We start from the raw sequence: 72,089 nt of genomic DNA, 5'->3' as shown, positions 1-72,089 counted from the left end.
GTCTATAGGACTTGTAATGTTAAAATCGCGATCGCGCAAAATCGCAATTTACCGCGAATCGCGGTAAATTGCGATTTTGCGCGATCGCGATTTTAACATTACAAGTCCCATAGACCCCTGCAGAAAAAAAATGCTGCGAATTTCGCAGGGAAAAAAAAACGCCAGTGGGTGGGCGCCCTAATAGCGAATCTAAATAAAGCGCTTATAACATAGGCTTTATAGTCGCAACAATAAACTTAATAAAGGCTCCCACACAATTGCATTTTTTTAACGCTGCGTTTTTTTTTCAGTACGAATGTCAATGGGACTTTCTAATGTTAAAAACGCATCGTTAGTTTGTGCTTTGCGATTTCTGTTTTTTTTTAACATTAGAAAGTCCCATTGACAATCGCGTTAAAAAATGCGAGTGTGTGGGAGCCCTAATACCTTTGAGTATTTGCTATATTGTCTCAGACCAACAGAAATTCTGAATTAAAAGAAGGTATTCCCTCATGCAGGACCACCAATTTATTAGTGGCAGCAGCTACAAAGAGTGTATCTGTCTCTGGAAGACAGGGGTCCGAATCAAGATTTCTCAGTAAGGAGATGTGGAAGCACGGATGGTGCAAAAAAAATCAAGGTTTACTTCATTCCTCCAAAACGATCAAAAGCAGGAACCTTTCGACTAGAAAAAGTCATTTTCAAGCTGCCAATGTAAGGAGCGGTTTGAAACAAATTAGCTCCATTCATTAGAGCAGTTGCCCCGGTGGTCAACTAATCCGTGAAGGTCTTGCCCCTGCTAATCAACTATTGGTGACCTTTCATGTGCATAGATCATCAGTTTTAAAAGTGAGACAACCCCTTTAAGTGGATTTGATGAATCAAAGACTCTTCTAAAGCCATAAAATGCGTTCTTTACTCAATATGGGACATTGATAGGACATTTCATTATCTGATCTGTACTTTAACCAATCCTGTCTTATTTTGCCTTCAACAGCCTTGAGTTAACCTCTTGTTTCTCCGTAGATGCATCATCATGACGGTGACAATATGGGTCTACTCCTCCTTAATCTCCTTCCTACCAGTCATGCAAGGCTGGAATGAAATACCAGGCATAGACTTTGACAACGGGAGGGAGTGCATCTTTGTGACCAACTGGACCTTTGCGATTGTTGCATCTTCTCTGGCCTTCTACATCCCCTTTATGATTATGTGCAGTATGTACTTTTTCATCTACAGAGCTTCCCGCTTAAAAGCCACTCGAATTGTCTCCCAGACTTTAGATCTCCATTACCATCCCAACAGCAAACGCCAAAATAACTTACAACTGGAACATAAAGCCACCAGAACCATGAGCATCATCATCTCCGTGTTTGTCATGTGCTGGCTACCTTACTTTGTCTTGAATGTTTGGATAGCAGCAAAAGGTACGAGTTCCACCAGCACAGTTCTGGTCAATGCTTTCAAATATATTACATGGTTGGGATATTGTAATTCAACCATTAATCCCATGTTATATGCTTTTCTGAACCGAGACTTCCAGAGAGCTCTCAAAAAGCTACTTATTTGTAGACGTTGGAGATCGCAGGTGGACATTGGAGAGGATATGGTCTCTATAGTCACCTTTTCCAAGACGGCTCAAGATCCAGAATACAACATTAAGTTACCAATGTCTAACTGTGTGTTAAAGAGCAAACAAGCTATGAAATGTCCACCTGCAGTGCACTACTAACCTGGATTTTATATGTCCAGGCCACAAGGTTGGTCTTCTTCTGATGTCCCCATGATATGATTTGAGCTGAGGGAAGACCTTGTGAAATGTTTTATATTATATCTTATGTGGGAAAAACATTTAAGCTCTAACTCAGATTCAACCGATCCGAATACAGATAGACAACTACAAATAATTTATTTTTAAAAGTTTTGCGAACTTTTTCCAAAAACTAGAACTACTGTTAGACACGACAAATAAACTAGGACTTCAAGTTTGTCCATTGAAGCTGGAAGCTTTACTCTTATATTCTTCCACTTCAAAATGTTGAAGCACTTGGAATGTGTTCACTCTTCAAGATGTTGTCACAAAAATGAGCAAAAATTTCAAAATTGAATTTTAATTTTTCTTCAAAATTGTTCTGTACAGTTGTCATTATGTTCTCTAATCACCTGTATAGTTGCGACAGACAATGTTAAATACCTTTTTCTACAATTTGTAATGCAACTTTTTACTACTCTTTGCATCTCTGCAGCATAATATGGAAGGCAGTCTGGTACTGATGCTCATCTAGAGGTCTAGCCTATAAAGGAAAATGTACTATATGAAGTTATATATATATGGACTTATAAACATATACATTCGTACACAATCTGTATATAAAGGCATTCGTCATATTTTCTGACACTACCCAGTATATAGAGCCCATGCAAATGACAGTACTACTCTTGACAATTATCCATGCCTAGTGTATACAGAAGTATTGTACCTATATGTAGAAGGGTGGGAGCCATATACAAAAGGCAGCAGAAGAGCTTTTTTTTGGAATGCCGCCTGCTTTGTCTGGAGTAAATGTCCACACCCCAAGGGTCTACATTCTAACAAAGAGGAAAATAGTGGGGGGAGAATCAGTATTGTCCCGCCACTAAATATCATCAGTAAATAGAAATATGCATGGCATCCACAATATAGGGCTGGGCACATTGTCAATATATTTCTACTGTGTGATTGTTCTCAGTAAGAGAAACCAAGTAATCTTGTAGATATGATACCTTTTAATGGCTAACAACAATACATGATGTTATAGCGAGCTTATGAACCTATTCAGGGTTCTTTCTCAGGCATAATAGAACAGATCAAAAGACGTATTTATATAAATTCATATACACATGATCGCATGGGAGGGAATAGACATGGTGTGATTAATTTGCACTTGAAACAAATTGCAGAACAGTATAAGAGGGCACAGACATGTTGTGATTAATAGCACTTCGATAAATACCATAAAGGGATGAGCATAACAGTAAATACTAAATTAGTCCTGTGACAAGGCATGTGAAAGTTTTATGGTCTCCAAAATGATGTTAGGCAGTCACCACCAGACCAATGTGTTACCTCTGCTCCGGGTTTCTCATATCTCATAATCTCCACTGATGTAGAAACCGCCTCAGAGTATCATTACGTTTTTGATAGTATCGAAGGTGGTTATAAAAACTTATATTCCCAAATTCTTCTGTGACATTGGGACTTAAAATTGCCTTTAAGTATAATAACTTTCATATGTTGTGTCCATGACTAAAAAATGCTTTGTCACAGGTAATTCTGTCTTTCTTTAATTGTGTGGTGATGACATGGAAGAGGCGCCGGCTTCTTCATGCATTCAGCACATCCGCAGCAGGTCCGGGCACCATAAGAAATGTACACATGTTAACGACCAGGCGTACAATTCTGGCATAATTTACAGCAGTTTCTTGCATAAATACAAAAATCTGTTGTTCTGGTGCAGCCACGCCCCTCATGACAAGCCCTGCCCCCTTTCTTCACTACTAACCAGCCAATGGAATCAACTTTGACAAACCTATGCAGCACATGATGGTATGGTTGAGAAGACTGCTTCTGCAAGATGAGTTATGGTACCTTTACACGGGACGACTAGCATCCAAGTAACTGCTCAATCAAGGAAATGCAAGCAATATGTGTTCTGTGTAAACACAACAGGGTGATGAGCCATAATTTGCACACTAGTTGTTTCATTACAGTTCATGTTAAAATATATAAATATATATATATATATGCTGGTTGACTAAAAGTTGTCTGGTGTAAAGTCAGTCGATTTTATTTGAATGACCTCTGAATGAAGCTGCATTGAGATCCCCCTGCAAACGATATGTTGGAAAAAAACAAATGTAATATAGGTGTTCTGTCAAAACAAATGACTGTTGTTCATATACTTCAGAGACATTTCTGTGCGACTATCTGAACCACTGGATGCTCAGTGTAAAGGTGCCTTTTGAAGGGACTATTTTGTCAGCTGCCAGAGGGTGAAGGAGACTGATTCAGCCCAAAGCCAAACCCCAGTAGCACAGTAGCACACCAAGTTGGACACATAAAAGCAAATATGATGAAAAGCTTATTTTTTATGCTAAACACACTTGTAATTATTATTTTAATACACCTATTCTTACAGAACTAGTGATATGAAATTAATTCCTGGGATATCCCCTTTAAAGTATACTGTATCTCCCCTTTTGTATGCCATAAATCTCCATATAGTGTAAAGTTGCATACTCCAGAGCTGCATTTAAAATTCAGCTACCAAAAAAATCTAAAGTATTGTGCTGATGGTAATGATGGGTCAGTTGTGAATGTGCCAGATCTCATCCGAGAGCCGGAAACAGCTGTTGTATAGGGGATTCGGACAGAGAGTCACATATTGTGCAGCTCGTTCAGAGTACACAGTGGAGCTACCGACAAAGGGGTCAGACAGCGAAGTTCTAAGTCAGCTGTTCTGCCCTCCGCTCGTCTCTGTGCTGCTATACATCAGAGTAGAAAAACACACCATAGAGTCGAGAGGAGGGCAGAAATAGCAGTAGAGCCGTTCAAGGAAGCTGAGCTCATTGACAGTACTTCAGTTTGGCATAGGGCTTTTAAAAAAAAAATCTGCATTAACCATTGGTGACATCCTTTGTACGGGTAACAGTGCCCACTGGTTAGATAAAAACACTACATGCCAAAGCACAAAAGTAAGACAAAGACCAACCAAATGGGTGGCAGCTGTTATGAGTTGCGGCCACTGCCATCTTTCCTAACCTCTCCTCCTGTCTGTGTAGGCACCATGCTCTGGTCTTCAGTCTCTCTCTGCTGTCTCAGGGGCAAGTGCGCACAGTCGTTGTCTTAAAGGGCCAGTACATGTCCTCTAATTCTGTTCCCCACCAATCCCAGAGCACCTCTGGTTATATCAGACACTTAACACATAAGGAACATGCCTAAACTTTTAATCTCCTTGTCCAGCTTAACGTGTGATTTGTTTTCGGCGGTTTTCTGGTTCTTGACTCTGACTATTCTGCATTCTCCACTCCTGACTTTGCCTTGCTGTATTGACTATTCTTCTGTCTTTCGGCCAGCCCCAACTCCTGGTCTGTTTATACCGTGCTGAACCTACTGTGTGCACCCGGACCTCTGGACTGGCCTATGTTTTGACATATATGTTGCCTGCCTCGATCCCAGACTCTCTAACTACATCTTTCTCCACTCACTCCGGTACCGTATCTTGGTCTCTAGTTGTATCAGCTGCCACATAACTGGGACCACTTCTAGTGTTCTGGCCTGGAGACTCTGCCGCGATGCCTATGAGTGTTGGTGTGAGAGCGTGAAGACCAGGGTTTCTCAGGTGTTGCTTCTAGATTTGACCCAGAGCCTGGCCCAGCGGATCCACCTTCACTGATCCTAACAGCTCCTAAAAGATCTTCTAAACTAATGCTAAATCAGCATAATTCTGACTGCAACTCTGAATGTGACTAAAGTACAAGATTGTACAGATACCAAAGCAACAGCGTAAGAGAACTGGAGCCTGGAAAAAAGAAAACAAGTGATAAAATGAAGTCAGTATGACTTTCTCTCTAATAGGATTCGTGTAGGGAAGGATGTGAAACAACAATGAGCTACCGGCTGCAATTTCTTAGCTACATCAAATAGCAAACATGATTTCACTACCGATCACTGTGACAAGCCAAGGAGGGTACTAGAGACAAAGCCACACATTTCAGGCTGAAGGGTTGGTGATGGCATGAGATTAAACACAGCTAGACTCATCCCCCTCCACAGATCCAACTGGAATGGTCTTCCTTGTACATAGCGGTAGATTAAAAGCTTCCTTATCTTTGGCTATCTTGATGTATTTCTAAATTTGTGTCTTCATTGTCTCTTTAAAAGATACAGTACCTTCTGTGTGAATTCATGAATGGGTGTGAGTGAGGGCTGGCCTCTGATTGGTCAGGCTGTGACCATTCAGAGGCATCTTATTCAGCAGGCGGGGATTTTAACCCCTTAGTGACCAAGCCTGTTTGCGCCTTAATGACCAGGCCAAATTTTGCAAATCTGACATGTGTCACTTTAACATGGAAAAACACCAGAAAGGTTTTGCATATCCAAGCGATTCTGACATTGTTTTTTCGCCACATGTTGTGCTTCATTTAGGCGGAAAAAATAGACCGCTAGAAATTGTGTTTATTTATTAAAAGCGCCAAAATTGGGAAAATTTTGAAAAAATCGTCATTTTTTCACATTTCCAACTGCAATATCTTAAATATGTGCAAACATAATATAGAAATTTTTGCTAAGATTTATATTTCCACCCGTTTACTTTATTTTGGGCGCACATTGGAAAAACTTTCGGTTTTTTTTAACTATTTAGGAGACGTACAAATTTAACATTACTTTTTAGCATTTTGAGGAACACTTTGTTTTCCTATACCAAGCCGAGATTGGAAAGGCTCATGAGTGTCAGAATAATAGATACCCCCCCCCAAATGACCTCATTTTAAAAACTACACCCCTTAATGTATTCACTGAGGGGTGTCATGAGCATTTTGACCCCACAGTTTTTTTTCAGGAATTAATTCAATTTAGAGGAGAAAAAGTAAAATTTCATATTTTTGCAAATCTGTCATTTTAAAGACATATTTTTTTCCTATAGTTTACATGAAAATCAGGATTTACACCCCAAAATGGATACCCCTATTTCTCCCGTGTTCAGAAATATACCCATTGTGGCCCTATTGTTATATCTGAGTCCACAACGGGGCCCAAAATGAAAGGAGTAGTCAGTGTCTTTCAAAACAGAAATTTTGCTTGAAGTCCTTTTAGGCCCCATAGCACACATGTAGAGTTCTTGAGCGCCCAAAACCATAGAAAACCCCCACAAATGACCCCATTTTGAAAACTAGACCCCTTAAGGAATTTATCTAGGGGTGTACTGCATATTTTGACCCCACAGTTTTTGAATGAATTCAAACCAAGCAAAAGGAAAAAATTGTGATTTTCGTTTTTTCGGCAATTCTGTCATTTTAAAAACAGCTTTTTTTGTACAGCACACATATGAAGGAAGACTTGCACCCAAAAATGGATACCCCTGTTTGTCCCGTGTTCAGAGACATACCCATTGTGGCCCTAATCTTATGTCTGGATACACAACGGAGCCCAAAATGAAAGGAGCGACCGGTGGCTTTCGGAACACAAATTTTGCTTGAAGTCCTTTTAGGCCCCATTGCCCACTTGTAGAGTTCTTGAGCGCCCAAAACCATAGAGAACCCCCACAAATGACCCCATTTTGAAAACTAGACTCCTTAACGAATTTATCTAGGGGTGTACTGCGCATTTTGACCCCACAGTTTTTGAATAAATTCAAGCAAAGCAAAAGGAAAACATTTGGATTTTTGTTTTTTTGGCAATTCTGTCATTTTAAAAACAGCTTTTTTTGTACAGCACACATATGAAGGAAGACTTACACCCCAAAATGGATACCCCTGTTTGTGCTGTTTTCAGAAATATACCCATTGTGGCCCTAATCTTATGTCCGCATGCACAACGGGGCCCAAAATAAAATGAGTAATTGGTGGCTTTCAGAACATAGATTTTGCTTGAAGTCCTTTTAGGCCCCATTGCCCACTTGTAGAGTTCTTGAGCGCCCAAAACCATATAGAACCCCCACAAATGACCCCATTTTGAAAACTAGACCCCTTAATGAATTTATCTAGGGATGTACTGCATATTTTGACCCCACAGTTTTTGAATAAATTTAAGCAAAGCAAAAGGAAAAAAATAGGATTTTCATTTTTTGGGCTATTGTGTCAATTTAAAAACAGTTTTTTTTGTACAGCACACATATAAATGAAGGCTTTCACCCCAAAATGGATACCCCTGTTTGTCCCGTGTTCAGAAACATACCCATTGTGGCCCTAATAGACTTACAGGACCCATGGCTAGGCCTACAATGAAAGGAATACCCGTTGGATTTCAGGGTACCACTGAATAAATTTCAGGCCCCATTGCCCACTTATAGAGCCATTGAGCGGCCAAAACTATAAAGAACCCCCTCAAATGACCCCATTTTGAAAACTAGACCCCTTAACGAATTCATATAGGCGTGTACTGCGTATTTTGACCCCACAGTATTTGAATGAATCTAAGCAAAGCAGAAGGAAAAAGTTACGATTTTCAATTTTTTTGGCAATTTTTTCAATTTAAAAACAGTTTTTTTGTACAGTGCACATAGGAATTAAGACGTTCACCCCAAAATGGATACCCCCGTTTGTCCCGAGTTCAGAAACATACCCATTGTGGCCCTAATCTACTTACAGGACGCATGGCAAGGCCTATAAAGGACGGAACACCTGTTGGATTTTAGGGCACAACTGAATAAATTCCAGGCCCCATTGCTTATTTGTACAGAATAAAGATTGACTCCCTAAAAATTCCCCCCCTCCCCCTCCGCGCCCTTTTTGGCGTTCGCAAATCTTAGATAAAAGTAAAAATGTGAACTGTGTAGTATTTCCGAAGACAGGGGTAATTACGGAGGCTGGTTGGAATGGGCCCATGGGGCAATGAAACCGGGTATCCCCCCCCCCCCCCTCCTCTAATGCTTTTTGGGGGTATTTCATGACCTCAGTGGCGGGTATGGGGTGTAAAAAGTGGCGTTCCGTGAGTCTCCGTAAGCTTGATGAGGTGCGGCGGTCTCACACAGAAGGCGCTCAACAAGGTGCTCCTGGAACTGCAGGAAAGCGAGCGTTCCCGGGGCTTCTTGTAAAATACGTATCACAGGTAGCGGTCTGAATAACGCCGGGCTCACGCGGGTGCAGGCGGAATCCGCTTGCGGAGGCCCACAGCGGATCCCATCTGTGAGCCCGGCTGTGACCCTGCGTACGGCTGCGTAGTGTACTGCGCATAACTGCGTACTCACACAGGCGGTCATGCACAGTACACCTTTGTTTGTATTTCCCGCACCATCGCTTAGCGATGACGCGGGTACCCGCAGCCCGTATACAATGTAGTTGCGTATGGACTGCGGGTATATCCGCGACCATGGAGCACAATGGGCTCTATGTTGCCGATATCCGCAGTAAAATAGAACCTGCTGCGTTCTCTTTTCTGCGAGTGGATTACGCAATTCTGACCCGCTAATGTGAGCGGAATTGTGTAATTCAATGCGATTGATCTGCGTATTACCGCGGATCAGACGCATGCGGAATCCGTAATTCCTATCCGGTCATGTGAGACCGGCCTAAGGTAGATCGCTACCTTTTTATCACGTGACCGGGGACCACTCAACGAGGCCACCCGTCACTGCTCCAGGCTCTCTGTGACCGTTGGTCGCTAGGAGCAAGGAGATTTTAAATTTCCTGGGCTCCCCGACTCCTGCGCATGTGTCCGGCTTTTTGCCGGCAATCGCATGTGCAGAATCCTGGAAGGTCCACGGAGGAAGATCGCGTCGGGATTCAAATACGCAGGCCTCCGGTAAAAAGATTTATCTCCTCTCACCGATCGCATCAGTGAGGGGAGATGAAACTTAAAATTTTTTTTTTTACTTTTACGTGATCGCCATTATTGGATAATGGCGAACACGTGACCAGGAACCGCTCACCGCGGACCCCCATTAAATCTCCATGCTCTTGGCTACGTTTTGTAGCCAGGAGCAGGGAGAATTTAAATTATCCTGGCAATCCACAGCTTTTGCGCATGCGCCCGCCATTTTGGCGACGGGCGCGTGTGCAGAAGCTGTGGTAAGGTCCGCGGATAAATCTGGGGGCCTTAGGTACGTACTTTCATCCTCCCTCACGGATATGATCCATGAGGGGAGATGAAACGTACGCTTTTTAAACTTTTTTTAACTTTTTTTTACTTTTTTTTTTTTTTACTTTTTTACACTTTTTTCTCACTTTACATGATCACTGTCATCCATTGGATGACAGTGATCATGTCCCCGGTATAATCTCTCTGCTCCTAGCTACACATGGCAGCCAGAAGCAGAGGGATTTTAAATTTCCCGGGGCTCGAGCCCGTCTGTTCACGCGCCCGATGTCAATCATCGGGCGCGCATGCGCAGACGGGGATTCGGGTCCCGGGACATCGGGACACCGCTGAGGACTGGGGGTGAGTATTTTCACCTCCCCTCATGGATCCGATCCATGAGGGGAGGTGAAACTGACTTTTTTAAAACTTTTTTTTAACTTTTTCGCGATCGCCGCTAACCATTGGATAACGGCGATCGCGGTACCGGGGACCGCTCACCGCAGTCCCCGCTGACATCTCCTGCCTCCTGGCTACCTGCAGGAGCCGGGAGCCAGGAGATTTTAAATCTCCCGCGCCGCCGGGCCTTCTGCGCATGCGGCTGACGTAATGCCGCCTGGCGCGCATGCGCAGAAGACCGGCTTCGGGCCCCGGAGCGGCAGGAGAGCGGGGAGCAGCGTGCCAGACCTCGGTGAGTAATTTCAGCTGCTCCGATGGATCCGATCCATCAGAGCAGCTGAATCTTTAACTTTTATGTATTTTTATTTACTTTTTTTGCGATCGGCGCTATCCATTGCATAGCGCCGATCGCAATGCCGGGGGGGGCTCCGAACAGCCCGGGATGACAGCTCCATGCTGTCAGCTACCTGCGGACACCGACAGCATGGAGCTGTCACGTCCACAGCCCGAGGGGCACTATTCTCTGCAGGAAGCATGTTTTTACGTCCTCAGAGAATAGAGCCCACTTCGGGAGGACGTAAAAACACTATGGGCTGGTCGTTAAGGGGTTAAATCCCCGGCTGCTGAATACTACTCACAGCTGTTCAGAGCAGTTCAGGAGAACTGCAGCCTGCCGCGCTGAACTCCGTCTGTCGGCACCAGGTGAGTATATATATATTTTTTATTTTTACACATTTCTGGATGAATTGCAGGAAAGGGCTTATATATTTAACCCCTTTCCGACAATTCATCCCGCGATCGCCGGCAGCCCATTGCATTCAGTGGAGTCGGCTGTATTGACGGCTCCATTGAATTCAATGGGCTAACATCGTTCTTCTCTCCCACAGCTGTTACAGCTGTGGCAGAGGAGAACTTGCTGTGTCGTTCCCATCATTTTCTTGAATTGCCAAGATTTTCACACATGAAAACCTTAGCGAGCATCGGCGAAATACAAAAATGTTCCGGTCGCCCATTGACTTCAATGGGGTTCGTTATTCGAAACGAACACCCCAGCATCGCGGGAAGTTCGTTTCGAATAACGCGAACCCGAACATTTTGGTGTTCGCTCATCTTTAGTCGTGGCATTTTTCTTACATTTTTCTTAGTGTATGTGTGTGTGTGTGTGTATGTATATATATATATATATATATATATATATATATATATATATATACACATACATACAGTGGGGTAAAAAAGTATTTAGTCAGATACCAATTGTACAAGTTCTCCCACTTACAAAGCTGAAAGAGGCCTGTAATTGACATCATACGCAGACCTGAACTATGAGAGACAACATGAGAAAACACATCCAGAAAATCACATTGTCTGATTTTTAACTAATTTATTTGCAAATTATGGTGGAAAATAAGTATTTGGTCACCTACAAACAAGCACGAGTTCTGGGTCCCACGGACCTGTAACTTCTTCTTTAAGAGGCTCCTCTGTCCTCCACTCATTACCTCTAGTAATGGCACCTGTTTGAACTTATCAGTATAAAAGACACCTGTCCACAACCTCAAGCAGACACACTCCAAACTCCACTACGGTGAAGACCAAAGAGCTGTCGAAGGACACCAGAAACTAAATTGTAGCCCTGCACTGGGAAGACTGAATCTGCAATAGGCGAGCAGCTTGGTGTGAAGAAATCAACTGTGGGAGCAATAATTAGAAAATGGAAGAGATACAAGACCACTGATAATCTCCCTCGATCTGGGGCTCCATGCAAGATCTCACCCCGTGGGGTCAAAATGATCACAAGAACAGTGAGCAAAAATCCCAGAACCACATGGAGGAACCTAGTGAATCACTTGCAGAGAGCTGGGACCAACGTAACAAAGGCTACCATCAGTAACACACTACGCCGCCAGGAACTCAGATCCTGCAGTGCCAGACGTGTCCCCCTGCTTAAGCCAGTACATGTCCAGGGCTGACTGAAGTTTGCTAGAGAGCATTTGGATGATCCAGAACAGTATTGGGAGAATGTCATATGGTCAGATGAACTGTTTGGCAGAAACACAACTCGTCGTGTTTGGAGGAGAAAGAATGCTGCGTTGCATCCAAAGAACACCATACCTACTGTGAAGCATGGGGGTGGCAACATCATGCTTTGGGGCTGTTTCTCTGCAAAGGGACCAGGACGACTGATCCGTATACATGAAAGAATGAATGGGGCCATGTATCGTGAGATTTTGAGTGCAAACCTCCTTCTATCAGCAAGGGCACTGAAGATGAAACGTGGTTGGATCTTTCAGCATGACAATGATTCCAAGCACACCGCCAGGACAGCGAAAGAGTGGCTTCGTAAGAAGCATTTCAAGGTCCTGGAGTGGCCTAGCCAGTCTCCAGCTGTCAACCCTATAGAAAACCTTTGGAAGGAGTTGAAAGTCCATGTTGCCCAGCAACAGTCCCAAAACATCACTGCTCTTGAGGAGATCTGCATGAAGGAATGGGCCAACATACCAGCAACAGTGTGTGCCAACCTTGTGAGGACCTACAGAAAATGCTTGACCTCTGTCATTGCCAATAAAGGATATATAGCAAAGTATTGAGATGAACTTTTGTTATTGACCAAATACTTATTTTCAACCATAATTTGCAAATACATTCGTTAAAAATCAGACAATGTGATTTTCTGGATGTGTTTTCTCATGTTGTCTCTCATAGTTGAGGTCTACCTCTGATGTCAATTACAGGCCTCTCTCATCTTTTTAAGTGGGAGAACTTGTACAATTGGTATCTGACTAAATACTTTTTTTCACCACTGTATATATATCAGTGGGGGAGGGGATGTGTGGGGAGCTGCCTGCTCCAGTGCTAAAATAACCGTAGGGAATCAATTGAAGCTGAACCAGCTTAAGAAAGGATTCCTTAGTGGCAACAAAAAAATGCCACAAATCAATTAACGCAATTAGTCAAGTAAAATAAATCAGTCAATTAAAGGGTAGAGGTGAGTAGCAACTTGGTCCTCTTTTCATTGATGGCACCCTAAATGGTGACCGATATCTGAGCACTCTAAACTCAACGGTGGATGAATAGCTTGATGAGTTACCATTGGCACAACGTTAAAGGTTCAGTACCAGGATGATGGCGCTCTCTCTCTTTCCCGGAGAGATGAGCATCTGTAGCTCACGGCTCGGTATGGAACCTGCTAGATTGATAACACAACCCTCTCCTTTGGCCACCACATTCCTCAGACTTGATCACTCGGATTTCTTTCTGTGGGGTCACCCTAAGGCCGTGGTCTACAACACTATCCAGCAGTAGCTTGTGATGTTGGTCAACTGTAGAGATGAATAGGAGCAGCCTGGGAAATGGTGATCCTAGAAATGCCAGGTGCCGTCCATTCCTCCACTTCCAACCGTGGACTTCTTTGTATAGTCGCTGGCGGAGGGCATTTTGAACATTTTCTGCATGATAATAAAGCTCACTTTGTGGTTTCCTGTATTTGTCTTTATCCTTTACAGTCAGAAATTGTTATGCTAATTAGTCTTAAATCGATTCCCTTTGATTATTTTTAACGATGGAACAAGCAGCTCTACACCCATCATTGTGCAATTCCGGGAAGATCCCCTTTGACCCTGGATAGCTATTGCTGTGGAACCTAATATAAGGTAATAGATTTTTCCTGAGTTTTCTTGTAAAGCAAATATCTTATCTCCTTAAGGGCAATAACACATAGGCGTATGCCCAATACGCTCACCGCTACGGACTGCAGTTGTGCACGAACAGGGTTTTTATTTTCTTTGACTTTTCAAACTCTGCATTATTCCATGTGAGTTTAAAAAAAAAAAAAAAAACACAACGGGAAGATAGGTCCTGCTTTATCTTTCTTGCACGTACTATTACCGGGCGAGAATACCGCTAATGAAAACAAAATCATTGAAATCAATAGATTCGCTTGGTCCCACATAACGGGAGTAAATCACGCCCATCTAAAGAAGCCCTAAGGTTTCGTTCCCATGAGCGTATATTGGCCTGCCATTTTGCACGGCCGGCTGATATACATTGTGATCTGATGTATTGGATTCTCGTGACACAAAAGTGCCTGGCTGGCCAATATAGCGCTAAGGGTTTTTACATCGAGCCCAAAGATAGTCCTGGAACTATCTTTTAGGCCAGAATACGTCGGCCACTGCATGGGCTCCTATGTGTGCCCATGACAGGGGACAGAGGTGGGAGGGAGTTTAGCAGTGTGGCTGCTAAACTCCCTCTGCTCTGCTCCCAGCTTGCTCTTTACAATGGAAGAGAGTGGGATGGGGAGGGGCGGAGCTAAGCGCCACACCCATCCCATTGCTGGCTGTGGACGAGGGGCGGAGCTAGGCTCTGACTCCTATCCGTAGCCAGCAATGGGAGACGGGATGGGTGGTGCTTAGCTCTGCCCCGCTCCCTCCCATTGCAAGGAGCGAGCGGGGAGGAGAGCAGAGGTGAGCCTGCAAGGGGGAGGGAGGGGCAACAGCATGGTAGCCTCGGCGTATATGCGCCGGGGCCCATGCCGTGTAAACGGGCGCACAAACGTCAGATTTGTGCGCCCGTTCAGGAGCTTTAACGCCACACATGGTAGCATATATCACCTGACCGTGAAAATGGCGGCCGATATGCGCTCGTAGGAAAGAAGCCTAAGGGTCAGTTCACACATCACAATTTCAGATTTGCTGTTGCTTTCACAATGCCATGTACAGTACAATGTAAGCGAATAGGGGTGTCAACAAACTCAATTTACAACAGGAAAAAAACCTGCAACAGAATCTAGTCCTGCTGCGGATTTCCACATCTGCCGCCTCCTCTATTTGCTGCGGAAAAGCTGCAGATTTTCACTGCAGAATGTATTCATTGCTGAGAGCGAATTCTGCTGTGAAAATCCGTCTGTGGATTTTGGCACAGATTTGCTCCTCAATGTGTGATCGTACCCTCAGTTACATTTACGTCATGATGGTTGCCCATTATTTATGTAACTAACACCAAGTAACAACCTCCCCTTTAAATGAAGAGCAAACATTCTTTAATCCCATGCTATTTTCCATGCCGCCATATTAATTACCCCCTTCTAAAAGATGCCAGGCTTTACTGTGTGAGCATTGTATTCCGATCTAATTCACTGATTAAAATGAAAAGCAGGAAATTAGACACTAACCAGGCCCCTGATTACAGCGCACGCAGCGTTCTCTCTCCCACTAACACTGAATTTTCCGCTTTTGATCCAAATATAATTATAGGCCTTTTTGCTATTTTTTTTCCAATTCCTATGTCTTCAGCTTCCAACTGAACACTTAATAAGGTTCATATATGGAACTGAGCCACCACTGAGGTGGTGGGTGTTCTCAGCCGCAAGCCCTTCTCCCCCATACAAAGAACAAGATTAAATAATATACACTTGTTATTCACTGGATAAACTCTATAATGTGTAACAAAAAGACAATAATATTTTGTATGAAACATTGCATGGGAACACCTTATATAAAGTAAGCTCTTGTAATAATATTACAATTACCCTGTAATATGATCTTTATATTTATTTCACATTGTACAGTCTCATTAGCAGCCATTTGAGCAGCTCTGTGTCCATACTATGAATAAAGCAGCTCTTTGTCCTCCTCTCCCAGCAGGAAGTCACAGCACTATACGAAGCACCCAGTCAACAGCTTTATGACATACAGTATATTCAATCAGCTGAGCATATCCAAATACTTGTTTATATGGAAGATGAGGAGAAATACCTTAATACTAGTGAATTAGGCACCTCTGTAATCTGCAATTAGATCACTGCACTGACAGGGAGAATAGCATACTTGAAACACTTGGTATTTTCTATGCACTTCTAGACAGATGAAGCACAAGACATTGTTAGGGAAACTGATGACATATCTACATTTCCACTTTGGTTAGTAAATTAGGGGTCTGAGGGGGGGGGGTCTCCCTTGGGGTTATCCAAACTGTGTCTCCTGAGTGGTTTCAAAACTATAACTTTCAACCCCTTCCTGACTGCAACACATAAATATACGGCATGCAGTCGCTAAGGGTGCATGGAGGAAGCTCGGGAACAAGGTTAGCTCCGTGGCCAGCAGCTGTTTTTGACAGCTGCTAGCAACTACCCTGTTTCCCTGAAAATAAGACATACCCTGAAAATAAGACATAGCATGATTTTCCAGAATTTTTGAGGATGCAAAATGATTTCAGGCTTTGAGAATACTTGAAATATAAGCCCTACTCCAAAATCAAGCCCTGCTAACAGTTAATTTAAAAAGTCAATTTAAATAGTGTCCAGGCAGCTATACATGTAAAAAAGTTAAACCTTTTTGAACAAAAATTAATATAAAACACGGTCTTATTTTCGGGGAAGCACAGTAACATGTTCATGGTCGTTAACTATTTAGATGCCACCGTCAAAATTAACCATTTCTAAACAGCCAGCCAGGAAAAAGTCCTGACTGTGGCACCCCATCACACCTTGCAGGATTACAATGGGTTCACATAGTAGCTTGGCGCATAATAATGGCTCCCACAGCCGCCATGTATGGATGCCTATTAGGCCCTGTCTGTGGCAAGACATTATGCTAAAATTCAGTTTTTTTTGGTTACCCTGGTTCCCAAAAAAGTGAATAAAAACAAAAAGCTATTAAAAGGATACACAGTACCCCAAAATAGTATTATAAACTACAGCTTGCCCTGAAAAACATAAGCCCATTACAGCCCAATGAAACATTTTAAAATGTATGGATTTCAGAATGTGGCGACAGAAAGAAAGTCTTGTTTTTTAAAAAGCTTCTTTACATTTTAAAAGTAACAAAACATTAAAAAAAAACAAAAAAAACTACTCAGCAGACTCCGCTCTCGACAGGGTCTGCTCCACACATGCCAGCTGCACCCACCTTACCCTGGCAGTGCTGCGTTTGGAGGACAGGGACACGCAGACGGGAATAGGGGCGACAAGCCCAGTAAGATGATGGGTCTACCTCCTGACAACCACCGGTGGGTCCTTCTTCAGGATCTTCACATCATGCTACACGGGGTGGGAGCAGAATGAAGCAGCAGGAGATTCACTGCCTGGAAAACCCCTTTAAGGAGTAGTTGCAGTTATACAGTCTTACACTTACAATTGGCCCTTTGAAAGCAACTCTACGTTTGATGTGGCCCTCAGTGAAAAGGAGTTAGACACCCCTGCTTTATGTCAGTGGCTGGTTAGTTCTGCCTTTACAAGCGTGGCTGACACCTGGAAGCTTGTACGTCTTCAGATTAGACATCTTTTATAGCTCCTGGTTCTTACCATCCAGTATGTGAGAAGAGGATTAGAGTACATTACAAATCTTGATCTCTCATACAGTTGAGTATTTGGACAGAGATGAGGCAACCTTCCTAATAGTCGATACACAGCCATATATTTTATACACAATGCATTTGGAAAGTCTTCAGACCCCGTCACTTCTTTACATTTTATGCTCTGGCCTTGTGTGAAATTAAAAAGTTCAAACTTTTCCCCCTCATTCTGCACTCAGTACCCTAAAATGACAAAAGAATGTTAGATTTTCATAAAAAAAACCAAAAAAAAACCCCAAAGATCTCTAAATATTTTGCAGTGACATAGGTACTCAGTAGTTGAAGCACCTTTGGTAGCAATTACAGCCTGCCATCTTCTTGGGTTTGATGCCACAAGGTTTGCACATCTGGATTTGCGTCTTTTATGTCAGTCATTCTCCTCTGCATATCCTCTCAAGCTCTGTCAGGTTGGATGGGGACCATCTATGGACAGCCATTCTCAGGTCTCTCCAGAGATGTTCACTTGGGTACTAGTAAACGCTCTGGTTGGGCCACTCAAGAACATTCCGAGTTGTCCCTCTGCCACTCCTGTGTTGTCTTGGCTGTGTACTTGGGGACATTGTCTTATTGGCATGAGAACCTTCTGCCCAGTCAGATATCCCTTATGCTCTGGAACAGGTTTTCACGAAAAATGAAGAGTACTTTGCTCTATTCAGTTTTCCATCAACCTGACCAGTCTCCCTGTCCCAGCCGCTGAAAAACCACTTCCACAGCTTGATGCTGCCACCACTATGCTTCACTGTAGGGATGGTATTGGGCAGGTGGTGAGCAGTGCCTGGTTTTCTCAAGACAGAAAGCTTAGAATTGAGGCCAAAAAGTTCAATCTTGGTTTCATCAGACCAGAGAATCTTGTTTCTCACGGTCTGAAGGTCGTTTGGGTGCTTTCTGGAAAACTAGAAGCGGCTTTCCTATGTCTGTTGCTAAGAAGCTTCTTTCTGGGCACTCTGCCATAAAGCCCAGATTGGTGGAGGCTGCAGTGATGGTTGACCTTCTGGAAGATTTGCACACAGGATGTTTGGAGCTCAGCCAGAGTGACCATTTGGTTCTTGGCCACCTCTTACCAAGGCCTTTCTCCCTGGTTTACTTAGCTCTAGGAAGAGTCTTGGTTGTTCCAATCTTCTTCCATGTAAACATTATGGACGCCGCTACGCTCTTGGGAACCTTAAGTGCCCAGACATTTCTTTAAAACTTTCTCCAGATCTGTTCCTCCACAGCCTATAGGAGAAAGTCACACCTGTAAATGTTACCTAGCATTTCCCCTTTCCTCCAGTGAGGACCATTTCAGCACATGATTAGCGTTTCTGAAGCCCAGTGAAACGTATCTTTCTGTAGATGTCCGAGTAACACAGACTGCAAATCACTGGTCACTACTTCAGCCAGAACTAAATGAGGCTAGGCCATCAAAACCTGATCTGTGGAGGTCCGCTGCCCAGGACCCCTGCAAACCCAGCCATTTGCCAGGCTGATGAGGTCGTGCACTGACCAATATATGCAGGAAGCAGACAGCTCCATTCCTACTGCAGTGGCCCAGATTAGCATTACACACAGCTTCCATTCACTTCAAGCACTTGGCAATCCCATTTAAAGGAATGGACCAGTAGTGTGCACGGGTGACCCCCGATCAGATACTTATCCTCTATCTTGTGGATAAGGCTCAACTTTATTTGGTGGATCACGTGAGAGCAGTTCACTATTTGAGATGTTGGCTTTGCTTTTCACTCCAATAATAGCACCATATCTATACAAAAGGCTGTCTGGTATTTGCAACTCACCCCCATTTTATTGACTAGGTCTAAACTGCAATACCAGGAAGTCAAAGGACAGGAGTGCGATCTGAGTAGATGCTTGCTTCTAGTCCTGAGCAACCCCTTCATTGCCTCTGCTTGACCTATATGAGAGATACATCCAGTTTTCCCACAGCCGTAGGTTCCATATACCGGCTGCTACGGCCAGCATGGCGAAATGTAGTAAATAAAGCAGAGACGGATAAATAAAACTTTTTATTAAATCACTTAGGACTTGAAAAAAGTCACATAATGTAATGCACACAAGTGTTGTGCATCTGCGATAAGTGCTCTGTATAGCACCAACCCAATGGATTGACTGTGCTCATAAATAAAACATATGTACATAGAACAAGCACAATTTAACCCCTTCAATGATTCACAAGCCTGTAAGTGCTGGTTACAAAACTTGTAACATGTATAACATGAGAGGAAATGGTTAGAGTAATAAAAACATAAAACATAACGGTTCACAAACGTACGAGAGACATTCGTCATCAAGAGAGAATGACGGAAACGCGGCCAAGTGCAATTGAGACTTTTGTGCAGATCATTTTAAGTTTGGTAGCAGGTAAGGCAAGGAACGGGTCACGTCATTGTGCAAAGTTGGTGCCCGGTCCTTCAAATAAGAAGACGACGTGGGCAAAGGTCCCAACCACGGGCAAGATGAAATCTTGAGGTATACGTCTGGTCATTAGTCTTCTCAGAAGTCTTCCTATTGTAGATCATGAACAGTCATAGACAAGATTAGACAGAACATTGATAAGAACAGTCATAAAGACTACAAGGAGTTAAACAGCAGCCGATATACAACCATTATACCGAGTCTTAAAGACGAGAACAGCAATAAAAACGACTTCATTTATGAAGATCAATCTATACTTACATCTAGAAGGAATGCCGAAGGACTTGGCAAAAACATAGCTTTACTTGTCTGGTATTGATCTTGAGTCACAAGCAGAACGTTTAACACAGAGGTGCTGTTCGCTTTGTAGCTCTAACTTCACATCAGCCCAACGCCCCTGCTGGTTCAGTGTCCAGGGAACACAACTTGTATTGCAAATTCAAGGACAGGAATAAAAACTGGAACATTTGAAACAAATTTGAAGACCCAAGGTTAGATAGAAGGTTTCTTTATCCCCAGAAGCTGTGCCACGTTTGTCCCATGGACGTGTCTGGTAATTACTCATCACAATTCAAGTGAAATGAGGCTAAGGGTGGCTTGAGATGAGTGTTTGCGCATGGAAGATGTTTGGAGAGGGCTACAATCAGGCCGTTGTGCATATTACTGTACTTTTTGTGCTCACAGGGCCAGTTTACACGCACGTGGACCACATCCTCTCCATGGAATTGAATGGCTATTATAGCCTAAGAAAGGCTAGGGTCTTATTATCCTGCGTTCTGCGCATCTCCCATAAACTTTTATGGGACTTTGGATTTCAATCTTTCTGCGTTTTGGCAGCCACTCAAAATCTGAAGCATAAATTGTGGTTTGTGTGCAGTGTTTTTCGTCACCATCTGGAGGATTGTTTAACGCTCATGCACGGGGCTTGCACTGTAAACGCTGCGGATTTTCTGCAACAAGTTCTGCTGTGGGAATTCTGCAGCATTTACACCTCATGTGAAAATACCCTAAGGGGGGCAAAATCCACAGCGTTCTGCCACTCATCCACAATGGGCAAAATCCGCATGTGGAATTCTGATGTGGAAACAGCATTTCCACGTCAAGGAATGCAGCGTCACTTCTTGACATGGAAACGCAGAGGGACACTTTTTTTTGGTAGAATTTACAAGAATAAGTCTGCAGCGAGTTCCGCCATGTAAACAAACCCCATTAAGGTATATCCACAAGGGGCACAATTTGCTTTGAAGTGGACATTTAGTGTGGACTTTGGTGCAGAGTTCACCACTCGTTGGAAAAGTTGGAATTAACACTGCAAATAATGGACATGCTGCAGCTTTAAACTCTGCACCGCATGGTAATTCCTGCATAGATTTTGGGCGGATTTGGTCCACAGTGTGTGAGCAAGATCTCCAACATCCCATCCACATTGCTGCTACTGTTAATGTTATGAATTTACCATACAGACAGCAAGCATGGAAAATCCACCTTAGGTGGACCTACCCTTAGGGGTAGATGATTTTATGCAGATTTTCTTGCACATTTTGGTGCAGATTTAACTCACTCAATTGAATTAAAATTAAAAAAGGGGCGCCATCTGTTGCAGGACGACACCTAAATCTGCAGCAGATTAGCCAGGTAAAAGCGCCCTTTAGGGAGTGTCCTCATCAGAGGGGGTTGAGCAGCTAAGTAAGAAATGCTCAAAATGCTTTTTGTTGTAAAGTAGTAATTCCCACCTTACCAATTCTGCACCACTCCTGTCCTGAAGCTTTCTGGGGTCCCCCACATCCTGATGGCTGCTGACAGACATGTGATCACTACTTCGGATCATAGCAGCTATAGCTATTGATTGGCTGCAGTAGTCATGTGTGCGTCAACAAGGACCAGGAATGTATCCCATATCGGACTGTAGTAACGCCAGCGATCCTGAGATATGTGCTTACTGATTGTTCTATGTAAATGCAGTGGGGGTGTGCATGCTCAACTGTAACTGCATTCACTTCTAGCGGCTGGAAGGGGATCAATGTACTCCCCAACCCTTCCCAAAAAGGTTTTCGCGCTTCCTTCATCCGGCAGGCTCTCTAGTGAGCACAGCGCCGCTGGTCACGTGCTGCACAAGCGGCATCAACTGGCCAGCAGCTATGCCCTCATTAAAAGGCCACCAGGTGCTCGGGGCAGGAAGTTTGGAGTATGCAAAAACTTTGGAGGCGAGGGGGAGCGCGGCCTCAATGGGGCGGTTTTGGCTTTGTTTACAAGTAGCAGAAATGCTGCAGATTTTCTGCGACAAAATCTGCAGCATTTCTGCAAAAGACACTTTTAATAGGAAAACCTTTTTCAAACACCAAGGATGGCATCAGATTCAGTCTTGGGAGAGTCAGCAAAAGGAAAAGGCTTAGAGGCGTTGTACCAGAAGTGAGTTATCACCCATGCCTATGCAGTTCTAAAGCATACAACATTAGTCTGCTCCTCTGCTAAGGAGTCATGGTAAGCTGCGACTCGGCCATGCTAATTGCATAGGCACTTCGAATGGCAGTGGCTGCGCTACACAATTAGCATAGCACGGCTGCAGGGCGCCAGGCGGCCTGCGCTACATATGTAGGTGATAAAAGTCTAAGACCTCCACGGATCCTGTGTCCCCCCCCCCCTCTTCTAATAATGGTGGGCTCGCTACACCCACCCACACTGAGGAGGACCTTGAATAGGGCAGCTATCTAGCATGCAGGGTCCTCTCCATGGATCTTCAATGAGACTGAAAGATAGCCAAACACTTGTACTCCTGCAATTCCCATCAGCCCCATGGAAGTGAATGGAGCTATGCATGCATGATCCCGCTATCTTTAATCTGCACCTTGCTGCAGGTGGGTGCAGCGACAATAAGGGTGGAGACACAGGACCCCCACTTTTCTGGTGGTCTCAGCAGTGAGACCTCCACTGATCAAAATGATCCCCATGCCTATGAAAAAGTGATAGAAGGCAATGCATAACTTTTCCCTTAGGACATAATTCAAGCCCATCCTTAGCAACAATGAAACAGATCCTACATGGAGACATTATGGGGTGGGCAGATTCTTAGTGCATGCAGATGCCAATTATTACAATAGGTAACTGTTCCAGTTTTTATACATGTCCCCTGCAGCGGTCTGTATTAAATTCTGGGAGATGTAGGGTTTACATTGAGCAGTATGGGAGGAGTCAGGAAAATGGTTGACGAGATGTAGCAAATATAAAGCAACATTGTATGTAGAATCCCTCCAAATCGACCAGAAATGATCATTTCTTGTTAACAGATCAAGAAGATCCCCGGTGCTGCTGTTGGTGCAGCAGCGGCTCCTATTGCATTGAATGCGAGCTGTAGTGCAGTACCAAGCCAAGCATCTGCGTTATAGTCAGCACTTTCTGCGCTAGTGAAAGCAGTCCTGGGAATCAGCTGATCAGGTAGATCCGAGTAGTGGATTCCTGCTGGTCATCAATAGAGGAAAATCAAAAAGTGCTGAATACCCCTTTAACGCATACCTGTTGCCAAATTACAGTGGAGGCCTAGGCAAGCCTTAAATGGGCTTCAGCCATTAGCAACAGACAGCAGGTCCACAGATATCTCCCCCATGTAATAATATTCCTATATCAAAGTTGCGTTCAGTGATATAAAGCCGTACAAATTATGTAAATCCTTCGAAACCTAGAAAAATATTTGTTCTCTTATAAGCCCCTCCCCCCCCCCATTATCTCCGGCCTGTGCTTCACATCCCGTAAAAATACATTAAAAAATATTTAAAGAACCCGAGACTCTTGGAGAATCTTCTAGAGGATTACAGATCTAGTGTGAACATTAGTAGATGGGTGGCTATTACTAACCAGATCGTGGATATGAGGGAAAATAAAATAAGACTATAACTCATGAGCTCTTGGTCTTCATAATGCCAGCGGGTACTTTGTGCTCCTCGTCCCTTACAAGAGAGGTCCAGCTAACGGTACACCAGTACAGGAGGTGCAGTGTGGCAGTACAAGCCCCTGTGTGAACGGAGACGTCGTGGGGTTGTGAACTGCTCCAGTCTCTTATGTGACAAGTTATCACTAGTGGGAATGTTTTAGGGTTTTCGGGACCGAGGTGCTCAGGGTCCGGGACCGCTGCCGAAGCATCAGCTTACTGGGAAGGTCAATGTTCTCAAATATGGGGCTCTCTATGATGTCTTCAGCTTCAGGCCTTTCGCTTGGGTTGTGAGAAAGCATATGCCGGACCATGGAGTGCTGCAACAGACAAAGGCAGTCAGGTTCCCTTCACCAGTTTACATACATTATGAAGATGACGTACAAGAGTGTTGTAGCTGGGGGAAGGGATGACATATGAGCCTAAGCCTGGTGTGGTGTACACAACTGAAGCCATCAACTGCGATAGACGGTAAACCTTCACTCGTTCTGCTGGCGGAGTCACTGTGTACAAACATTACTTATCCTGTACTGATCCTAGGTGACATCCTGTATTATACTCCAGAGCTGCACTCACTATTCTGCTGGTGGGGTCACTGTGTGCATACATTACTGTACTGATCCTGAGTTACATCCTGTATTAAACTCCAGAGCTACACTTACTATTCTGCTGGTGGAGTCACTGTGTACATACATTACTTATCCTGTACTGATCCGGAGTTACATCCGTATTATACTCCAGAGCTGCACTCACTATTCTGCTGGTGGAGTCACTGTATACATACATTACTTATCCTGGTACTGGTCCTGAGTTACATCCTGTATTATACCCCAGAGCTGCACTCACTATTCTGCTGGTGGTGGAGTCACTGGGTACATACATTACTTATCCTGTACTGCTCCTGAGTTACATTCTGTGTTATACTCCAGAGCTGCACTCACTATTCTGCTGGTGGAGTCACTGTGTACATACATTACTTATCCTGTACTGATCCTGAGTTACATCCTATATTATACTCCAGAGCTGCACTCACTATTCAGCTGGTGGTGGAGTCACTGTGTACATACATTGCATGATACAATTATTGCTTAAAACAACCACATGACTGAACAAACTGCCAACATTTTTGAATACAGTTACACAGTTAATTGCACTCTTTACCTTCTTGCTTAGCCTCAAACCCCCTAGTGCCACTAACAAAAATAACAGCCGCCCTCATAAATCTCCTAGCCATCTGCTAACCCTCTCTATCCTGCTGCTACTAGCTGCTGGGGATATCTCTCCCAATCCTGGCCCACCCTCCACTGCTCCTAGCTATCACCCCCTACCTGACTCACTAAGAAAATCCCCAAGCCCAACTGATAGCCCATGCATAGCCTCCCCTGACTCCTTTAAATGTGCCCTCTGGAACTGCCAGTCAGCATGTAATAAACTCCCCACCATCCACGACTTTTACTGCTAAATCTTTATACCTGCTAGCTCTCACAGAAACGTGGATACAGCAGTCTGACACGGCCTCCCCTACTGCACTGTCCTACAATGGCCTGCAGTTCTCCCATACCCCGAGACCAGATGATAGGCGTGGCGGAGGAGTAGGTGCTCTGCTTTCCCCGAAATGCACCTACCAGGTCATCCCCCCTGTACCCTCACTCACTTTTCCATCATTTGAGGTACATATGCTACGGCTTTTCCGCCCGCTGTCCATGCGAGTAGCAGTTATCTATCGCCCCCCAGGTGCTCCTCGCCTGTTTTTGGACCACTTTGCTGCCTGGCTCCCCCACTTCCTATCCTGTGAAATTCCAACCCTCATCTTAGGTGATTTTAACATCCCCACTAATGACCCTATGTCCCCATCTGCCTCTAAGCTTCTTTCGCTCACCTCCTCCCTTGGTCTCTCTCAACTCACAGCCTCTCCCACTCACAGGGATGGCAACACTCTTGATCTGGTCTTCTTCCGTCTCTGCTCTGTTTCCAACTTCACTAACTCCCCTCTCCCGCTCTCGGATCATAACTTCCTCTCTTTCTCTGTCACGCTCCCTAACATCTCTCCAGACCCACCTACCTACAGTACCTACAGGAACCTTAAGGCCATTCACACCCAGGACTTTGCTGAATCCCTACAGTCCTCTCTGTCCCCCATCTCTCTCCTCTCCTGCCCCAACCTGGCTGATGCTCACTACAACACCGCTCTCAAACATGCCCTGGATGAAGCAGCGCCCCCCAGAACCCGAGCCATTCCATGTAGAACACAGCAACCCTGGCTCACACCTCATACACGCTTCATCCGGCGGTGCTCTAGAAGTGCTGAACGGCTGTGGAGGAAATCGCAAACGTCCGCAGACTTCCTCCACTACAAATTCATGCTCAGAACCTACAACCTCGCCCTCCACCATGCCAAACAAGTCTACTTCACCTCTCTAGTCTCCTCATTATCGCACAACCCTAAACGGCTCTTTGATACTTTTCACTCCCTTCTCAGCCCAAAACCGCAGCCCCCTGTGACGGATCTCAGTGCTGAAGAGCTGGCTGCTTACTTCAAAAAGAAAATTGACATCCGTCAGGAAATAACTTCCCAATCCCAGACTAACCCTGACCCTAGTCCTGTCAGCACTGCATCTAGCTCCTGCTCACTGTCTGTACTCAGACCAGCGACAGAGGAAGAAGTCTCCAAATTGCTCTTCTCTGCTCGCCCCACCACCTGCGCTAGCGACCCTCTCCCCTCACACCTCCTCCGTTCCTTCTCCCCAGTGGTCATCTCCCATCTCACCACTATATTCAACCTCTCTCTGACCTCTGGCATCTTTTCCTCTTCCTTCAAACACACCATCATATCTCCACTGCTAAAGAAGCCGACTCTGGACGCGACTGATGCTGCCAACTACAGACCCATCTCAAACCTCCCCTTCATCTCCAAACTACTAGAACGCCTAGTTTACTCCCGCCTTGTAAGCTATTTATCAGAGAACTCTCTCCTAGACCCCCTACAGTCTGGCTTCCGACCTCAACACTCGACAGAAACTGCCCTTACTAGGGTATCCAATGACCTACTGACAGCCAAATCGAGGGGCGATTACTCCCTACTGATCCTCCTCGACCTTTCTGCAGCGTTTTACACTGTTGACCACAAACTCCTCCTCAGTATGCTACGCTCCATTGGCCTAAAGGACACTGCCCTCTCCTGGTTCTCCTCTTACCTATCTGACCGCTCTTTGTGTCTCCTTTGCTGGCTCTACCTCCCCTCCTCTTCCCCTTGCTGTTGGGGTCCCCCAGGGCTCGGTCCTTGGCCCCCTTCTCTTCTCTATCTACACAGCCCCTATTGGACAAACCATCAGGAGTTTTGGCCTCAAATACCACCTGTACGCTGATGACACCCAGCTATACACCTCTGCCCGTGACATCTCTGCACCTTTCCTCCAAAACATCACTGACTGTCTGTCCGCTGTCTCTAACACTATGTCCTCTCTCTACCTAAAACTAAACCTCTCCAAAACTGACTTACTGGTATTTCCGCCCTCCACTAACCGACCTCATCCTGACATCTCCATCTCAGTGTGTGGCGCCACCATAACTCCTAGACAACACGCCCGCTGCCTTGGGGTCATATTTGACTCTGATCTCTCTTTTGCCCCCTACATCCAATCTCTGGCCCGAACATGTCAGCTGCACCTCAAGAACATCGCAAGAATCCGCTCTTTTCTCACTGTGGACACGTTAAAAAAGCTTACTGTTGCCCTCATCCACTCCCGGCTCGATTATTGCAACTCGTTGCTGATCGGCCTTCCCTGCACCAGACTCTACCCTCTCCAGTCCATCCTGAATGCGGCAGCCAGGCTCATCTTCCTGTCCAGCCGCTACTCGGACGCCTCTGTCCTGTGCCGGTCACTGCACTGGCTGCCCGTTAAATACAGAATTCAATTCAAACTCGCTACATTCATCCACAAAGCCCTCCACAGCGCAGCGCCCCCCTATATCGCCTCCCTCATCTCAATCCATCAACCAGCCCGGGCTCTCCGCTCTGCTAATGAAACCAGACTGAGTGCCCCTTTCATTCGAACTTCTCATTCCCGCCTCCAAGACTTCTCCAGAGCAGCACCAGTCCTCTGGAACGCACTACCAAAGGCTACCCGAGCAATCCAGGACTCGCAGAACTTCAGGCGTGCTCTAAAAACGCACCTCTTCAGGGAGGCATACCGCATTCCCTAAACAAACCCCTCTGTACTCCGCCTGATAACATGCTCCCTGACCTACTGACTGCAATCCCTGCTAGCCATCATAAACCGCTCCTGCAGTCACACCGTTTCTGCCGTCACACGGCTAAATGTCTGACCATTGTCTATGTGTATAGCATTGCTCACTCTCCACCTCGCCATACTGTGCACACCTCCAGCCATTTTACCTTCTGTATCACCCCATTACTTGTAGTATGTAAGCTCGTTGGAGCAGGACCCGCACCCCTATTGTTTCCATCAACTGATTACTATGTAACCGTGGTTCTGTAATGTTTGTATTTTGTCTCTCTGTATTCCCCTGTCTATGTAAGCGCTGCGGAATATGTTGGCGCTATACAAATAAAGATTATTATTATTATTATTATTATTATTATTAATTGCTTTAATCATCTCTTCCTGACAGAGTAAGCAGTGTACTGATTGTGTTCGGCTTTGCATACATAAATCAGTACATTGTTAAGAAAATCTTTTGAACAGCCAAATTATGTTTTTTATGCTAGTAAATGACCATTGAACGACCAGTGCACAAGGGCCTGCTTTACATATAACGATTATTGCTCACTTTCGGCTGTTTGAACACATTTTGAGCGATAATCATTGTGTGTAGAAGGGCCTTAGGTAATGTACGTACACAGTGACTGAAACAGAACAGGGAGCACAGCTCTGGAGCATAATACTATTCTGCTGGTGGAGTTGCTATGTACATAGATTACTTATCCTGAGTTACATCCTGTGAGTGCAGCTCTGGAGTATAATACAGGATATCAAATATACATATCAGACTCAAGGGAAAACACGAGCACAAAAAGGGATTCTGTGAGATTTCAGCACTTAAAGGGGTTGTCCCGCGCCAAAACGGGTTTTTTCAATAGCCCCCCCGTTCGGCGCAAGACAAACCCGATGCAGGGATAAAAAAAAAACAAACAAAACCCGGGTAGTACTTACCCGAATCCCCGCGCTCCGGTGACTTCTGACTTATCTTGTGAAGATGGCCGCCGGGATCTTCACCCTCGGTGGACCGCAGGTCTTCTGTGCGGTCCATTGCCGATTCCAGTCTCCTGATTGGCTGGAATCGGCACACGTGACGGGGCGGAGCTACGAGGAGCCGCTCTCTGGCACGAGCGGCCCCATTCAGAAGGGAGAAGACCGGACTGCGCAAGCGCGTCTAATCGGGCGATTAGACGCTGAAGATTAGACGGCACCATGGAGACGGGGACGCCAGCAACGGAACAGGTAAGTGAATAACTTCTGTATGGCTCATAATTAATGCACAATGTACATTACAAAGTGCATTAATATGGCCATACAGAAGTGTATAACCCCACTTTGTTTCGCGGGACAACCCCTTTAAGCCTGCAGAACTGTGAATGCAGCTCTGGAGTATAGTACAAGCTGTGACGTTTCCAACAGCTAGGGCTTCAAGGTAACTCTCTAGGTTACTAGCTCTGGAGTCCTAGCTGGAAGCACCTTTACATGCATTATACAAGACGCTACCAGGAAGTACTCACCTCTTCGGGAAACTGCTGTGTAAACAGGGCTGGAAACTTCAGGTCCCGCAAGTTTGTTAAGATCTGTGTAGAAATAAAATAAATTGAATGGACTTACAGGGTGATTTATGCCCATGTGGTAGTGAGGCAGTACTGCAGTCAGGTTGTGTGCAACCAGGATCAGGGCGACACTTCCAGACAATTCCCAGTGTTGAGGGTCAGCCGATCACCCGGGGACAGAACACTGGGCCAAAGCTGCAGACTGTTACATGACTCCCCTATTGTAATCCATCTGAATGGCCACTAGAGGATAACAGGCAACCATATGCTGTCCGCTCTGGTTTATAGAAGGGTCTTCTACAGGAAAGCTCTATGTATAGAAATGGACTGGCCCAATTATACATCAAAGAATCCCCATCCCAAACAGGGAGCATTCAGACATTCTAGAGCAAGGGGCCCCAACTCCAGTCCTCTGGGACCACCAACAGGTCATGTTTTCAGGATATCCCATGGTAAGAACACCTGTGGCAATGTCTGAGCCACCGACAATAATTACACCACCTGTGCAATGCTGAGGAAATCCTGAAAACATGACATGTTGGCGGTCCCTGGGGACTGGAGTTGGGGAACACTGTTTTAGAGCGTGCTCCCCCCATTTGGAGCTGGAGAGGAGAACCAGAACCACCCGAATGGCCACCAGCTAACATTTAATTTGCTCTGGAACAGGTACATTATTACTAAAAATATAGTCAGCTGCCTCTTCCAAGGCCCTTCTGCGTCAGACCAACAGAAGTTAGGAAAGCATTAATCTCCTCAGAGATTCAAGCTTCAGAGCTGGAAGTTCTGTAGAAAGTGTTTGGGTAAGAATGCAAGGAGAGAACAGCAGAAAGGACACCATTGTAGGCATTTACTATAGGCCACCTAGACAAGCAGAAGATAGTGATGAACTCTTTCTACATCAGATGGCCAAGCTCTCCAAAAAGCATGACATAGTGATCATGGGAGATTTCACCTATCCAGACATTTGTTGGGAATCTCTCTCAGGTAAAAGTAATGGATCCAACAAATTCTTATCCGCTTTTGCTGACAACTTTATCTTCCAAAAGGTCGAAGAGAAAACAAGGGGATCTGCTATCTTGGACCTAATTCTTACCAACAGGGAGGAAATGGTTGAGGAAGAAAGGGTGGCTGGGACCTTAGGAGGCAGTGATCATGTTATCCTTGAATATTGGATAAAAAGGGGAGGAAGACCTGAAAAAACTCAGACCTCAAGGGTTGGATTTCAGAAAGATTTTAGTGAACTCAGAAAGAGGATAGGAAGGATCCAATGGCTGGATGCTCTTAAGGACAGAAATGTCCAAGAAGGTTGGGAGATATTGCAAAATGAGATTCTCAAAGCAAGATCGTTAACAATCCCTAAAAGGAAGAATGGGAAGCATTTATAGAGACCAGAATGGATAAATGCAGAACTTGCACACGTGGTAAAAACAAAGAAAAATATGTTTGTCAAATGGAAAGAGGGGGGGGGGGGATATCTAAAGAAAAATATAATGCGGTCTGCAGAAACTGAAGGGCAAGTGTCAGAAAAGCTAATAATGAATTGAGGCTTGCAACAGAGGCCGAAAGCAATAAAAAAAAAAAGGATTTGGGGGCATGTCAAAAGCAAAAGAAGACTCAGAGATGCCATTGGAGGTAATTGCTGAACCACTTGCCATAATCGTTGAAAAATTGCCAAACATCCAAATGACATCCTAGTCAAAGTTGCATTCTACCTATATCAATGTCTACAGTAAAAAAAAAAAAAAAAAAAAAAAAAAAAAAAGGTCACACGTGACTTGAGACAAAAATCCTACAGTTGGTTAATTTGTCACTGTTGCGTTCAGATGAAACTCAACACCGCTGACAGCCAATAGACTCCGAGTCGCATGTAATGCATGTAGCCCCTAGCCTAAGGCATGGTCAGATGAGGCACCCCCTCTAATCCCCTCCCATTAGCCTTTTATTGGTTTTTATTTTTCCATCAAAGTGAATGCTTGTTTTCTGCAGGGTGAGCTGCAGTACGCATGAATACCATTTGGGGGTAAATATGACTGGTCGGTTGCCTTTTATTCAAAATTTTCTTTCTTGGAAGCAGTGTAAACAAAAAAAACAAACAAAAAAAAAAAAAAAACCAGTTTTGGCATTTGGCTTTGACTGTTCACCGTACGGGATTAATAATGTAATCTTTTTAATAAAAGTGGACTCTTACACACGCAGCGATACCTGGAAAAAAAACCTAAAATTCCTGTACAGCAAAACTACAGTATTGCCGGATATTTACAATCTGCCTGTGACAGACCTTAAGGGCTCATGTCCACGGGAAAAAGAAGAATTAAAATCCGCAGCGGATTTTAACTCTTCTCCCGCGCGCGGATCCGCACCCCATAGGGATGCATTGACCACCCGCGGGTAGATAAATACCCGCGGATCGTCAATAAAAGTGATTTAAAAAAAAATGGAGCATGAAAAAATCTGGACCATGCTCCATTTTCATGCGGGTCTCCCGCGGGGACGGCTCCCGCGGGCTTCTATTGAAGCCTATGGAAGCCGTCCGGATCCGCGGGACACAAAAATCATATTTTACTCACCCGCTCCGGTTCTTCTCTTCTCCGCGGCGCCATCTTCTCTCAGCCGCGGCCGGATCATTTTGCTTCGGCCCGGCGCATGCGCGGGGCACGTCACCGACGTCATCGTGCACATCCGCCGAGCCGAAGAATGAAGATCCGGCCACGACGAGAGAAGATGACGCCGCCGCGAAGAGAAGAAACGGAGCGGATCGGAGGTAAGTTTATTCTCATTTATTTGCATTTTCAGCCCTCATGTCCGCGGGGCAGGAGGGACCCGCTGCAGATTCTACATGTAGAATCTGCAGCGGATCTGATTTTCCCCGTGGACATGAGGCCTAAGGGCTCATGTCCACGGGCAAAATATGATTTAAGATCCGCAGCGGATCTCCCGCATGCGGATCCGCATCCCATAGGGATGCATTGACCACCCGCGGGTAGATAAATACCCGCGGATCGTCAATAAAAGGGATTTAAAAAAAAATGGAGCATGGAAAAATCCGGACCATGCTCCATTTTCGTGCGGGTCTCCCGCGGGGACGGCTCCCGCGGGCTTCTATTGAAGCCTATGGAAGCCGTCCGGATCCGTGGGAGACCTAAAATAGGAATTTAAAGTATTTACCATCCGGCGCGGGCGGGGAAGGTCAGCTGTTCCTCGCTTCGGCTCGGCGGATGTGCCCGGCGCATGCGCGCGGCACGTCGGCGACGTGCCGGCGACGTGCCGCCGGCGTCAGGAATTCATCCGCCGGCCGAAAATGAAGATCCGGCCGTGAGGAACAGCTGATCTTCTCCGCCCGCGCCGGATGGTAAATACTTTTAAATTCTTATTTTCGGCGCTCATGTCCGCGGGGCAGGAGGGACCCGCTGCAGATTCTACATGGAGAATCTGCAGCGGATCTGATTTTCCCCGTGGACATGAGGCCTAATGGGAGGAAATCCATAGCAGGCTTGGGGACCGTTACAAGGGCCCAGGCTGCCATGGTAACTGAAGGGCCCCCACGTTCTCGCCACGTGGGACGGTTTGGCAGATGGAGGGAGCTTTTCCCTCTGTCAGGCCATTTAAATGCCACCGACAACCCAGACAATGGCATCTTAAACGGCCAGGTTTCAGCAGCCAAAAGACAAGAGGGTGTGCTCCATACACTGACAGCCAGCATCCATGTGTGGCAGACGTTGGGAAGGGGTTCAGGTGAAATGCCAACATTTCCTCATTAGCAGGGCATATAGATATAAGTGGTCTCCCAGAATAGAAAGGTGGGAAGGAACCTCAAGCAGGAGAACCGAGAAGCACCCACTATCTATAGTGGAAGATCATATAATAGAGCAGACTGCGCCACCTTGGGGAAAATGTGGGTAACGACGTACACTGAAAGAAGTATCCAATTTTTCATTTTTTTTTCCTGCAAAGGAAAAGATTATACTGGGAAGTTTTAGAAGCATTGAGATGAGCAGATATCTCGCACATATGATATTCTAGCACATATGGAGGCCGGAGGTCACAGTACCTTCCAGAGCAGATACTAACCTGCACTCTCTCCATATTGGTACCAAACGGATACAGCAGCTCAAATAAGATCAGGCCGAGGGAGAAGATGTCCACCTTGTGAGAGTAACTCTGGCCGCCCATCTGCAAACAAGCAGGAGCCGTCAGGAAGGACAGTCCTTCTAGAGACAGGTCTGGGACATGGGCGTTACTACAACCTACCTGTTCAGGGCTCATGTACAGTTTGGTTCCCACCTGCCCGGTATGTCGAGCATAGGCCGGCATGGGCGTCAGCACGGTTTCGTCATCTTCTTCTTGGTCCATCTCCGTCACCAGGCCGAAGTCTCCAACCTTCACTATATCGTCTATTGTAAAAAAGATGTTGGAAGGCTGCAAAGTAAAAGAGGAGGCGTTATAGAAGAGGAAATACAGAACCCGGAAGATCTGACCACGCAGCCCTCAGCATATATAGCCTGCGGCTATTCCCACCTCCTCCCAATATTCATACCAGAACCCCCATTGGTTAGATCAGTGTTCCTCTGGGAGTCCAAGCACCAGCTTCCACCAGCAGCCCTTCAGCTCTCAGACCGCGGCACGACACCAGTGCGCTCGCTGCCCAACCAGCTCCGGACCGCTGTACAGCCTTATACAGACTTACTTTCCTCCCAGACCACTATTAATCCATGTGCAGGTCGGCGTTACACCCGCATGCAGGGAGCTTTGGCTTTCATGTGTCGTTCATTCAGGAGCCCGACCACTTACTTTATAGCATGGCTTAGTAATGATCCATGAAAAATTTACTAAGAGAAAAAAATAAATAAATAAAAGCTGCCCCGGCGGATGTCCTATCCGTGTGCGCTCCAGTTTTTGGCTACTATGGACTAGAATAGGTGGTTGAAGTAAAAATAAAAATAATAAATCAATAGTAAAATCACAGCAGGTCCTACTCTGGTTTGATTCCAAACACGGGCCATCAATCCATGCAAGAGCTGCACATCTCCGTAGCCACATTGAACTTAGTTGGTCAGCAAGACCTCGGGTATAACTGCTGCCCCTAGGAGGCAGAGACTAAGCACAAAAGTGTTGTAGCTCCTCCCACCAGCTGTACCCCTCCTGCAGGGACGGAGCTAAATCAGTTAGTACATAAGGAGTCGGAGGTACAACCACAGGACATCAACCAACATGAACCGCGATAAGAAATAAATGGTGTCCTGGAGAATTCATAGATTACAGATTACTTCTGGAGAAACACTAACCTGTGAGCACTGGGAGGCGCCGCGTCCCGCAATGAAGAGGACGAGAAATGGATTTTAGCATGAACATTTTTTTTTTCCATTCGTATAACTGGGGGTCACAGGAAGACCTTGTGTGAGAGGTTAGTACCGTGTTTCCCCAAAAGTAAGCCCTATCCCTGTTTTCAGGGGAGGCTTGAAATATAAGCACTCGCCCCAAAATAGGCCCTAGCTTAAACCCTTCCCCCCCCCCCCCCAAAAAAAAACAAAACCAAACACACAATTCAGTCCCTCGCGATGGTTCCTGGCGCTGCGGAAGCCTGCCCCTGTGCAATTCTCTTCTTTCTGGCGACGGGGCTTTGAATACCCCGCCTCCAGCAAAGTGAGCGCTGTGATTGGATAGAGCGCCAGCCAATTATAGCTGGTGCTCGATCATTCACAGCCAGTGAATGTCATCACTGAATGGCTGCGTTTGGCTGCCGCTCGATCCAATCACAGCGCTCACTTTGCTGGAGGCGGGGTAATTAAAGCCCCGTCACCAGAAGGAAGATGATACCTCAGTGTGGAGGACACAGCAGACTGCCGCATCGCCGAAGACCAGCAGCGCGAGGCACTGGGATGCCCCAGTCCACGTAAGTATAATCCTCCCTCCCCCCCCCCAAAAAATAAATAAAAAATAAGACGACATTGTGCCTCTTTTGGGGCAAAAATGTATATAAGATAAGGTCTTATTTTTGGGGAAACAGGGTAAGCCCCCACCAGCAGGCGTGAGTGACCGACCGATCCAAGTCACATAGATGCATTTCTTGCATCCGCGGCCGGGTCCAAGTACAAGGACTGAGAAGTGGCCTTATCGCTGGTACTTTGGCAAGAGCTTGTGCTGCCCTATGTGTCTGGGATGGGTCTATTACTCTAAGCAGTGGCATCTGCCAGGAAAGGAGGAGCCGTTGCCATTGAAGAGGTACTATAAGCTACCTAGGGGGGACGGGCGAATGTCCTCAGCTGACAAGTTTTGAAGTGTAACCAGACCAGGTCCCCAGAGAAGCGACAGGCTAGCAGAAGGTACAAGGTCTGAGCCACATCTTGTAGAGTGTGCCAGATGCCTGAGCGATCGAGAGGGAGCTACAGCACGACGGCAGAAAAACGGGTGAGGATAGGAACCAAGTGACAGATGGGATCATCCCTCTGTTACTAGCAGTAAAAGGCAAGCCACAATCATGGTTAAAGGACCCTCCACATCAACTTGTGAAGGGGAAGGTCTCCATTACCAGACTGATCTATCACAGAACGTATGAAGGCAAAGAGTTGGGACATGCAACTGCAGCATAGCGACAGCCTCAACCTGGCTGGCAACGCAGGGGTTTGCTCGGTTGGCCATGGCTGCAGGGAACATCAACTGAACCAGAGCAAGGAACGAAAAGAGAACATCTGGGATCTCAGAGGCAGATGAGGGGTCTGAGGTCCCAGGATAATCATCCTGAAGACTCTGTACTGGAGCATTACCAAACATCTCTCAGAATCTCCTTGGGGAGGGAGGTAAGCCCATGAGAGAAAGATCGACCCAGGGGACCCTGGGACGCAGCTGACAGCAAGCATCAGCAGTGACTTCCGGTTAGCGGCCCTGGGCAGAAGCAGGTGACCACAGAGTCATCGTTGGAGCTCCTGGCATCAGCGCTCATATCCCAGCCGCCGTGATGCCAGGAGTATGAGGGTGTGACGCCTCGGCTTCTGATCGACTGCAGCGATCATGTGCTTCTGCCCACAGCCCATCTACCCCAAAAGTCACCGCTGATGCCAGCTGGGCTTCAGGAGGCGCAATGCTACCCTCTATTTTAGGCAGAGCCCAGTTGGGTGGACAGTTTTATTGGAATGAAAACTAACCCTTTAATGCTGCTCCTCTTCTCGGAGGAGGGAGTAACGGTGGTGTCAGATGCAGCGCTGCTCGCCCTCCTCTCTACTCACCCCTGATTACCATCTAAAAAGGGATGGAGGGTGGGGGGGGGGGGGGGGGGGGACTAAACGACATCATCCCTACGAGGCAGACCTCCTGGAGGGGGTACAGCTGGTAGGAGGAACTAACACATTTTTTCTTAGTAACGCCTCCTAGTGGCTGCATCTATACACAATGTCTTGCTGTGTTCCCCAGTGACAGGGACAAGAAATGGTTTTTTTTTTCCCCTCTTTCTTTAGACCCAAGTAAGGTCGAAAGTGTAATTATTCCCTAACCAGAGGATTATGAGAACAGGGGTTAACAGCATCCGCAAATTAACGCAGCAGTTACTGCAACATACATGTATTTGAGCAGTAATTTTATTGGGGGTGCCGGTGACGGCAGAGCTCACGCACTTGGCCATCCTCAGATGTATCACTGAAATGACCGCAGCCGCGGTGTGCTCACACAACGGTTACTGTATTAATTCAGGGATACTTCAGGCCTCTCTCATTGTGATCAGTGAGATGTCCTACCAGTCACCCTCCCCCCAGCTAGTTATTCCCCATCCAGCAGGTATGGGACAACACACTTTATATTATTACAGTGCTGTTCTGTGAAGTGGGTTTTCATCTCTGTACACAGAGTCAGAAGATCTGTTTTTGAAGTATGCAGTGCCCCCTAGTGGTGGCTGTAGTCACCTGGAAACTTATAATTTAAAATGGGGTTATCCAGACGTTTAATATCTGTAGACAATAGTTTGGATATGCCATGAATACTGTATAGGTGGGCTTCTGAATCCCAGCACCCATGCAGATCAGCTGAAGGAAGGGTCCCCATTGTGACTGCCTTGTACTGCAGCTCCGCCCCCCCTGACCTTATCTAACACTTTACTACACCTCTTCGGTGCACTTAATGACCTCCTGCCTCCCCATGAGAAGACTTCAGACTGGAGTGGGTTCTTTAGAGGCGCCGGTTACGTACCTTCAGATCCCGGTGCATCAGGCCTTTACTGTGCAAAAACTGCACAGCTTCTGCAATCTGCAGAAATATATGGAGGCTTTCGGTGCACGGCCGGTCCTCCAGGGTGCAGCGGGCCTCCATCCAGTCTTTAAGGTTCTCCTTGCGGCACAGCTGCATCTGTATGTAGAGGTACACCTTAGGAGAGCTGGGGTTCAGCTTCTCAGGAGTATTTTTAGTGAGGTCCAAGTCCAATGTTTTTGGTCTGGGAGGAGAAGTGGACAAAGTGCTTGGAGAGGTGGGCTTACTCTCACTGGAGGAGTCCCTCTGAGAAAAGTCGCTGGTTGTAACCAAAACGGACACATCCATCCTGTTCACTAAGTTATTGGATGCGTTCTCACGTCCAGAGTCTTCAAAGACGATGGAAGAGGAGGTTCTCTCATGTAATGCAAGATCCAGGGGCTTGTGAAGAAGCCCACCCTCGTCATCCAACGTACTGTACTCCAAGTCTGTGTCTGTAAGGCCACTGTCCTGCAGGTTCACCATAGCATCGTCATCAGTAGACAAGTGATAAGGAAGCGAGCGGCTCCGATGTCGTCCTGGATCAACAGCTATAAAGCCAACGGACAGCGAGCTCTGACTCTCTGAAGAAGGGGTGAGGACTTCTACCTGCTCCTTCATGGAGAAGGGGTCTGCACTCCGAACCTTGATGGAAAGGCCATCCATAGGAGTAGGGGAGCTCAAGGGCCACTCGGTGCTGAAACAAGAAGGCACAAAAAGTTAACGGGATTTGTACCTGCAATTGTCTGCTCACTTTTTACAATATGCTGCAATACTTGAGCATTGCAGCATATTGTATTTCTGGAAGCATTCTATTTAAAGGGGTATTACAGAGACTTAAAATTTATTCACAACCACTTGGTCCTTCCTACCTGCTTCTGACCAGGACATATGAATGCTGCAGTCAAATGACTGAATACATCATAGTCCGTGATTGGCTGCAGCAGTCACATGTCCTGGTCTGAAGCAGCCAGGAAGGACAGAGTGGTTGTGAAGCAATTTTAAGTCTCTGGAATACCCCTTTAAAGCCCTGCCGCAGGCAGAAATACATGGCAGCTCTGGGGTCCTGCACAAGGCCCCAGGCTGCCAAGATGTACAAATGGCCACCCACGATCATCGCAGGCATGCCGTTCAGGGGTACAGACGAAGTGCCCTTCCTCTGTTGGGACATTTATTTGCCACAGTCAGATTTGAAAGCAGAATCTTAAATGGTGAACGGCCATGATTGGAGCTAGCCCCGATCACAGCTGTATGAAACGGCTAACAGTTGCTGCTCCAATCTCACCCTGCAGACCAATGATGTACATGTACGATATTGGTCATTGAAAGGATTGTCACCAGGTTCATGAAGGTCAACTTTGAGATTAGCTCAGAGTCACAGAATCAGGCCATGCCGGCGGCTCCCCGCCCATAGAATGCAGAATGACAGCTCTCCCCTATACACATAAGGAGAGCGAGAGCTGTCAGTCTGTATGCTGCCGGCGGGGAGAGGCCGGTATGGCAGATTCCGTAACGGAGCTAATCTCAGAGTCAGACTCATGAACCTTAGTAGAAGCAGTTTATACTTTTACCCCTTGTCATAAGTTCAATGGGACAGTGTTGTGGTTGTGCATGTGTAACGAGGGAGCGGAAAGAAGGATCTGTCCCGGCTCCATCATCTAGTCATGGTGGATCCGGTGTTATCTAGCTTTATAATAGAGGAGTTACATTTTATTGCAGTCCTGTCTGATAGAAAGGCGGTTTTCCTTGCGGCCGTTAAAAAAAAACAAAACAAAAAAAAAAAACACACGGCACAACATTGAGAACATTTGCCGATCCTACTCATCAGGATCGATACTTCCGTGAAGTGATAGTGGTGTTAAAAACGCCTCGCATCCGCAGGAACATCGAGTCGTGCTTCACTTAGCCTGTGTGAAGTTCACCTAATTGTTGCTCGCTTTACACGCCCCGATGACAAAGATTCACAGACCATGTAAAAGGCCCTTTGTTTCTTCTCACTTGGTTTCTGGATGGAGATTTAATTGTTGGAAAAACCTACGTACTGAAAATCTGCTGCGTTTTTGTTGCTTGGGTTTTACCACCCAACACGACTGTTAAGGGGCCGATAAATAAGAGCAAAAGACAGAGAGAAGTATTCCATCCTTCCCGATTAGGAATGATACTAGACCATAAAGGGTTACCACCATCTCAGACTGATGCCAGGATATGGCACATGTTCAGTGGGGTTCTGTCCTATGGAACCCCCACCACCCGTGAGAATGAAGCAGCCACAGCGCTGATTCAGCACGACATCTGCAGCGGTTATTCTTCCTGCAGAGCAGCGCTCCCGTTTTTGTGATGTGTAAGAGGAGCTGCAGCAGGACACCGTTTAATGCATGCAGCCACTTACAATTCAGGCGTCCAGAAACGCTGCTGCGCAGGGAAACACTTAGCAGGGGATGTAGCGCTGAATCAGCACTGCCACCCCTTGTCCTGATCAGTGGAGGTCCCAGAGGTTGGGCCTACACCAATCATAAATGATGGCATACGCCAACAGTATATCAAAATGGTTCAGTATGAGAATACCACTTTGCCCCTGTGCTGTTTGAACGAGATGCAAGACTTTACCAGGCATCCTTCATCCACAGCTCATCCATTTTCTCTTGCCATAGCTCCGGTGGCTCTTCACGCCAGGCATTGAAATAGCGCACAATCCCGGGATGCTCCAGTTTGGCCAGAGCCTTTACTTCCCGCATCACCTTCTCTCTGGCCAGTTTCCTAAAAAGGATAGAACAGATCTGGGTAACAGAATGGTCTACAGTCATGCGGAGCAGTGAGGCCGTTTATATCTGCCTACATGTAGATAGGATACCCATTAGTGGCTAACAAAGATACATGACGTTATAGCTAGCTTTCAAGGATTCTTTAACATGGCTGTTTTGTAAACCCTTCAGAGGTCTGTTTTTAATGTAAACAACCCCAGTTTAAGAATGACCTATATGCCGGGTCGAATCGTCGCTGTCATGGCCATGGGAGAATAAAATTGACCCCTTTGGACAAACCCAATCTATATGGATTGTTGCTCACACCTCTGGTGCCGCTTTCCTTCCTGGATACATTGAGGTCTGTTTTTTTTGCGCACTGTAGCTTTATTAGTACCACTTTAGCAAACAGACGTCTTTTTTGATCACTTTCTATTCAAATTTTTGGGAAACTGGGTTATATAAAGGGAAAAAAAATAAAAATCCCTTCTCAATGCTAGCATTCCGTACGTTTAATGGCCTTTACTGTGCAAGATAAATAGTGAATAGAGATGAGCGAACGTACTCGTTTCGAGTAATTACTCGATCGAGCACCGCGATTTTTGAGTACTTCAGTACTCGGGTGCAAAAATTCGGGGGGCGTCCTCTCTCTCTCCTTCTCCCCCCCACTCACCCACGGGGCCCCCCGAATCTTTTCGCCTGAGTACGGAAGTACTCGAAAATCGCGGTACTCAGGCGGAAAAGGGGCGTGGCCGAGTAGGCTCGCTCATCTCTAGTAGTGAAACCTTTTTAGATTGAACTTCTACATATAAATACCAAATGTGTTTTTTGGTTTTGTTTTAAGTCTAAACAAACCTTAAATTTTTTTCTCTTTAGAGGCCAATACCCACGGACAGATTTCTGCTGCGTTTCCCGCGGCGGAAATCTGCAGCCATCAGGTTCTATTGAGCCTAATAGCTTTCCTGCTGCCAATGCTCACATGTGGAATTCTGTCGCGGATATCCGCTGCGGGAAAAATAAAAAATTGCGGTATGTTCTACTTCACCGCAGATTTCCGCAATATAGCATCAATGGAGACCGCGGAATTCCGCAATTACTCTTTTTTTTTTTTATAAAACGTGGTACTCCCGCAGCGAAAATCCACAGCAGAATTCAGCAGCGCTTGTGGGCACGAGCCCTTACACTTTTATTACATATAAAATAAACTTACTTGTTGGGGAGGCGGATTCTCTTAATGGCATAGTTACAATCATCAACTTTATTTCTGGCTTCAAATACGACACCAAAGCCCCCACGTCCTAAACATCGGATGGGTTCAAAATCAGTGAGATACCTACAAATAAGAGAAGCATTAGAGAGAAGTTATAAAGTTCTGCTTACACTATAGACTTCTATCTTGCAGAGGCCAGTGATGAGCCTTCATCTACATTTTTCAGGTGCAGCGCTACAAGATATGCAAGTGTGCAACCTGCAAATAAGTATGCCAGAGGCCTACTTCATACGGATGAGGTGCAAACACCCCCCCCCCCCCTTTAAAACAGCTGTCTACGTATGGATTCTGGCTTAGTTTTTAATTCCCAGTCATTGTTGGACTTTTTATACAAGTTTTCTGTTGGCTTGCAGGAATTCTGCCATCCAATAGATGGCGCTGCAGAGGCATTGTTCCATCTTCTGTATTTGCAGGTTTCCTTATAAGTCTCCTCACTCACCTTCTAGGTGCTCTCCTTAAGAACAAACGGTACCCTTCCCAACCCCAGTGTGCGATCTGTCATTACGGCTGTGCTGCAGACAAGACGCTAGATGCTGTAGGGGACAATCCTCTTCTACAAAGTTGTGACAGTAGTCCGAATAGAGATTTTTACTCCACCATAAAAAAGCCACTACTGTCTGCCCTGGGTGGGTTGGGAGTCCAACATTCAGGTATCTGCCAACCCATAAAATTAAGGGGTCATGGGGCTTGATGAGACCGTAGCCATAGCTTTGTAGAGGAAAGAAACAAAAACAGAACCCATCACATCTTTTATTTGGCCAGCTGCACTTCCATTGATCTTGGGGGAACAGACGGTCAGCAGCAAGAAGACGGCCTGGGGAGGAATTGTTGTTTTTTGTTTTTTTTTCCTTTTTTAAAATGCCAAAACCTATTAAGGCCTCATGCCCACGGCCGTGACGGACTCCGCTAACGGAATATCGCAGCGGAGTCCACCACGCGCCGCCAAAACCCCCATATTCACCACTCCGGACCCGCTGTATGTGTCCAGTCTGGCAGGCCGAGATGACGCAGCCGGCAGGGACACGTATTCACGCAATACTTCCACTGTACTACAGCGGAAGTATAGTGTGACGGCCAGCTGCCATTGACTACAATTCCGCAGCGTGAACATTGAGCTATTAGGTTCAATAGAAGCTAATAGCTGCGGGACAGCGCCGCAGATTTCCGCCGCGTAAAACGCGGCAGAAATCCGACCGTGGGCATTAGCCCAAATCAGTGTGGAAATTGACACGGAGTGCATTTAAATCCGCATGTCAATTTTTAGAAGTGGAAATTCAGTGCAGCTTCAATCTCTTCAAAAGACAATCTTTGATATGGATTTTGCGCTGCACAGAACAGAACTGAATCTGCACTACAGATTTTCTAACCTGCACCATCTCTATCCTGTTGTGAATGTCACCTTCGCCAAAACCCGCGTGTAACATGTGGATTCATTGCATTACTGTGAAAATCTGGTAGTGTCTGCAGCAACTGAACTAAGCCTTGGGCTTCACTCAGAAGACACACTGCTGGACCATTATAGTCTATGGCTCAGCGGGGCCCCCAAATGAAGTCACAGGAACAAGAAGCCACCTACCATCTTCTGCCTCTTCCACCGTGTCTACATGTCCAGTACGTCAGCTGACTAGAAGTACACGATGTGCTGCGGGACTCATTTAGGACACCCAACTGCAACATTTCCCAGGAGTGATTGCACTTACCGGGACACGTAACCCCAGCCGCCGTTATCACCCCTGCTATCCATCAGCTCGCCGCTCACAGACTCATATTTATTGTCCGTCTGACACTGGGTCTCAGATTCTTTCCTCTTCTGCTAATACACAGAGGAAAAAATAAATAGATTAGTAATAATACAATTTTCTGGTCTATACAGTATATTACACACATATGATAAGCCCTGAATATACGTATAACGCACTTACATCCATTATAGAGCCATGAATAGGTGCACAAAGGAACATCACGTACATAAATACTTCCTGAACAGCTCAGTCAGCAATGTGCTCAATATTAACCCTTTCACACAAAAGGGTTGAAATCATTTAAACCCCACTGCTGGAGGGTGTATGGAGCGGGCCCAGGAACCCAGCCCGCTCCATACACGACAGCCGACACCTGATTGGAGGAGCTGCAACTGGTTTTAATCACAGCTTTTAACTATTTAGATGCTGCTGTCAATTCCAACAGCAGCAAGTGGCCCGACAGCTGCCTCCATTTTTTGAACAAAAAGTTATTGAAAGACTTCTAAAAGTTTCAACTTGTCCCACAAAAAAAAACCCAAAAGAGACAAAATACAATCCTCAGAAGGCTACGTCAATAGAAGGAAGTTATGGTTTTTGCCCCCCAAAGTGGGGAGGAAAAAAGTAAAATTAGAGCACTCAGGAGTGATGGGGTTGTCTGGTTTCAAAAGTGTCAGCATGAGCGTTCTACTACTTTGATATGCTTTGTGTGTAAGCCCTTCAAGTAGAGATGAGCGAGTATACTCGCTAAGGCTAATTACTCGAGCGAGTAGTGCCTTAGCCGAGTATCTCCCCGCTCGTCTCTAAAGATTCGGGGACCGGCGGCGGGATCTCCCTCTCCCTCTTTCCCCCCCGCAACTCACCTGTCATCCGCGCCGGCCGCCGAATCTTTAGAGACGGACGGGGAGATACTCGGCTAAGGCACTACTCGCTCGAGTAATGTGCCTTAGCAAGTATACTCGCTCATCTCTACCTTCAAGCCCAGAGCTCTACAGTATAGGAAAGCAGAAGGGGAAAACCACCAGACGTTTTGTGGTTGCAGACTCATCCCAAGGTGTAGGGCCTTTAATAGTGTTGCACATACCCTGGCGCCATTGGTTGGCTGGAAGAGCTTGCGGACGATGTACGTGGTAGCGGTGATGCACAGCAGAATGGTGCCGATGATCTCCTTCCACCAGGGGAGAAGCACCACGGGGTCCTTCTTGCGAGGGTTCTTGTAGTTTGGGTTCTCCTGTATCCCAATAGTGATCTGGGTTCCTCGCTTGCTGCGCTCCCTCTTGTAGTACGGCAGGTAATAACCGTTATCTGCAGAGAGGACGTAATATCACTACAGAGCAAAGGGACATTTATGGAATAACCTGCCTTCCCTGTATTTGTGGATGCTTGACAATCGGTTGTGAAGAATGAACACGGCTATCTTATACCCAGAAATCTAAAAGGAAAAGTGAAGCAACAGGCCAGAATTTAAAGATTCCCATGGTTTAACTTCTACAGCTGCTATGCAGACCGAGTCCTTGCGCCAATAGAGACCGAGTCCCTGTACCAATAGACCGCAAGCAAATTCTGTTTAGCCCTGCATTTGCTTCCATCAGTACATCTGCACTACCTATTTGGTAGATATACCCCCACTAGCAGAATAGTGAGTGCTGCTCTGGAGTATAATAACTCAGGAGAAGTAATACATCCACAACATTAAAGCTATTTAATACACTAAAATGTTGAAGGTGAACACAAAATGACAATGACAGGAGTGGATGAATACATGCATATACGTTAAGTCACTTCGTTCTATAGTCTTGTCATGTAGGAAAGCTGGTCAACTGGGGATGGACCAGTCGAGCGGTTACCTGGTATGCAGCTGATCAAAGGGGAATACTGTATTTACTTTTCATCAACTTTCTCAATTTAGGGACTGAGAATTATATGCATGTGGGGCTCAAAATGCTCAGGGATTTTAAATATCCGCACTGGATGGGTAATAATGAGGTCATCAATGTGAATGAACGCCAATCCAGCCCATTAGTGTCCCTATCCCTTCAGGCTCTGAATGGATGACATAATCAAAACGGTGTGAAGGACGATGGCAGAGTAACGGGAGGGCGTGGGAATGGAATGGGGTCACAGTACAGGTATGTACCGATCATTAGAGAAGGAGGCCCAACAGGAACCGCAGCCGGGCTGACAGCTGATGCAATGGGAGGAGGAGGCGATTCTTGCTTGTCAAGCCTGGGGCCATCTCCGTTCTTTGCTGGAAACAAGGTATAAGGTCAGGAAGATACAACAGTCTACGGTGTAACAAGTCCAGGGTTACTGGGGTGTCCCAAGTCTTAGCCTGCCTTACATAGTTACTGGATCATTAGGAAGACCCACCGTGGCTTGGAACAAGAGCCAGCCTTTAGCACATTGAAAATCAACAAGTCTGACGCTTATGTCACCTGAAGGCAAACATTGGGGACCACATTAGTCAATCCAGTTGGTAGGTTTTGAGAAGATCAGACGACTCCTGTTCATATGTTACATTAGGTTGTATCACAGTCAAAGGGTTCCCCCTTTTTTTCTGGGGCTCCTTTAGGGACGAGCACTGGGAGCTGCTCTGTAAGAAAGGACCTTCCTCTAGTGGCCTATGTTCTCAGTGGTTTTCCCCTACAACGATCAGCTGATTACAGACGCCAGAGATGCCTAATCTGCGATGATAGGTAGCTCACTGCCCCCGCTTCCAGGTTGGTCTCATAAGCCAAACTCGTAAATCCAATGTGAGTGCTTCATAGGGGACCATGAATGTCCCAGATTCTGACAGTCAGCTGACACATTAAGGTCCTTTAACATGGGACAATCATTGGCTTGTCAGGCGACTGAGCTTTGGAGTGACGCTCGAGCCCATGTAAAAGGGACTGACGATTAGCGACTAGCAAATATGAAAATGCTTCAGCAGTATACCTCTGAGCAGGAAGATATACGGCTAGCCTATGGGGACGAACAATCATATTAGTGAGCATGTGTTCCCAAATCAATTCTCGGACCATGTGAAGAAGGAAAAAGAAAAGTTAAAATTAAATGGAGTGCCGATCATTATGAATGTGCCGACTGCATCAGGTGGAGCGTTCAAACGGTATTGAAGGACCACAACTAGTGGTTGAAGCTGCTCCAGCCACGTGTGGCGAGGTCTCTTATGACTATAGCCTACAGGGTCATATAACCAGGTGTCAAGCCTTGAACATGCGGAAGCATCAGTAGAGCACAGGACTCAGAGCTGGCGGCAGGAACCAAACTAGCCGGCTAATAGGATAGGACATTGGTGAGGTTACTGCAACTAATCCGAAGAAGAAGAAAAAAAGAAGTATGCAGGCCGTTTAGTGGAAAGCCTGTTCCCACACACTTACCATACGGGTACTGAAGCACGGACAGCGCCCCGTTGCTGTACTCATCGTGAGAGTACTTGTCGTTACTGAGGCATTTATCAAACTCATCTGATCCCACCAACACAGGAGTCCGGGAGGGAGAGTCTGAGGGTTACAAGAAGAGGATTACGCTTCTAGATATGTAGCAAACTACAACTCCCAGCATTCCAGAACACCTCAGCTACTCACAGCAGAGTCAGCTTGTAGAGTATTGGTCAATATTACATATTGCATAAAAGTGCATGCAAAAGTTTGGACATGCACTGAGTGGCCACTTTATTAGAGCCCCTGGTCCCGTCACGATTCACTAGAGCTGTATGGAAATCCGAGGCGTACCCGCAGAGTGCAGCCCAGAGTCATGTGACAAGTTTACGGGGCCAGGATTTCACGGCCAACCGAGTGGGGTTTTCCCGTACAGCAGTGTGGGGAGTATATGGAGAATGGTGCGATCAAGGAAGAACATTCAGCCAGAGGGGATCCTGTGTATGTAAATAGCTTAACAACGAAAGGAGTCAGAGGAGGATGTAAAGAACTTGATGAACAGGCGCTGCACAGTCAAGCAAATTGCGGCCAGATACAACACTGGTGCACCAACATGTCCGATGGTGCTATAACAGCAGACTACCCATTGCGGCACCATTGTGTCTAAGAGAGAGGAGAGACTCCAGGGGGCAAAAACAGCACAAAAATGGCTTCACTGACCAATGGGTAGAGGAATTCAGATTTCTCTTACATCATGCTGATGAGGGGGGAGGGGGGAGGTCAAAATTTGGTGCAAGCAGCAGGAGATAATGATCCCTTCGTGTCAGCTGTTCAGAGCAGGTCCTTAACTCCAACTAATTTGCTTCCTGTCCGCAGGGGCCGATATTCCTGCAGAACGATGTCAATATCTAGTGGAATCTATGCTATGACACATTGCTGCGGCTCTGAAGGCCACAGGAGGTCCAACGCACTACTATATGGGGGTCTCTAATACAGTGGCCAGTGTATATACAAATATATCAGTCTGAATAGAAGTGCTTACGAATTAAAGGCTTCCACTTGATCCTGGGCAGAGAGATTACGCCATTACCATCCATCCTGGTATCCAACGCTGTTGGACTAACTGGGAATTTCTCCGATGGCCGGACAGATGCCTGCAGATACAGCTGCCCCCGAAACATCCCTAGCAGAGAGAGAACATGAGCCACAATAAGTGGGAAGATCCAGCCAACAAGATCATCAAGTATCACCGAGAACACATCCTGGGGGTGCTTTTTTTTAACCCTTTCCAATCACTGTCTGTTGACTTTCTACATTCTAATTGAAGCTTGTACAGTTCCAATGTCAGAAGACGTCCGACAGGGTATTCTTAGCATATATTGCCAGCCACTCCGGCTCACACACACTGGCTTTAGCCAGCAGATGGCACCGTTGTATAACAGCAAAAAGAGAGCCTTTTAGGAAACCCCGAATCCAAAGTTGGATTGAAAAAAGGGTTAAAGTAAGTGGAAGCAATGCTAAATGTGCCACAGAGACCGACCATGCGGCTGCTAAGGGGCATTGCCCTAGTTAGTCCCCTTTCCAAAGGAACTATATATTTTTATTTATTATTATTTTTAAGCATGTAGGACAGATCAAGCATTTCCGATGAGGATTGAAACCCTGGCGCTGTATTGGGGTAGCCTATCATCTTAGCCATTGAGCCACCAATCTACTAAAGATGCCGCACTGACAGACCATCATACGTACCGAGGTAGAAGCTGGACTCTGTGGCTCCTCTAGCAGCCTCCACAAGATCCTCCTCATCCTCCAGGACACCCTCGTTTGACGAGTAGATCGTATCATCAAACAGATGGATGGGAATCACCTTCCCGTTGCTGACTAACCAGGCCGAGGCTATAGGAGTGCAGAACTGGATGGAACAGAAGATAAGCATTAAACGGATGCTTCGCTTGGGACAACCCCTACTTCTTAGAACAAGCCGATTATGAAGTGTCGCCCTGCCAGGTGGTTCCAGCTGCATTGTGCCATCTGCATAACATAGCGACATGCCATTCATCTAATACCCAGTATGCTCTGTACCTGGTGCTCCCACTCCAGGTGTCCTAGTTGGCGGTTGAAGGCCATCACCTTCCAGTCGGCCACAGAAACCTTGATGAACGTGTCCTTCGTGCCAGCCTCCTGCTCATCAACGTCGGCGATGATTTTGGAGCTCTGCGAGTTACTGCTGGGTTCAACGTGGCCCTCTATAAAACCCATGCTACGCTCAACGTCTGGGACGTAACGCAGGTCAAAGTGACCGATGCTGAAGTTCCACCTGAGAAGGAAGAAGAAGTGCGTTATTTCATGGGAAGGGCAATAGAATCTAGGTGCTCTCACCTGGCCTAATTACACTCAACCGCAAGACCCAAGAGCCCTTATCCAACCGCCCCATGGCTACCTGATGGAGGTACGAAGATACACCCTGCTGGAGTAAGGAGCGTCCACACTGGCACTCATCAAGGTTTCACTTAGGCCAACTGCACAAGAACGGGTCGGATTCCACCAGCAGAAATCTGACCATGTGCCCGGTGGGCGTCCGCATGTACCGGTCATTTAGCTTCTTCATCTGTAGTGCGGATGGTTGAGGGGAGCCGCCGGACATGCGCAGTACAGATAGTTATTTATTTAAATCCCTGCTTTTCCTGTGTCAACTGTAAATACCGCACAAAGAGAGCATGCTGCGATTTTTCCTCCACGAGCTGAAACCAGAATTAGTTTCCGCGAGTGTGCAGGAAGAAGCGCTTTCCCATAGTATGCTATGAACAGTATTTGCTGCGGATCAGCAGTGCGGACGCAGACCGTGGATTCCGCAATGCAAATCTGTTTGTGCGCAGGCGGCCATGTGAGAAAACGTACAAAGTATGTTTACTTTTTCACTGCAAACTCTTTATTTCTTCCTACGATCACAAAACAAACGTATACGTGAAGCTTATTGAAAATGTACAGACATATGTTTTTCATTGACTGTTTTTGCTTTTTTCTTTTTAAGAAAAAAAAAAAAAAGCAAAAAAAGGACACGTTTCCACACTTTTGTGAAAACACACAGAAATGTACGTCTAGCTAAACGTATAGTTTGACTATGTTTAAACCATTCTAGCCTATGGATTCCTGAAGCGCTACGTTTTAAATCAGTTTTTGGACAAAAGATGTGTGTGTTCCACGGATGACCACATGATCATTGGGAAGGGATGGTGGGTGGGGAACGACACATGGAATTCTTGTTTCCTCCTCCCCACAAGGGAAGAAGAAAAAAAAAAAAAAGGCAAACAGATGTGTGAAAAGTCGTAGAAGAAAACATATATAAATAAAAATATGGGAGACCCAAAACCTCACTGAAAAAGTGCGGCAATTAGTGGTCTACAGCAGGCTGACCTGTGGTGGCCAAGACTTACCAGGCGCGTTAATACAAGTGTAATTTGCGCCAGCTTTACACCAGTTCCCAGCAGCTGTAATCTACACCATATTTACGGAATAGGTGAACGACACTTGTAAGTGTGCTGAATATTTTAAAGTGCTGGAAAAGCTAGAAAATGCACCAAGAATTTTTGAAATGCGTCAAATTTTCATGACGCTTGCGAAAAATGTACCCAGGCCAGGAAACAGTCAATAGAGGCGGAATCAGAAGCTGAGCTGCGCCAAACAGGGGATTTGTAGGACTTCACTTAAAAATGTACCACAGGGTGCGTGAGGAGGGGATTGTATAAAATAAAGGGTTCAGGAGTCTTTGTGAGCGCCAGCGTGAGGCTTAGCTGCGCCAGAATGAAATGGCTTTCTGACGGAACCCAAAATCTCCCTCAGAGGCTGAAAGATTGCGCCATATTTACACCAAATACATTGAAGCGCCATACAATGCGTCCAGACACTATCTACGCCATTTGGACCGAGGTTTACTTGGTTAATCCGCGATTACTTTTATAAAGCTGAAGGTATGAAAAATTACAAATGGCTCTGACACTTTTCTTGTACAAATGTGGGTGTGGCCTGTCTGAGGTTTCTGATACTTTTTTGACTATTTTTCCTTTCTTTTCGGCTTATATCAATTAAGTCAAAAAAAAAAAAAAAAAAAAAAAAGCTTTCATTCCCGCGAAAATGTCGCCACGGAAAAAAATGCTTCCTAAATCAGCCGGTACATCCTCCCTGCAGGGACAGCCTCCACAGGTGGCTTATGGGGGGGGGGGATTCCTCTCGCAGGGACAGCAGGGCTTCTGCGAGAGGAATCCCCCCATAAGCCATCTGTGGAGAACCCTTGGTCACCTCTCTACTACATGTCGAGTCAACCCCGGGCGGGGCTGGAAACAGGGAGCCATCTTGTGAGGAGAGAACACAACTAATTCTGAGGTAAAACTTGTGAGGAGATGTGAGCTGGAGACAAGTCGCCTCAGGAGGAGGAGGTTGGGGTGTCTGGAGGAGCTGACGGAGCCATGAGACGTGTATATGAAGGGTTCGGAATAAATGAATGGGGAGTACAGCGCACAGGCTTGCTGCCATTCTCTATGAGCTTGTAATGTACACGGCGAGGGTTCCAGACTACACCGCCGCCCAAGGAACATTGTATGCCCTGCCACATCTGTGAATATACGCCCTGAGGAAGGGCGACACCACGGAGCCAAGGGCCGTCAGCCATATTGTACCGAGCAGCTCAGAGAGGCCTTTCCTTAATGGCCCCCCATGGAGGAGCGCCCCCCGCAGCTGCTCACAAGCCTGGAGGAGGTGCGAGGGGAGACGCTAGGGGGGAGCTGTAACTACTGGGGACACCAGGACCAAGTTCGACATTCAGTCTACATTAATTGCACATCAAATCTGCGGCAGCCGAGCGCCCAACTCATCTGACCGGGCGCCATAGTCTCCACGGCACCAATGTTCTCCACATGTGGATTTCAAATCCAACCCCAGCCTTTTGGGATCAAGTGAAGATTATGTACCCCCAGGACATAAAAGTTACCTTCTTAGGAACACAAACTTCACCAGTCATGCTTTTCTGCCCCCACTTAGCAATAATGCCCCCCTTCTAGCTGTAAACACACACAGTGGGCCTTAAAAGGCATTGTACCACAACTATAAGGTCTCCATCTACAGGATAGGGGATAACTTACTGATCGGTGGCGTCTCACCTGTATCCCCGGCCCTCCTCACCACGGGGGTACACCAGCTCCCCTTACAATGAGGAGGAGACCGAAAGGACGCTTGTCGCACTAATACTCCATTCACCTTCAATGGCCTGCACCGATACCCGAGTGGCGTGCCCGGTCAGCGCTAGAGTCGCTTCAAGGGAGAAATGACCCCCACGGTGACAGACAGAGCAGAACACGGGAGTGACCCCGACCGATTAGCAAACTATACCCTGATTAGAGAATAACTCATAATGGTGGTACAACCCTTTTACCAAAACGGTCTGTTATCTAGAGCAACCAATCAGATTTCAGCTTTCGTTTCTGAAACCGCAGTGGCAAAAGTGAAAGTTGTGCAGTGATTGGTTGCTATGGGCAACGAGGCCCAATATACTCACTGCTTCTGCTCCCTCAGTCCTCCCTTTCTTCCAGGTAACAGTCACCTGCTGAGACACACGGCCGCAGCAGTCACATACATAAATCGCCATAACCAGAAGGACCGAAGTGAAAGAGAAGAATAGATGTATACTTAATAGCCTTAATTACCCCTCTGCTGCACAGAAATATGCATAGAGCCGTTCTCAGGGTGTAGGTTTGCCTGTACAGGAGTTATTGCAGCCCGTGATGTCTGGGTGCACTTACTTTTCATTCCCGTTCCGTGGTCCTACGGCACGCACGGTCTTCTGCTTCCGGTGTAGTAGGAGAACATCATCTTGATCGGCCTCCTCTTCAGACCACCGCCGGCATCCCATGGCTGAACAGATGTACTTTAGCTGTAATGTACACACAGCGTGTTTATATATGCAGAGTCTCCCCGGAGGGCACAGCGGGCTGTAAGAACCGCAGCCTCCTCCTTCAGGGAGCGCTAGAGACCTTGGCCTGCGAGCAGACTCACCTTACCGCTGCTGGCACTGAGCCCGTAAGTAGTTAGGGACTTTCCTCCAACTAACACAACGTCATCACCAAACTTGTAGGACGAATCCAGGAGGGATTCCACCGTGAAGGGAACGGCCTCCATGCTCTCTCTGTCCCGGTCCCACTGAAAGAGGTCTCCATCCAACGAGGGGATTATCATCTTATTACCAAAGACCTGAGAAGTGAAAGCAAAGAAGAAGTGTGCGATAAGAGTATGGATCTAACGGAGGAGAGTGCCCTCCAGCAGCATCATCAACATCTATGGGCAGGGGGGAAAGGGTACTCTTACCCCTTACAGTTTACCCTGAACAGAGCTCATTCTGCAGGAAGAGGACATTACAATTTTAGGACAAACTGAGCTACTACTTCAAACAGCTGCAGCTCTGGTTCCATCAGGGCCAACATTCTTGGCTTTAAAATGACACACATCCATAGCAGCTGAGCTACAGCCGTTTGAAGTGGGGTCGGGAATACTGTACTGAATTTACAGCCGTCATCAGTCTGTGTGCTGAGGAGGGGGAGCGGTGGGAAAGGAACAATCTCTAATTCTGCCTGGACCAAGTAAGGCCGCCTGCATATGAGCCCTGGCAGCAGCGGCGTCTGTGCCCACCCGCTTTTCTTTCTCTTCATCTGTATTGTGGATGGTCCACACGGCTCGCCGTCGGACATGCACAGTACAGGGTTTTGTTTTTAAAAACTCCTGCTTTTCCTGCGTCATCGTTCAGGTCAATTGCAGAAGGGCCAAGGATCAAGTGGCTTCCATTGACTTAAAAAAATGGAGCATGCTAGGATTTCTCCTACGAGTTGAAACCGCAATTGGGTTCCGCTCATGTGCGGAAAGAGTCACTGTCACATAGCATGCTGGGGACGGTTATAGCTGCGGAATCCGGAGGCGGACGCCCGCTTTGGATTCCACAATGCAGGTCTGCCCGTGTGCAGCTGGCCCAAGGCTGAATGTCCACTGGCAGATCTGTCACATAGGAAGGTGTGTGTGTGTGTGTGTGTGTGTGTGGGGGGGGGGTCTCAAGAGTGAAAAGATAGGCAACAGAAGAATCCAACACACACAAAGATGCTGAACTACACAATTGGTGTTGCCGTGACAATAAACTGTATTATAAGATATTTCCTAAGGCCGCTCTCACACGGCCAAGGAAATCACGCAAGATGTGCATTGCAAGACGTAGGAATAGGAACCCCATTCTTTTGAAAGAGGTCATCAATAATTCGTGGCAGTCCTATCTTTGGGTGATCACTCTGAACGCCTCGCCCACAGCTTTCAATGGGGCCGGGGAAAATATTGCAAGGTGCACGCAATGCAAGGTTTCCCATTGAAAACAATGAGAAACACTTGCTGATCTTCTGGCGTGTAATTAGCCGTGTTGGAGGATCGCTACTTCCTTGAAGTGATGTGAGGAGTTCGAAGAAGGAAAAGAAAAAAGAAAAAGCTTTGCATCCGCGGGGAAATTGCACATCGCATTCCTGAGCGTGATATAGAGCTGCGATTAACGGCCAGATATCATCCTCCCCCCCCGTGTGAAGTTACCCTTCAGCATCTACCAAGATAGAACACGCTGAAATCTTTATTCAGCGTGTATTTTACGCAAGACCTGCAGACGCAACACGCTGTCACCACACGGTCTTATGAAGAATAGCGCTATTGTGATATTTATACAGTGATTACTGGGAAGATAAGTCCCAAAACACGCAAGTGAAGACGCCTCAAGGCGACCGAGGTCAGTAACCAATAGATTTACATGAGATGAAGTCACCATCTATGGGAAGAAGCCGCCCCAAAAAGGCACTTATCAGTGTTATTGTGACAGCGAGGGGTTAAAGCACGGAGGGAGCATTTATATGAAGAGACGGCTCGCTCCCCGGCAGTACAATCCACGGACACCACGTAATACAGAGAGACCCTGACTGAGCGGCTACGGCATCGCTCCCCGCCATACGGCCCGCAGATTAGATGGATGCCTTGATTTATAGACATTTCTTCCTTCCTAATGTCCTACATAATCAGCTTCCAGCTCATGAATATTAATGAAGCGCAGGGGGATGCGGGAGCGCTGCTCAGGTGCCGCGTACCATGAATATTTATGAATGAGCCGAGTCAGTACGGCGCCCCCGGGATCGCAGAAGGTGAAGGACACCTCGGCTGACGGGTGACATCAGCTCCTTTGTAGGGACATTACCTCATCCCTCTGTAATGAGTCACGGAGTACGAGCCACCGGCGCGGGGTAAACACTGATTAAGCCGGCAGATGAGGATTATCCGGGAGGTACTTTCCCTTCAGTAGACAATGAGGAGATAACAACGTAGATAATCCCAGACTGCCCAGCAGTCAGATGATCCAAGCAGAGAGGTCAGACCCCCCCCCCCCCCCGTAGGGGGCAGCGCTGAGTGAAGGAACGACTACTGCTCTGCTATGTGAAGGTATGAAGACAGCGAGGGGATAGAGATGCAGATAATCCCAGACTGCCCATCAGTCAGATGATCCAAGCAGAGAGGTCAGACCCCCCCCCCATAGGGGGCACCGCTGAGTGAAGGAACGGCCACTGCTCTACTATGTGAAGTTATGAAGACAGCGAGGGGATAGAGACGCAGATAATCCCAGACTGCCCAGCAGTCAGATGATTGAAGCGGAGAGGTCAGACCCCCCCATAGGGGGCACCGCTGAGTGAAGGAACAGCCACTGCTCTGCTATGTGAAGGTATGAAGACAGCGAGGGGATAGAGACGCAGATAATCCCAGACTGCCCAGCAGTCAGATGATTGAAGCGGAGAGGTCAGACCCCCCCATAGGGGGCACCGCTGAGTGAAGGAACAGCCACTGCTCTGCTATATGAAGGTATGAAGACAGCGAGGGGATAGAGACGCAGATAATCCCAGACTGCCCAGCAGTCAGATGATTGAAGCGGAGAGGTCAGACCCCCCCATAGGGGGCACCGCTGAGTGAAGGAACAGCCACTGCTCTGCTATGTGAAGGTATGAAGACAGCGAGGGGATAGAGACGCAGATAATCCCAGACTGCCCAGCAGTCAGATGATTGAAGCGGAGAGGTCAGACCCCCCCATAGGGGGCACCGCTGAGTGAAGGAACAGCCACTGCTCTGCTATGTGAAGGTATGAAGACAGCGAGGGGGATAGAGACGCAGATAATCCCAGACTGCCCATCAGTCAGATGATCCAAGCAGAGAGGTCAGACCCCCCGTAGGGGGCAGCGCTGAGTGAAGGAACGGCCACTACTCTGCTATGTGAAGGTATGAAGACAGCGAGGGGCTAGAGATGCAGATAATCCCAGACTGCCCATCAGTCAGATGATCGAAGCAGAGAGGTCAAACCCCCTTCCTGAATACATCACCGCCAGTAGGGGGCACCGCTGAGTGAAGGAATGGCCACTGCTCTGCTATGTGAAGGTATGAAGACAGCAAGGGAACAGATACTAGATGCCAAGAGGGGCTTCTACTACCAATCATTCACTTGAATATGGCTACTAGACACGGACCGGTGAGGGTGAACCTTGGAGGGCCTGCGATCCACTACTTGGTGGGATCCTGGAGGCTGTAACCCACTAAGCAACCATTGATGGCCTTTCTTAAGGAGAACCCCTTTAATCACGTTCTGGCAAAAACCACTGCGATTTTCCAGCACAAACCTCAATAGGACTCTGGTGTTAGAGAGCGGAGGACGAAATTCGCAAGTTTATGCGTTGCGATAAAAAGGAGGCTCCATAGGGGAAAAAAAAAAAAAAAAGGCCCGCACAAGACGCAGAACGATGGGGCAGGCTGCAATTTTTATTGCAACATTGCATAAGTGAGAACATGGCAAGTGTTAAGGAAATTAGTTTTGTAATTCTGCGTTTTTGCGCAGGCTTGCATCCCCCGTGTGAGGCCACCCTAAGGGCGCACTGGCATTTATCACGCGATGTTGTTGCGGGGGTTTTTTTTTTTCCACAAAAGTCAATAAGACTTTCTAATGTTACAAAAACACATCACACAAAATCGCTTTGAGTTGATGCGCCGCGAGGTCTGTGCGCCGCGAGGTCTGTGCGCCGCTTTTTAACATTAGAAAGTCCTTTTGACTCGTGTTAAAAAACGCAGCGCTGTCGCGTGAAAAAAAGCGTGCATGAAAAACGCAAGTGTGCAGCGGCCCATAGAGAGGCATCCTAAAGGAAAGGATAAGCCCAGAAATACGCCATGACAGACACCTACTGTACCTACCTCGGGTTTACTGAGGCTGGAGGACACCAGGGAGCCCGAGCCCACATCCAGGTCCCACTGCTTCCTGCCATGATTGTCCGCATCCAGCGCAGCGATCCTCCCGTCCAACGTACTGATTATTATCAGGGACCTGCGGTGGAGACAGAGCTTTAGTGATAAGGATACAAGCTAGATAATGTACATGTCACACCCACCCGCCCCCAGGAGATGCCGGCGCCCCCAGGAGATGCCGGCACGCAGTTCTATCTCAGGCAGCCATGTAAATGATGAACAGTCCTGCCACCTGAAAGTGGTCCAGGGTCTAGCAGATATCCTAACGCATCACAGGATGAGAAGACACAACGCCCAATAATAGAAGCATACTCCCACCTAGACAAGTGCAGGATGCCGGCACCAAGAGCCTGGACCATCTCCGCCCGCTGGCAGGAGCGCGGCACCCTCCGGGATCAGGTGTTTGCTTGGCACACAGCTAGTTCTGGGATTTAGTTGCAGACTCTCACACTGTGCTACAATGTAAACAGATTACTCTGATCCCACGTAAGGAGGATACAGTCACCTGATACATTAACCCCTCAACGCAGGCGGATAGCGGGACTACACGTCCCAGCATGCAGAGCTGCCAGGTAGTACAGCGGGATGGGTAGCTCATTCTAGGTTACTGCAGATCAGGACTGACAGCGCCTCAGTCTCTCTGCAGCGCACTGGAAACCCCCGTCCAGAGAGAAGCCCCGCCCCCACCGACCGCCCACGGGGATTAACCCTTCGCTCTCATAACGATGTATCTACACCAGTTTTTTCTACTAAACAGAAGATGCAGCTCCGCTGCAATTACACAAGTCGCACCAACAAATGCATCAGAAGTACAATATGGTATATACAACGGGGGAGGGGCTCCTCGTAAAACAAGACCAGAGAACTTACTTACTTTAAGGGGAAGGGGGGAGGGTCTCACACAAACAGACTTTAATTGTGGAGTCAGCACGGTAAACCGCGGGCATTGAAAGTCATGCATTTTTGACTTTTCGTTCACACTTGCAGAAATGAATTGCGTATTCCCTGAGCAGAAAAAAAAAAAAAACAAGAACAAAACACAAAATCGCAGTACGGCCTATTTTAGCGCTGAAGACCCCATTGAGGTCAATGGATGCGAGTGTTCCGTCACCCGTCCGCAAAAAACATTACGTATGAGCGGTGGAAACGCCTGCAACTTTAGAGGAGAGGTCCTTCGCCCGCACAGACAATCCCCCGTGGACCCGCGGACCCCCGCACTGCCTTCCCATGATTAATCACAGGTCTTTCGCTGCGGTGTGAGCGCGGCTTTGAGCGCCGTTCACGCGGTCTGATCACTTATCCGCTCGCCCATCCGCACGTGAGTCAGCCCTTTCACTTGGGCAAATCCGCATGTAGATTTCCTGCCATGGAATCGCGACACGTTACATTTAGCTGCACCCGTTTCACATCCGTGGGACGCAAGAAACAAAAAAAGGGAACTTTAAAATCTGCACCAAGTTGATGTATTTGGGCGCAATTCTGCTTCAAAAATCCAAAACAAAGTAGCGAAGACGTGACAGACGTTTCCGCTGCAGACAGACCCGCCGTGTGTGAACGCGCCTTTAGAGCGGGCTCACGCGGGCGGCTGTGCATCACCCACTGATGTAAGATGCGCCCCGATACGCTGTGATTGTGCATTACATGGCAACGTTGTAGGAAGTTGGACACATCAGGCACTAATTAGGCTTCACGGCCTCGTCAGCTCACGGCGCAGGACACGACCGCGTGGATGTGAACGGCACCAACCGCGCACAAAGTACAGTGAAAGGCGGCACAAAAACGTCCCGCTGCGGCCCGCATGTTTGCGCACACGGCCTTGTGATCCGACCCTCGAGGTACAGTCACAGGGAGAAGCTTTCACAAAGACTGCGAACCAAATCCACAGCACTGATGTGAGAGGGAAGCCGCGCCATAATATATACCGGGCGGATATCACATCTGCAGGAGGGAAGAAAGGGGCAAGACTTCTGGAGGCGGATTCGGCACACGGTGTTGCATTACAAACGGCCGCCGCACTGCATACAGAAGGGAGACCTCCGGCAGGAGCACCCGGCGCGGACACAGATGGAGGAGTGGAATGTATCCAGCCGTGTGAACACCGAGTCATGACGAAATGTCATCAGTAGGTCATCCTACTGCTAGTTACATGGCTGCAGAGGTGTAGTATGTGGATTATATCAGGGCATCATAGGAGCACTTTATAAAGGTTACATTCATGTAAGAGGAGTCCGTCCGCTGGTGGAGACAACCCGCATACAGAGACCTGCATCGGGACACGTCATATCGCAGGTCCGGCCTAACTTACGAGAGTACCTGGAGGACCCCGGAATCTTCTGGTGAGGGGTGTTACTAGTACCGGCTGGTGTCAGGTGACAGTCTGCGGACCCCTTCTGAGGCGGTAGGTCATCCGCCGTTGGCAGAAAGGTTGTGTTCAGCTCCAGTAGGATTTGTTTTCTCCCCAGAGCCGAACACAACCAACAACATCGACTGGCATACCACCTCAGAAGGGGCCACAGACTGCCACCCATCAGAGGCCCTGCCCACCAGAAGACTGCGGTGTCTTTTTGATCCCCCCTATGTTTATTATATACTTGGGGGGGCGAAAGTTAACACCCATCAAGCACTTATAATGCGGCACAGAACTCATATACTCCATGCAGTAGTTGACCCCATCTCAGTCCTCCAGTGACATAGCCTCTGACACCACCGGGTGGCGTCCTGTAATCCCAATATAGGAGGCTTACATGACATCAGTGACGCCCCCATCAGGCCCTCTATTGGCTCTAGCGGTCATGTATGTAAACCCCCATGTGACAGCTGCAGCGCTAGTAGACAGAAGACCGCAGTGCAGCGAGCGGCGGCACATCCAGTTTGGTTTATTATATTTGTTTAAAGTACGCTGCCCCCAAAGAGAGCCCCCGCAGACGTTGTATTGTGGACTCTTCCTGCAGGCTCTCTGCTGCCCCCACTCACACGGCGGGCCGTTGGCTCAGGCGCCGCACGTTCTCACATCCCATTATTTTCAGTGGGTCTTTGCGCTGTCTTACACGGCAGATTGGAAATCCGCATCACGGAAGAGGAAATAAAAGCTTCCCATGTCAATCCTTACTGCAGTTTCTGCAGCGGCCCCAGCGGACAGGCATATATCTGCACGCTGCTTTGGGGCGTTTCATTATGCTAATCAGCAGTAGACTTCTGCAGGTCAGTTTTAATTCTGCTTTGGATTCCCAATGGAGAAGTCATATGACTAAACCCCTCGCTGACAATCCGGGGTCTGTCATCTTCACTGTATGGTGGGACTCCGCAACCCTCCTTGCACTGCCCCCAACACACACGTCGGTGACACTACCGTATGTCCGGAATCTGGACGTGTCCCCCGGGCTGACCACCGGTCTCCCAACTCGGACATCCTAGATTCCTACACGGCGGTGTATCTTAGAGGATAAAGTCAGCGGGGGGCAGCTGCGGAGCTCTGCAGCCCCCCGACTATCCCATTTTCCTCTACACTCACCTCCCGTCACCCGGGTGACCTTTTATAGCTGACTCCATCATTGCGTCACGGGGCTGGCGTCCGGTCCCTGCTGCAGATTGCGCTTGATTGACACCCACTTGTCACATTCCCACTTGTCACATTTCCACTTGTCACATTCCCACTACCAGGACTTCCTAAGAACAGCCTTCCGGGCTGGAGAGTAGATATGTCGTCGCTGGGCCACCATGGCCGTAGTCACGCTGCTAGCCCCACCCACTTGTCACAAGATAAAGGTCCTGTCTACAGCGAGCCAGACCCCTTAAATAGATTTTACACGTCGCGGATCCAGCCCCGGCCTCACTCACCATAGCAGGTGTAAGTCCATCAGCTGTCCTTCATCAACCCATTCCAGATACGTCTGCCAACAATCGGCCATCGCTGCAGACATCTAGTCATGGAGTGCATCTGCCATTCAGGAGGTAAGGAAAGCTGAGTGACTGCTGGGATGGGATGTGCATGATGATTACTACCAGGCCCGCAGCTTTTATGGAAGCGGTTGCTAGCGTGAAAGAGGCGACAATTCCCAGCGCAGCCTCCGCAGTGACAGCGGCGTCTAATTGCCCCCGAGGGGCGGACATGAGAGCAGAAATAAGCGGGATCACACGGAGTCAACAGTCAGAACACACAGACTGTACTGCTGAGGCGCAGCTTATAACGTCACGTGACTGACCCCCACAGGCCGCCGCGGTCACTGCACGGACGGACGGACTACAGTTTAATCAAAGGGGGTAAAGACATATTCGAGTCAGACAACGTGGAAGCCGCGCCAAGACGAGCGCTTTCAGCAAATATTTACTGTGCACAGACCGGGAAGTGTCACTGACAGAGGAGCTGGAAGGAGTCCAGAAGTTCCTTACGGCACGACAGCAGCACCGGATTAGCAGATATTCCGGATTACTGGACTGGCAGAAATAGAACTAAAGTAAAAAGAATAAAAGAAACCAGTCCAAAATAAACCGCTTCCGGCTCAGATCAGCTTTGTGAGCGGCTAACCAATGCTGGATTAGCAGATTTTGGATGAACAGAATATATTAGTGACAGGTTGGGGCCCGATGGCTGCTGGACTTGTGAGGGGGTCTTAGATATCTGCCAGTGTAACTTTTCTGGTGGTTCAGACGCCATTGGGGTAGGTATCCACGGGGAGAGAACGCTGCGGACCGTCGGCCCCTGTGGACAACCCCTCAGCCGCCGTCACATAAGCAGAATTTATTTGCATGGCACAACACAATCTGCCATGGTGAAGGTCCGCCCCGGACGCCGCTGGTCTCCTTGCAGGTCTTGTGGGATTGCTGGCAGAGTGACGCCATTTTCACTTCTGCATCACAATCTGCAGGCGGCGCACGTTGTGGGGCGAAACTTACTGCGGCGAAATTCCAGCTGAGTGCCCTGGGAGGTGTGACCGTAACAATCAGCTGGGGGGGGGGGGGGTCGGAACTCTGAGGGCATTGGTCCAGACTAAAGTGTATAAGATTCCTTTAATCCAGATTAGCTGGTGGATTATCAGACTGGAACTGCAAAGAATATTGAAGACGACAGACAAATGACTGATAGGTGGGAGTCACTTCATGGAGGGGTAACTAGAGAGAACGGGGGCATCCAGGCCCCGGCCTCACTACACTGGAGCGACATCACAGGGCACCCTGGCGCTGGGCATACCATGACCGTCTGCAGGGGAGATGCCAGCATTCACACCACCAGCCCGGGATTCTTACAGATTCTCATCTTCCCTTACAACTCAGAGCCTAGTAGAGCTGACTGGGAACATGACAACTCCAACGGTCCCCAGTCACTTACAGCTGGCTGGTCAGAGCTGCGCTGGGAGTGTGGGCAGGGTTAATGATGCCCGTCAGAGGTGACAAGTACAGAGTAAGGGCCTGGAGCGCCAAGAAGGCCGAACTCCCCCGACCCACAGCCAGTCAGCACTAAACGGGAATCCCCAGATTCAGGACAACCATCCTACGCCCACCTGTGCCAACACAGGGCTGGACCAATCCCACTGTGCCAGCTTTGGGCGTTCTTCCCTACGGCAGCTCTTCTGCCGGACGCTACCTCTATAGAGACGTGATGAAGTGCAGAATTCGCCCCCCATATGACGGCGTGGAAGCTGCACAGGTTTGGGTGGTTTTCCCGCAGCGTGCCAGAGGCGCCGGACTCCTTTTACCCACTGAAGTGACACTGAGCTTTCCACTGACCCCCATCACACTCTCCCAAAAGCTAACCCCCCCCCCCGTATGTCAGACACGGCCCACCACCTCACTGTATGTCAGACACGGCCCACCACCTCACTGTATGTAGTCCGTCGGCCGTGCAGCATTCCACCCACTGGGCTTGCAGGTCTGGAGGTGCATTCTGACCCCTGACCCCCAGCACCGGGGTCTGTGCTGTCCGGTACACAGCCCAAACACCGAGGGGGAGGCCAGCAGACAGACTGCACCACAGCTGCAGGAGTGCTGCCCAGCCAGAGGGGGGGCTGTGACTACCAAGACTACTATGGGGGTCACCTATATAAGGCCGAATGCCCACGGACGGATTATCGCAGCTGAATTCACGGTCAGACAGCGCCATGAATTCCGCAGCAATGTCCGTCCATAGACATGCAACGTTAAACGATTCTCCCCGGCCCACGAGCGGAAACCAACTGCGATAGTCTGCTCATTGCGGAAAATCGCAGCATGTTCTATTCTGTGCGGGGGAGGGGCGCACACAAATACCCTGCGTCCGCTGCGCCACGGGACAGTACTGAGATCTCTCCCATCATCTATTATACCCAGGACTGTAACAAGGGGGCGCTCTAATAACTATGTATAATATATCAGGGGACAATACAGGGATCTCTCACATCATCTATTATACCCAGGACTGTAACAAGGGGGCGCTCTAATAACTATGTATACATATATCAGGGGACAATACAGAGATGTCTCCCATCATCTATTATACCCAGGACCGTAACAAGGGGGCGCTCTAATAACTATGTATACATATATCAGGGGACAATACAGAGATCTCTCCCATCATCTATTATACCCAGGACCGTAACAAGGGGGGGGGGGGGGGCGCTCTAATAACTATGTATATCAGGGGACAATACAGAGATCTCTCCCATCATCTATTATACCCAGGACTGTAACAAGGGGGCGCTCTAATAACTATGTATATCAGGGGACAATACAGAGATCTCTCCCATCATCTATTATACCCAGGACTGTAACAAGGGGGCGCTCTAATAACTATGTATAATATATCAGGGGACAGTACAGAGATCCCTCCCATCATGTATTATACCCAGGACTGTAACAAGGGGGCGCTCTAATAACTATGTAGATCAGGGGACAATACAGAGATGTCTCCCATCATCTATTATACCCAGGACCGTAACAAGGGGGCGCTCTAATAACTATGTATACATATATCAGGGGACAATACAGAGATCTCTCCCATCATCTATTATACCCAGGACCGTAACAAGGGGGGGGGGGCGCTCTAATAACTATGTATATCAGGGGACAATACAGAGATCTCTCCCATCATCTATTATACCCAGGACTGTAACAAGGGGGCGCTCTAATAACTATGTATAATATATCAGGGGACAGTACAGAGATCCCTCCCATCATGTATTATACCCAGGACTGTAACAAGGGGGCGCTCTAATAACTATGTAGATCAGGGGACAGTACAGAGATCTCTCCCATCATCTGTTTATACCCCGGACTGTGATGTAACCAGGGGGCGCTCTAATAACTATGTATGAATATATCATGGGACAATACAGGGATCTCTCCCAGGATCTGTTTATACCCAGAAATGTAACAAGGGGGCGCTCTACATCTAGAGGACAGAAGGTTCCTACCCCGACATTCTTTACAGGCTCCGTTCTAACGGGACAGAAATCCGGCAGCTTAGTTGCACTGAAAAAAAAGCAAGATTTCCACAGGATGAGCGCAGCTTCGCCGCCTGCATCTCCGCTGCCGCCATCTTTCCCACAGAGCTGAGAGGGCGCTGCGGATATGAAAAAAAGTATTGACATGCCGCCGCGTCTTTGTTTTCCGCACGGTTTGGCCGCAGCGTGTGGAGGAGAGTTTTGCAGAATCTCGTCCCCTTTGATGGCCAATCCCAGGATTAGGGGCCGCCGGGGGACATTCCACACGGGGATTCCACGTCAATTCCGTCCCGTGTGAACCCAGCTAAGAGCAGTGAGACTGTGGAGGCCTCTGCCTGAGGACGTGGTGAGGGTGAGCCCACTAGGAGTACTAGATCACTCAGGGGGGCGGGGATCATTCCGATTGGAGTCGGGAAGACTTTTTTCCTCTTCAGAGAGGACACTTGGCTTCTACCTCATTGGCGTTTTCCTTTCTCTGGATCAACATTTGGGGGGGGGGGGGGGGGTGATAAGCTGACCTGGATGGACGGGGGTCTATGTTCAGCCCTACTACTAGGTTACTATGACTGCGTCCTCCTAAGAGCCGGAGCCTGGCAGGAAACCAGACCCAGAATAGTCAGCGGGGTCCGTTCAGCAGCACTGTAAGACCGACCCATTGTGCCAGCGGTGCCCGATGGGGCAGGAGGCCTCAGAGGCTGATGGGAATGAGCCTGAACCAGACCTGGCAGGGTGCTGCGTACCAGACTGGCACAACCTGGCATCAGTGGGTCACATGACAGCCATGCTCACCCAGCATGCCCATTTTGTGTACATCCATGCCCACCACGGGTACAGCCAGCAGTAGTCAGCCGCTCATCAGTGCGGCACAGGGGCACAGCAGCATCCTGCTGGGGGTTGTAGTCCCTGCAGCAGTTCAGGAACACAGCCACAATAGATGCCAGCCCTGTACCCACCAATGCCAACCCCAAGGGGAGCTGCTCACGTGCCCCTCTGCAGCACTGCGGATCACGACTACCAGCATATGTCGCCTGCGCCGTGTCGCCCCCTGCCGCCGTCACCTGGGGGTGCGCTCCTCCCGGCCGCCCTCGTCCTGCTCAGCCTCGTCGTCCTCCACGATGACATCTCCGGTGGGGAAGGCCGCGGCGAGTCCCGGCGCCAGGGAGCTGAGCCTGCTGCCGCTCTCCTCCTCCTCCCAGGGGCGTCTCGCTGCTCCCCGCGGAGCTCCCTGCTCCACCAGCCCGACCGCGGCCGCTCTAACCAGCAGCACTGCAGTCAGGCCGAGCAGCATCCAGCAGCAGCACAGGCGGCAGCCGTCCATGACGGAGAGTCACCGGCTCATCACACGTCCTCCCTCCGTGCCGCCATGACAGCTTTATAGGTATATGAAGTCCAGCCGAGTGCGCTGATATTAGTCCCACCTCTAACCAAGCGCTCAGCCAATCACAAGGAGCAGAAATGACACAACCTTCGCCTATTGGTTGTTGCATTTGTCGTTCACGCCTCAGCGGCTCCGCCTACTAACAAACTTAGCCCGACTCTATTGGTGAATGAGTGTAGCGCTGTCAGGCGACACGCAAGGCCTCATGGGAGGCTCGCTGCGTCAGCCAATCACGTCCTTCTGTCTCTTCATTCTGTTTACCATTTTTTTATTCAAAGTCAGGACGACCAATAATAATACGCTGCCAGTCTCTCTTACTGCTGATTGGACAATGTGCTTTAATGATAAGTAGTCTTATGATTGGTTACTGATAACCTCAACACAGTGGTAGGCGGGGCATGGAGGAAGGGCAGGGCGGTGATAGGCTGAGCCCGGCATTAGATACGTGGCTGGTTTTGAGTGTCTCATTCGCCGCCATTGACTTGTAGAAGTGTGGGGAGACCTGAGGGGGCGGGGCTAATGGTCACATGGCGACAAAGCGCTATCAAAATAAACACGCGTCACGGTTAACCCCGACGTGACCGGTGTACAGGCCTGGCGGGAAATTCTGGAGTATTCTAGTGAATTCTCCGCACTAACAGACGTGTCACGTGTCCTGCGCAAGATTTATAGAACTGGCTGGACCCCCCCCCCCTCCACCAAAGAAAACACTGACAACTGCTGCGCTGTGAAGCGTTACTGTGGCAACCACGAGGGCTGTGTTCAGTCAGTTCTATAAATTTCGTGTACAATACAGCGGCTGAGCTATATATTATAATGTTCTGCAGCGGCTGATGTGTATATTATAATGTTCTGCAGCGGCTGAGGTGTATATTATAATGTTCTGCAGCGGCTGAGCTGTATATTATAATGTTCTGCAGCGGCTGAGGTGTATATTATAATGTTCTGCAGCGGCTGAGGTGTATATTATAATGTTCTGCAGCGGCTGAGGTGTATATTACAATGTTCTGCAGCGGCTGAGGTGTATATTATAATGTTCTGCAGCGGCTGAGGTGTATATTATAATGTTCTGCAGCGGCTGTGGTGTATATTATAATGTCCTGCAGCGGCTGAGCTGTATATTATAATGTCCTGCAGCGGCTGTGGTGTATATTATAATGTTCTGCAGCGGCTGTGGTGTATATTATAATGTTCTGCAGCGGCTGTGGTGTATATTATAATGTCCTGCAGCGGCTGAGCTGTATATTATAATGTTCTGCAGCGGCTGAGGTGTATATTATAATGTCCTGCAGCGGCTGAGGTGTATATTATAATGTCCTGCAGCGGCTGAGGTGTATATTATAATGTTCTGCAGCGGCTGAGGTGTATATTATAATGTTCTGCAGCGGCTGAGGTGTATATTATAATGTCCTGCAGCGGCTGAGGTGTATATTATAATGTCCTGCAGCGGCTGAGGTGTATATTATAATGTCCTGCAGCGGCTGAGGTGTATATTATAATGTCCTGCAGCGGCTGAGGTGTATATTATAATGTCCTGCAGCGGCTGAGGTGTATATTATAATGTTCTGCAGCGGCTGAGGTGTATATTATAATGTCCTGCAGCGGCTGAGGTGTATATTATAATGTCCTGCAGCGGCTGAGGTGTATATTATAATGTCCTGCAGCGGCTGAGGTGTATATTATAATGTCCTGCAGCGGCTGAGGTGTATATTATAATGTCCTGCAGCGGCTGAGGTGTATATTATAATGTCCTGCAGCGTCTGGGGTGTATATTATAATGTCCTGCAGCAGCTGAGGTGTATATTATAATGTCCTGCAGCGGCTGAGGTGTATATTATAATGTCCTGCAGCGGCTGAGGTGTAGATTATAATGTCCTGCAGCGGCTGAGCTGTATATTATAATGTTGCGCAGCGGCTATGCTGTATATTATAATGTTCTGCAGCAGCTGAGGTGTATATTATAATGTTCTGCAGCAGCTGAGGTGTATATTATAATGTTCTGCAGCAGCTGAGCTGTATATTATAATGTCCTGCAGCGGCTGAGGTGTATATTATAATGTCCTGCAGCGGCTGAGGTGTATATTATAATCTGCAGCGGCTGAGCTGTATATTATAATGTCCTGCAGCGGCTGAGGTGTATATTATAATGTCCTGCAGCAGCGGAGGTGTATATTATAATGTCCTGCAGCGGCTGAGCTGTATATTATAATGTTCTGCAGCGGCTGTGGTGTATATTATAATATCCTGCAGCGGCTGAGCTGTATATTATAATGTCCTGCAGCAGCGGAGGTGTATATTATAATGTTCTGCAGCGGCTGAGCTGTATATTATAATGTCCTGCAGCGGCTGAGCTGTATATTATAATATCCTGCAGCGGCTGAGCTGTATATTATAATGTCCTGCAGCAGCTGAGGTGTATATAATAATGTTCTGCAGCGGCTGAGCTGTATATTATAATGTTCTGCAGCGGCTGTGGTGTATATTATAATGTCCTGCAGCGGCTGAGCTGTATATTATAATGTTCTGCAGCGGCTGAGGTGTATATTATAATGTTCTGAAGCGGCTGAGGTGTATATTATAATATCCTGCAGCGGCTGAGCTGTATATTATAATGTCCTGCAGCGTCTGAGGTGTATATTATAATGTTCTGCAGCGGCTGAGGTGTATATTATAATGTCCTGCAGCGGCTGAGCTGTATATTATAATGTTCTGCAGCAGCTGAGGTGTATATTATAATGTTCTGAAGCGTCTGAGCTGTATATTATAATGTCCTGCAGCGGCTGAGGTGTATATTATAATGTCCTGCAGCGGCTGAGGTGTATATTATAATGTCCTGCAGCGGCTGAGGTGTATATTATAATGTCCTGCAGCGGCTGAGGTGTATATTATAATGTCCTGCAGCGTCTGGGGTGTATATTATAATGTCCTGCAGCAGCTGAGGTGTATATTATAATGTCCTGCAGCGGCTGAGGTGTATATTATAATGTCCTGCAGCGGCTGAGGTGTAGATTATAATGTCCTGCAGCGGCTGAGCTGTATATTATAATGTTGCGCAGCGGCTAAGCTGTATATTATAATGTTCTGCAGCAGCTGAGGTGTATATTATAATGTTCTGCAGCAGCTGAGGTGTATATTATAATGTTCTGCAGCAGCTGAGCTGTATATTATAATGTCCTGCAGCGGCTGAGGTGTATATTATGATGTCCTGCAGCGGCTGAGGTGTATATTATAATGTCCTGCAGCGGCTGAGGTGTATATTATAATCTGCAGCGGCTGAGCTGTATATTATAATGTCCTGCAGCGGCTGAGCTGTATATTATAATGTCCTGCAGCGGCTGAGGTGTATATTATAATGTCCTGCAGCGGCTGAGGTGTATATTATAATGTCCTGCAGCGGCTGAGGTGTATATTATAATGTCCTGCAGCGGCTGAGCTGTATATTATAATGTTCTGCAGCGGCTGTGGTGTATATTATAATATCCTGCAGCGGCTGAGGTGTATATTATAATGTCCTGCAGCGGCTGAGGTGTATATTATAATGTCCTGCAGCGGCTGAGGTGTATATTATAATGTCCTGCAGCGGCTGAGGTGTATATTATAATCTGCAGCGGCTGAGGTGTATATTATAATGTCCTGCAGCAGCTGAGGTGTATATTATAATGTCCTGCAGCGGCTGAGGTGTATATTATAATGTCCTGCAGCAGCTGAGGTGTATATTATAATGTCCTGCAGCTGCTGAGCTGTATATTATAATGTTCTGCAGCGGCTGTGGTGTATATTATAATGTTCTGCAGCGGCTGAGCTGTATATTATAATGTTCTGCAGCGGCTGAGGTGTATATTATAATGTTCTGCAGCGGCTGTGGTGTATATTATAATGTTCTGCAGCGGCTGTGGTGTATATTATAATGTTCTGCAGCGGCTGAGCTGTATATTATAATGTTCTGCAGCTGCTGAAGTGTATATTATAATGTCCTGCAGCGTCTGAGGTATATATTATAATGTCCTGCAGCAGCTGAGGTGTATATTATAATGTTCTGCAGCGGCTGAGCTGTATATTATAATGTTCTGCAGCGGCTGAGGTGTATATTATAATGTCCTGCAGCGTCTGAGGTATATATTATAATGTCCTGCAGCAGCTGAGGTGTATATTATAATGTTCTGCAGCGGCTGAGCTGTATATTATAATGTTCTGCAGCGGCTGAGGTGTATATTATAATGTTCTGCAGCGGCTGAGCTGTATATTATAATGTCCTGCAGCGGCTGAGCTGTATATTATAATGTCCTGCAGCGGCTGAGCTGTATATTATAATGTCCTGCAGTGGCTGAGGTGTATATTATAATGTCCTGCAGTGGCTGAGGTGTATATTATAATGTCCTGCAGCGGCTGAGCTGTATATTATAATGTTCTGCAGCGGCTGAGCTATATATTATAATGTTCCGCAGCATCTGAGCTGTATATTATAATGTTCTGCAGCGGCTGAGCTATATATTATAATGTTCTGCAGCGGCTGAGGTGTATATTATAATGTTCTGCAGCATCTGAGCTGTATATTATAATGTTCTGCAGCGGCTGAGCTGTATATTATAATGTTCTGCAGCGGCTGAGGTGTATATTATAATGTTCTGCAGCGGCTGAGGTGTATATTATAATGTTCTGCAGCGGCTGTGGTGTATATTATAATGTTCTGCAGCGGCTGTGGTGTATATTATAATGTTCTGCAGCGGCTGAGCTGTATATTATAATGTTCTGCAGCTGCTGAGGTGTATATTATAATGTCCTGCAGCGGCTGAGCTGTATATTATAATGTCCTGCAGCGGCTGAGCTGTATATTATAATGTTCTGCTGCAGCTGAGCTGTATATTATAATCTTCTAGCCCATAAACCGCTAGTGCCTCAGTATCGGGGCGTCTATCGCTGGTGCCCCACTACAGGGCAGCACTAGTCGCTGGCACAATACAGGGGGCACTGCCCTCTGACACCTCAGTACAAGCACCCGTGTGGCACAGTACCACAGTGTAAGATTGATAACAATGTAAGTCTGGCTTCACATGAAAGGCGCCCAACACGCAGAGAACAGAACCCCCCGATGTCACTGAGAGCGCTCACATAGTTTGGTCGAGCAAAAACAATAGGGCGCCCTGTAATGCTCTGCTTCTCTGTATCTGCGCACCAAAGGTCCTCATAGGAGTCAATGGGAGTGCGTAAATGCGTGCGCAATACGCAAGGAGAGGCGTGGTACGCTGTAATTCAGTTGAAGAAGGACCCATCTGGAAGTCATCAGCGCTTTCAATTCGTCCATTTTTGTTCCCGCAGCCGAATAAACGTGCCATAAAATACGCCGATATGCCTGCAAAAAAGCATTGTTCATTCTGCGAAAACACAGCAGTGAGGCGCGTGCAGATTCGCTTACGCCCGTGTGAAGTCATCTAACAGCTAGCTATCAGATTATTCATACATTTCCACTTAGTACATCAGAGCTAAAAATCACATGTGATAAGCCGGACCCCACACTGCACCGCTACACCTCCGCTGGTATATTTTGGTGAAATGATGGCAACCCTTTGTGTATTATGCAGTTCTGCAGCAGCTCAGGTAAGTGTTATATTCTGCAGCAGATGAGGTGGGTAATATAATATTCTGCAACACATGTGGGTTGTCATATGGTGTTCTGCAGCAGATGAGGTGGGTAATGTAATATTTTGCAACACATGTGGGTTGTCATATGATGTTCTGCAGCAGCTGAGGTATGTTGAGCCTTCACAGCAGTTAATGTGTGTAATATAATGTTCCTCAGCAGCTGAGGTGTGCATAATGAGGGTCTGCAGAAGCTACCATGTGTATAATGATGTTCCGCAGCAGCTATGTGGTAATTTATATCCTATAGGATGCCTTTGATGGCGCCTGGAGAAGTATCGCTATTGAATGGCTGCGAATGAGGTCATCCTCTAATTCACACAAGATGGGGGGGGAGGAGGACGGATTCTCTCGTCTCTGCGGTGTCTGACCA

At 47.3% G+C, this 72,089-nt stretch overlaps 1 protein-coding gene across 2 annotated transcripts; it reads right to left on the bottom strand.

Annotated features, from left to right (window-relative positions):
* Positions 1-19,493: 19,493 nt before the first annotated feature.
* On the bottom strand, positions 19,494-66,064 carry EIF2AK3 (eukaryotic translation initiation factor 2 alpha kinase 3). Of its 2 annotated transcripts, none has more exons than XM_066572960.1 (17): positions 65,760-66,064; positions 57,236-57,365; positions 52,997-53,191; positions 52,744-52,874; positions 49,034-49,268; positions 48,701-48,863; positions 47,994-48,134; positions 46,952-47,074; positions 44,656-44,876; positions 43,533-43,645; positions 41,773-41,895; positions 40,429-40,578; positions 37,786-38,518; positions 33,862-34,029; positions 33,682-33,783; positions 29,575-29,637; positions 19,494-24,157 (listed from the first exon to the last, which is right to left on the bottom strand). In XM_066572960.1, exons 1-17 carry the CDS (start codon positions 66,017-66,019, stop codon positions 23,984-23,986), a joined length of 3,225 nt encoding a protein of 1,074 aa, XP_066429057.1. In that variant the 5' UTR covers positions 66,020-66,064; the 3' UTR covers positions 19,494-23,983. The 2 variants fall into 2 exon arrangements, with proteins under 2 accessions (XP_066429057.1, XP_066429058.1); XM_066572961.1 differs by having other exon boundaries at positions 43,533-43,642.
* Positions 66,065-72,089: the final 6,025 nt, after the last annotated feature.

Source organism: Eleutherodactylus coqui, chromosome 7 (genome assembly GCF_035609145.1).
Source record: "Eleutherodactylus coqui strain aEleCoq1 chromosome 7, aEleCoq1.hap1, whole genome shotgun sequence".
NCBI lineage: Eukaryota > Metazoa > Chordata > Amphibia > Anura > Eleutherodactylidae > Eleutherodactylus > Eleutherodactylus coqui.
The sequence above is the reverse complement of the archived record's forward strand: the minus strand, read 5'-3'. Positions and strand labels throughout refer to the sequence as shown.

Excerpts from the sequence above, each read along its gene's own strand:
- EIF2AK3 (XM_066572960.1), bottom strand. The coding sequence starts at position 66,019 with ATGGACGGCTGCCGCCTGTGCTGCTGCTGGATGCTGCTCGGCCTGACT. Across the intron at positions 52,875-52,996 it reads TCAGTGCCAGCAGCGGTAAG|CTAAAGTACATCTGTTCAGC; the intron begins GTGAGTCTGCTC and ends TGTACATTACAG. Across the intron at positions 40,579-41,772 it reads AGAATCCGCCTCCCCAACAA|GAAACTGGCCAGAGAGAAGG; the intron begins GTAAGTTTATTT and ends TATCCTTTTTAG.